The following is a 72,089-nucleotide window of genomic DNA, read 5'->3' as shown; positions in this document are numbered from 1 at the left end:
CCCCCCCCTCGTCACACGGCGCCACAAAAAGTCATACCCCACTCAAATATGGCGTCACAAAGCTCTGCCCCCCCCCCCCCAAACCATATTCCATTTTAAAAATAAAACATTCTTCAAATCACTTAAAACTATTGCCATTGTAGTGCGTATTTAATGTGGCGCTGCACTCTGATGTTGTAGGCAGTAGGAGGAAACACGTATTAAAAACGGAGGCGTTGGAAAGCTGAAATTTAGCATAAATTTCACTTGAAAATATTCAACGTCTAACTAAAACTGCAGATGTTCAGAATATTATATTGAAATTCTCTTATAATTATAAAATATTAAAAGTAACTATAAAAAATACTTGAAACTTTGTAGTAGAACGAAGCAAAATGGAGAGTACAATTATAACAATCGCATATTCATTCCACAGAATGAAAAGTCCTGGTAGAATCATTAAAATCAAAATGTTTAATAACAATTATTCAAAAAATTCACAAAATGTATGCTTCTCCATTCTCCCATGGAGAAGCAAAATTCCCCTTCATGGAATAAATAAAAGGTGACATTAGTAAATTTAAATAATCAAATAGTTAATAATGAAAATTTATCAAAATTAGTGTTGTTATAACAATTCTATTGTTTATATTTATTTAAAGTTGTGCATTTTGATGTGACGTCACATTTCTCAAACCCCCCCTCCCCCACTCGTTGCAAATCGTCACAAATGTCTGACCCCCCTCCCCCCCCCTAGATGTGTGACGTCATTTATGTACGTCCCCAAATGGGTACCTGGTGCAGTGTGTAAAAATCATCGCCAATGGGGACACAAAGGCGACCGGGCGTGGTGCTGGCCACCCACCCCCTCGTGTGCCGTGCCAGCGTTCATAGGTGCTCGCTAACAGCACTTTCCCCAATAGTCTGTTAAGGCTATACGGGGTATCGTTGTATTTGTGTGTGCAAGGTGGGGAGCAGTAGTGCAGCGGTTAGCGCGTTGCGTGACGAACCCAGCCGCCCAAGTTCGTTTCCCGCTTATGGCTAACACAAGTGATAGCGATTTATCTGAACCAATCCTCGGCCTCCCCTGCGTCGACTCAACCTCAAATAAATACCTGGTGCAGTGTGTAAAAATCATCGCCAATGGTGAGACAAAGGCAGCCGGGCTTGGTGCGGGCCACCCACTCCCGTGTGTTGGCCACCCACTCCCGTGTGCCGTGCCGGCCTTCATAGGTGCTCGCTAACAGCACTTGCCCCAACAGTCTGTTACAGGCTATACGGGAGGTTGTGGGGGCTACCGTCCCCCGCCATCACCGAATTGTCGGGGCCGTGGTCCCCCGACTCCACCGTTAAATTCGTCCCACAACCCCCCAGCTGTTCTGTGGGGTCCGGGCTACCAACACGTAATTCTTCGCCCCCTTGCGCCCCCGACTTTGCGGCTGCCCGCGTGGGCATGTTTCGATTGGCGACTCGTACGCTTTGCGCTTGCGGCGCGCTATGCGAGATCGGCGGCGTGCTGCGGTGAGCATGCGTGCAAAGTAAAACCCCGTCCCGCACGTGAACGAACAGGTGCGTGATTCCCTCACACACATGCTCTACGCGCTCAGGCAATAACAACCACGATGCTGCTCCCTGCCGAGCCCCGGGCACCAATCACACACGAGGGAGTGGGGAGTCGGGGGTGGGGGGCCAGGGGCGTCTGCCGTGCGCGCGCTGCGGATTGGGGGGAGTCGCTCCGCTCTGATTTAAAGGGCCGTTTAAACAGCCGCGCGAATACGCGCACGTCAGGCGCTTAGCTCGCTACCTTGCTATAGGCAATCGCACAGACACGCGACCGCAACACAGTCGCACAGGCATGCAAGCGCTAAGCGCTACACTCCCTTATTCGCCGCAAACAGCCGCACGGGTACGCGAGCGCTAAACACCACCGTAAACAGCCGCGTAGGCACGCGCACGCTAAGCACTGCCGCAAACGGTCGTATGGGTACGCGAGCACTAAACACCACCGTAAACAGCCGCGTATGCGCGCGAACACAAAACAATCTCCACCCTCCTCTTCACCCTCCAAAAGACCAAACGACCCAGTTTGTCCCCCTACCAGTTATTTTATTTACCGCGAGTAACCCGTTAACTACGCGTGATTGTGTGAGCCAGCAGGCCCCTCTAGCCTATCCTTCGGGAATCCTAGGCTCAATTCACCCTGCCTATCGCTCCGCTTTCTACCCTCGATTAAATAGCCTCCAACTTACCTCTCTCTTACTCACGCTTACTTCCACTCTGCTGCGCTGACGGATATAGAAGGGCGAGGCTGTGGGTCGTCTCTGTAGAGGGTTGAGCCTGGCTGCGCTGAAGCTCGTCACACGGACGTCTCGAACGGCTGGCTCCCCTGCTCCGTGGACCGCGATGATATTGAAGAAGAACTCTGGTCTCGCTACTCTAAGCCTCTGCGTTTTTATCCTACCTATCACAAAAGGTATCGCACATCCTGCACTTGCTCGCCCGTGCCTTTCATATTCGGATCCGTGACCTTATCTAGAACAAAAGGCATTCAGATGCTTCCGCACCCGTGCTTGCCCTGTCCATTCAGAGGCCGAGTTATTCTCGTCTCTTTCACATTCGGATCCGTAATCTTACCTGTAACAAAAGCGTTCCGCTGTTCTCACGCTCCGTGCTGCCTTGTCCATTCAGATTTCGGAATGCTCCAGTCCCGTTGTTATTGGGGTCCCTAATTCTACCTATGACAAAGGCGTATCCCTGTTCCCACGCCTCGTGCCGCCCTGTCCATTCAGATGTCGGCTATTCTTATCCCTTCTAGATTTAAAGCTTTCGTGACTGCAAGGATCCATACTCTTTGGTTCTATTGGGTAAAGTCAGGAAACCATGAAGCTTGATCCCATTGGGGGCTTCTGCGTTCGTTCGGGGGGGGGTTATCACCCCCCGGTGGTGGTGTCAGGTCGGTGGGTACGGCCCCCGACGGAGCTGCTCCGCCGCGGCGGAACCACAGGGTCTTTGTTTTGTGAAAGTGTGTGCTTACATTTTTGTTCCGACTTACAAACATTCGACTTACGAACGAGTCTCAGGAACAAATTATGATATTTGTATTATTATATTATATGCGCCCATTAAATTATGTAATGAGTCCCCAGACGAAGGTTGAGATGACACAATCCTCTTTATTTTCCACATGAGCTCAAGTATGCTGCGTGCGACCACTCTACTCCAAATCCCACCAGGAAGCGCCCAGATCGCCCTGCCTCATCCGGTGATGTCACAACCCTCTTTCTAGGCGTTCCCTCTCTCTCCACGCCCCCGCCTTCTATTTTCTTTAATCCCTGACGTCATCTTTAACAATAACCCGGGATCCCATGTGTATTTATGCCCAGGTCACGTAAGTATTAACACTACATCATTCCTCTCCCCCCCCCCACCCCGAAGAAAAAGTCGTCCTCGACTCAACACAACCCGTGAAAATCCAAGGGATTCAGGGAAACTCTGACGGCAGAAGAGTATGGAGAGATGAAGGGAAAAAATACATACTTTTTTTGTCGGTCAATAAACAGGCAATTTTGGTCTTGCATGCGGCGATTGATCATCACCGTGGGATCATCGCCCAAGCCCATGCCCGGGTAACCAGGCCGTGAAGCTGTGGCTCAGTTGGGTACTGCCGCACCTCCTTGGTCATGGATGGTCCTGGAGAAGGGAGGCAACCGTCTTGAGGTTGATTCGTCGTGGCAAGTAGTTTTCCTGACCTCAGCAGTGATGATGAAGGAGAGTGAACGGATGAAGGTGTCGGTGTTCGTGGTGACCCGGTGTTTGGTGAGTGTAGTAGGTGCTCCTCCGAGTCTAGTGGGTCATCCGTGGTGGGCTTTGACCAGTCATGCTTTAGATGGGTGGGATGTACCGACGTCCCAATTGGACACGTACAAATTGAGGTCTAAGGATCTCTACAATTTTTTCAGGGTCCTGCCATGGACAGTGCAGTATAGGTGAGGTCCCTAAAGGTATCTGTGTGCAGTGCAGCCACGCACTGCACACAGATCTCCCACTTTTAAAGGCAAGGGCGTCACTCCCTTTTGCCTAGCCCGTTCATTGTTAGAATGGGCGGAAGCCACAACAGACGGTGCCACCTCTGTCACCGTCTCCCTCTGCTGCATGACCCATCATTCCGCTATCGGCCATTTTGCAGTTTTAGCTGGGAGGTCAAACAGCTGTCGCTCAATAGGAGGGTCTGGTTCCCTTCCATACATCAAGTAGGACGGAGAGTATCCTGTCGACGCATGTGGGGCCAAACGATATTTTACCAGGACCCCGCCTATGTGTAAGTGCCAGTCTGTCTGGGTGTCACTGACCACCTGACACAGCATAAATGGTGCGATTTAGGCGTTCTATCATCCCATCGGTTTGTTGGATGGTTAGGGGAAGTGCCTACCTCCTTAGTGCCTAGGAGGTCACACACTTCCTCTGTTAGTTTGAGGAAAATTCTTACCTTGGTCCGTTGGAAGGATTTCAGGGGCCCCTTTATCCATAACATATCCCTCTACAAAAGCTTCTGCTATCGACTGAGTGGTTTGATCCACCAGGAGCCATGTCACCGGCTATCGTGTGAAGTACTCGACCCTACTAGCAGATATTTGTGACCTCTGTTGGTGCTGGGTAGGGTTCCCATCTAAATCCAAGGCCACCAATTAGTTTACTCGTGAAACTTCTATTGATTGTAGGGGCACTTTTATCGGGTGTGGTGGTCGCTTTTACCACTCACATTCTACACATGAGACTGTCCATGCGTGGATATCCGCCATCATGCTCAGCCAAAAATAATGCGTTTCACAGTAGAGTGTTTTCAACTCCCCCAAATGCATGTAGTGCAACCCCTTTCTATGGCCCACCTCATAGGTGAATTATTGCAGCCTTTCAATCTATCTGGCCATCTGGCCAGAGGATTGGTCGATATGCAATAAGTATTTCAGCACTGTGTGGTCAGTCTGTACCTCAAATTTATGTCCATATAGGAATGGGCGAAATTGTTGCACAAAATGCACAAAGGCCAAGAGTTCCCTCCTGGTTATACAGTAGCATTGTTCAGCCGATGACAATACTCGGCTGCCATATGCCATCACTACCTCTCTGCCTGATTGCACCTGAGGATAGCCCCAATGCCCACATCACTTGCATCCATATATAGCGTGAAGGGCAATGAAAAATCTAGGGAAGCCAGGGGTGGCGCATCCGTGAGGAGCGTCCGCAGATTTTTAAAAGCCCTGTCCTTTTCCGTCCCCAATTGGAACTTTTGTCCTTTAGCTGTGAGTGCATGTAGCAGTTTTGCAATGGCTGTGAAATGCTGCCCGAATTGACGGTAGTAGGAAACAAAACCTATAAATCTTCTGATATCTGGCACAGATACGGCGGTTGGCCGTTCTCTAACACATCGTGTCTCCTCTAGATCCATTGCCACCCCCGTTGCGCTATGTGCCCCAAGTATTTGATAAAAGGCTGTGCAAGATGGCATTTAGAAGGATGGAGTTTCAAATTTACTTCCCTGATATGTGAGAAAACCTGCCATAGCCGGTGTAAGTGTTCTTGGAAGGATCGTCCGAACACGATTACATCATATAAATATATCAGGCAGACGTCCCATTGGAGGCATGTTAGTACTAATTCCATGAGCTGCTGGAATGTGGCTGGGGCCGTTTGTAATCCCAAGGGGAGACAGTTAAAATGGCATAACCCCTGCGGTATCCTAAAGGCAGTTTTGTGTTTGGAATGTTCATCCAGCGGTAGCTGCCAAAACCTGGAGGATAGATCCAATCGGCGTCAGCGGATAAGCGTCCGCTATCGTGACCTTATTTAGCCAATGGAAGTCGATGGAAAACCGCAATGAACTATCTTGTTTCTTTACCAGGATGATAGGGACCAAGGGCTCGTGGATGGTGAAATAATATCAGCTTTTGGCGGATGGGCAGCGCATTTCCCGTCTCTATGTGGTGTGCAATTAAATTGTATGCCCTAAATTATATGGTCCTTTAGTAAATATATCTTCAAAATCCCGGCCTGATGCTGTGGTTTGGATAAATTGTTATCCTGCTCTGTCATAATTTCCAGCCAGGGTGTGGTCTCTTCAATTGCAGGATCCATTTTATTTTGCACTGTTCCTGCCTGCATTTCATCGCCCCCTGCAGGCATAGGTCGTACATGCACCAAAACCATTTCTCCATGTATAGTGACAGGTGTAGTTGCTATGTTTAGGACTTGAATAAATAGTTTCTGGTGGCGACACACGATGGTGTCCGCGCCTGCCAGGGAGTGTCGATCCATGATTGCCATCGCTTGTGATACTAATATAGGCATGTCCGGTTGGGCCGTTAACAGTGGGGTGCAATAATGAAGGGGAATCAAGATTTGTGATGGCCGGGGGTGCCGTGAGCATTTCCTTAACGATTGCCTGCACCTGTGCGTAAAAATATATTTCGCCTACAGAAGCGCTCTCATGGTCTTATCACAAGCTACTTCCCTAGGCCTGGACATGGGGGCCCTGGACTTTATGGTTGACAACCCTATGTTAGCACTGCACATGCTTTAACAATAGTTTCTCCAGTCATTGATGAGGACAAAAAGACCTTATTGTGGATCGCAAAGAGCATAACAGCCCATGAAGAGGTAATGAGGCTGCAACATATGGTCACGCAAATAGCAGACCCATCATATCATCAAAGACTAGAGGGGGTTCGGGGAATACGGATAAAGAAGAACTAGGGGACCTGTCGTTGGATGCCCCGGAGACTCAGAGCATCCAGCCGGACCCGATACCTGGTGACCTGCCACCCATGTGGCCATATAGGCCACATCGCCCGCGGGTGCCACACCAATGCTGCTCCATTGGGGCCACCCTCGCAACAACAGCCACTCTTCACCCCTATGTACAACCAGCAGGCGAGTCGCTTCACCCCTATGTACAACCAGCAGGCGAGTCGCGGCACCCCGAACACCTCGGCAATTCCCATCACAGACCTCCCATATGCACGATAAGTCGATACACAAACCACTTCACGACGATTGCAACCACCCTGAAATATACGCAATTTTTCACCGCAATGGTGGCTGGCTTCGTGGCATGGAAGGTAGTAGTGGCCGCAGCTGGGACGTCGGTGGTGGTAGGCTCAGTGGGGGGAAATGAGGTTTGGATGCTGTTCGATATTGGAGCGTCACCCACTATTATATCCCAACACGTTTTCGATATGCTTCCCCACAGTGCCCAGCAATTGCATCCCATACAATCGTCCTGCATAGCGGCGAATATGGGAAGCATGGGGATTTCGGGACAGTTAGAGACCCAAATTTGCGTGGGAGAACTGCTGATATCGGGCCCTGTACTTATCTCCAGCACATTGACAGTTTCCTGTTTGCTGGGGACAGACTATTTGCATCAACTCCCTCAAAATTGGAATGGACTAGAAGTGCATTGAAATGCCATTAGGGGAACGTCTCTATTTTTTATACCCAGACAATGGCACCCGGACATCAGCTCAGGTACAGGCAGTCGTGAAAGAAACTCTCACGTTACCCCCGGCAGCACAAATCTTACTTCCGCTTCGATATCACACACCGCTCGCCACTTGTGATGGCTCGACCAGACACACCTATATTAGTATCACCGGCGATGGCGATCTTGGATCAACATGCCTTAGCGAGAGTGGACACCATCCTATGTCGCCACCAAAAAATAGTATTCAAGTTTTAAACACGGCAAACACACCTGTCACTACACATGGGGGGAAAATTTTCGCACGTGCGGCTCATGCCAGCAAGGGGTGGAGAAGTACAGGCAGGAATAATGACGGATGAAACTGATCTTGTGAGCGAGGAGGCTATGCCCTGGCTGGAAGCCATGGCATCACAGGATGCTAACTTGTCCAAGCCACAGCGTCAGGCCTCTTCGGGCATTCTTACAAGACATTGAGAACATTTTTAGTAAGGGACCATACAATTTAGGTCGCCCACCCACCAAAATTCATATCGCAGTGGGCCGGTCGAGAAAGCTCACGTACAAATCGCAATCAACGAGATGTTAAGAGCCAATATTATCTCGCCATCCACGAGCCCATGGGGCAGCTTCTATTGTCCTGGTGAAAAAAAAGATGATTCATTGCGGTTCTTCATCGATTTCTGTTGACTGAATAAGGTCACAATGGTGGACGCTTATCCATTATCGCGATTGACAATTCTTTGGATGCCTTAGCGGGGGCCAAATACTTTCTACATTGGAACAATCATGGTGGGCTTTTGCAGCTACCACTGGATCAGGGTTTGAAAAACAAAATCGCCTTTCAGACACCCAGGGGTTATTTAATTTTAACTGAGATTACAAATGGCCCCAGCCACATCCCAACGGCTCATGGAACTCGTACTGATAATTATCTAATGGGACGTTTGCTTGATATATTTGGACGACATTATCGTGTTAGGACGATCATTCCAGGAACACTTCCACTGGTTGACACTGGTATTCTCACATATCAGGGAAGCACATTTAAAACTCAAGCCTCCTAAATGCCACCTCGCACAGCCCTGTCAGATATTTAGGGCACATAGTCAGCACAACGGGGGAAGCTACTGATCACGAAAAGATACAGTGTGTTAGGGAATGGCCCACCCCCGTGTCCGTGCTGAATGTTATAAGATTTATAGGCTTTTTTCCTATTACCGCAGCCATTGCAAAACAGCTACATGTGCTTACAGCTAAGGGGCAGAAATTCCAATGGGGTACGGAAGAGAACAGGGCTTTAAAAAATGTGCGGACACTCCTTATGGAGGGGCTACCATTTGGATACTCAGATTTTTCATTGCCCTTCAGGCTGGACACGGATGCGAGCGATGTGGGGATTGGGGCCATCCTATTTCAGGTGCAGTCGGGCATAGAGGTTGGTGATAGCATATGGCAGCCGGGTATTGTCACCGGATGAACACCGCTACTGCATAACGTGGAGAGAACTCCTGGCCGTGTAATTGTGCCCATACCTATACAAACAAAAATTTGAGGTGCGGACTGACCACGCAGCATTGCAATACTCGTTACGTATCGACCAACCCTCTGGTAAAATGGCCAGATGGATTGAGAGGCTGCAAGAATTCTCCTTTGAGGTGGTCCATAGAAAGGCGTTGCGCCACATGAATGTGGATGCTTTATCTCGTGTACCCGAGGCAGGTACTTGTGCATATGTTAAGGGCTTGCCCAGGTGTAAACCACTCTCACCTGACACGGCATGCCTCGCGGCGCCTGTGCACATGCAGGAAGGCAAAATGGAGTCTCCCCTGGCCGATCGTGATTTGGATTGATGGCCAATTTGTGTCCCGTGTCTCTTCAAGTTGGCCCACTCTTCCACACTTCCAGAAAGGAGAAATTATTCAGACAGGTGGCTTTTTGAGGTGCGTGCCACCCATTAGTAATTATTTATTTCTTATTTATGTTTCTTCCACACAGCTGTTGACACAACAACGTTTTCACCTACTTCAAAAACTACTCCTCCAAAACCTCCTGGTAAGATTTGTCATTTATATTTTCGGACTGTCCACATCCAATCATATATGATGACACAAATTTGATGAAGATATGGGTTATCATTGATCGTATGGCAACTTAGGAGAGGTAATGGTGTGATAGTTTGAAAATGTAGTTCTCTCGCATAGATTCAGTGTGCACATTTACAGCCTTTTTGTCAATCCACTGCTGGATGAGAAAATGGAGCACGTGTATTAGAGAACATATACAGATCAGAGACATCATACCACGCTCATTAGAGTAAACAGGCATGGGCAGGACACATCACGAAAAGGATTGATGACCGATAGTCAAGATTAATGATGGAGTGGTGGCCAAGGGAGGGAATGCGCCTGAGACGATGTCCACGGTGAAGAATGAGAGATTTCTGCGTTGCGGGAATGAGAGACGGTGATGCCTTGTGCCCTTTATCTACCAATATATGTATCATGGCTCATAATGATGATGGTAATACTAATAAATAATTTAAACTTGTAACGCGGTACACATATTCACTCGCTCTCGAAGAAAGAAAGAAAGAAAGACTCAGAGGTGCGAAGAACCACAGCCAAGCGGAAAGGCAGCAGCGAGCTGGTGCCAACCATTGTCCAAGCTCTGCGGTCCTCTATATATTAAGGCAGTGTCGGCCAATTAATGAGTGTTTACGTGTAGCATGAAACCAGAGCACCCAGAAAAAAAATATATGCGTGTGAAGGGGAAACACTGTATCCCATAAAGACTGGACAGGTGATAAAATAATAAATAATGGTTACTGCAACATATGCTTGTAATGGATCTTACATTGCAGATGGGGAGTGGACACAGTGGTTTAACTGTGATTGGCCATCTGGGGTTGGTGACTTTGAAGACATTGCATCGATCCAAAGAACGTATCTGGGTCAACCCTGCTCTAATCGCATAAAAATACAGGTGTGTGCAAAGTATATACAAAACTCTGTCATGATCATATTTTTCAAGAAAACACATTTATGCAACTAATTGATACATTATCTCCTCATGTATACTCTGCAAACAAATAGGGCATCACATGGGAAGGTATTCCTGCTGAGGAAACAGGACAAGTATTTGCATATTATGACGTAGACAATGGATTGCAGTGTGTCAATGCACATCAAGTGGATGGTCAATGTCTCAACTACAAAGTTCGCTTTCTATGTGGGAAAAACAGTAAGTTTTGATACATTTCTTCTTTTCATTCTACGCATCACCAGGCCATAAGATTCACATTAAGAAGGTGGCAGGTCGACCATACTTGTAACTTTTTGAGACTGGCCCCTTCCATTGGAATGTGGAATTGTTAATGCTGTAAAAAAATATCACTACCTCAGTGCTCACTTGATCATTGGTATGATATTTGACTAATACTTACGTCGCATGTTTTGTTTTATTAACTATTGTTACGTGGGATTATGTTATGAAACAGCAGTCAACTCCAGTTTTCACTGCAACATTCACTGCTACCTCACAATAACCCAACATCTTTAGTGTCCAATATGTGCTAAGTTTTCAAATTATCAATTTAGGTGTTTATTTATGTCCATATGCTGAAAATGTATTACATGTTACAATAAGGGTACTTGTAAAGACTTGTGCATTCTAATAATTGATACAGCCCCATCTTCATATCCATCTCACTCCGAAATTAATCATATATCCGTAAAATAAAGCCAGCATGCATCTCTCCGTCCTTTGCACACTTTTCAGCTTTTGTTATGTTTGTTTGTAAATGGGTCCATGTTTCCAATACATGTCAAGATAGGCAATACTGACAACATAACATTTCAAAAACCTCTCCATGCTGCTCTCGCTCTTTGGCTTCTAAGCACTCTCTTCATATCATTTTGAAACATGATCCACCTTCAGCAGCTGCCATAAATATACTTTATTTTCTTGTTTTCTAGTTTTACCTCTCCAACAATAATTGGAAGCAAAATTGTTGTATAATCTTTATTTTGTTAATATTCAACTTTGGCCCATTTTGCAACTTTATTTGTTAATTTAAAGAATAACTTCACGCAGTCCATTACCATTGTTGTGACTTTTCGGCAAATCTGAGATGGTTTGTAATGTATGATGTTTATGCCCTATCTTTTCTAATCAAATGTTGGAAAAATCATCTTCTGGCTTAGCTAAAGGTAACTTTATTTTGATATCAGTGGAAATTTGTTGTGGCTTGATGTCTTTTTTTCTTCTTTTACCACAGATATAACAACAACAACGACAGCAACAGTAGCTCTGCCACGTCCTGGTAATTCGAGACTACATATCATTTTCTTTGGTTTTATTCGGTAAAGTCACGTAGGTAAATTTGTTTTACCTACGTGACTTTACCGAATAAAACCAAAGAGTATCAATCTTTGCAGTCACGAAAGATTCAAATCTAGAAAAACACATATCATTTCCTCTTGACTAAAATGTGCATTGCTAAAACTATGCATGTGCTTCCATAGAAACCCTCATTGGTAATGTAAAATGCACAGACAAACACGGAGAGCTGCATAGTTAGGATACCTCTGAGATACAAAAAGGCATAAAGTGGATCAGGGAATAAACAAATTGGATCAAATTCATAATTAAGAAAAGTAAATGGGTTAGGGCAAGACACATCCCTGCATGGCTGGTGGGCGAGCCAATGAGAGAAGTTGTGCAAGCAGAAGATCGTAGCAGAGATGGAGCGATGAGCTCATGGTGCATTCGTGAGATGGATGGTGGCGGCACTGGGGGGAGGCCTTCATCCAGTAGTGGATAGACAATGGCTGATGATTGTCAATAAATGTAATATCTTGAGATAAATATAAAATATTGATGTTTTTACATTTCCCATTTTAAAACAATTATAAATACGCATTCGTAGTTAATATGTAAAATCAGTTTTCTTTATGAATTAAAAACATTTTTAATTATTTGAGTGGATATTTAAATTTCATATTCATACCTTTTAAGTCATACCTTCTGCTATGGAAACTGCATACAGACCTCATATTTAATTTAAAACACACAAATAGCAGTGTGCTACTATGTGATCGATATCACAGGAAAGATGTGATTTTCAAACTTCTCTTTGAGTTGCAAGTTATAGTGGTACAGTTTGAATTGTCTTACCTTTCTCAGCGTTTGTATTTATCATCCTTGAATGTTGTGTCCTGCGGCTGCATTCAAACCAAATGGCGGTTGCAGCCTCGTTAAATCAGTGATGGAGGTGGAAAATGAAAATCAACCTCCTGACAGCACGGATAAGGGTGCAATGATTCAACCCCTGCGATTCTATGACTTGCCCAGATTCATGGTCGCAATTCCACTTGTTTATAGATACGTTTTATTTAACACTGTAGTGAATGCTATTGCCTACCACTCGTTACTGTAGGGGTGATGCGAACCCATTACACAAATATAAAAACATACATTTTTACAAACACGATTCAATGTGTATATTGCGAGCATAAGGATCACATTGATCGATGTTTCGAACCACCCTTTCGGGATAATTAAAATGGCTGCACGGGTAAATTGGTCATCACTTTGGAGAGAATGGGAGAATGGTCACCGGGAAGTGAACAGAATATTCTAAAATCTCTTTCAGTCACTACAAGATGCGTGATACTGGGAGACCCACATTACACGACGTTTGATGGACTTTATTACGACTTCATGGGCGCATGCATCTACACAACAGCCAAGCTGTGCAACATCTCCTCCTCCCTGCCCCACTTCAACGTGGAGACGAAAAACGAACGCCGTGGCTATCCAAGCGTATCTTATGTCCGAGATGTTCACGTGGACGTGTACGGACACAGGGTCACCATGTCCTTACAGCACGCCCTCCTGGTTAGTATTACACCTCGTATTAGCGCCGAGATTATAGTAACAAATGAGTTAAATGTAAAATACAATTATGCATACACATTGTGTCGACTCAAGCAGAGGCGATGGAACAAACTAATTTTGGGGAGGACAGACGAGACGAGCAGAAGTGGGTGGGGCAGGCCTGGATTTAGCTTGAGCCTGGTTAGCATTTTGATGGGTGACCCATAGGGATGGCCAGGTGCTGTAGGCATGGCACTGTCAGGTGGCCAGTAGATGGCAGTTCCGTTCCTCAACACAGGATCCTCCGAAAAAAAAAAGATTCATCAAGGTTTTGTTTTTGGTAAATAATTTCCGTTAATATATTTATAATTATTAATAGATGGGTGATTGTCATGACACTGAGAGAGACAATGAGACAAACATGAAGTCTTACATATGCTGTGCTCCCCTCATTTGAATTCAGCCTCAAACGTAATGTGAGGCTTTGTGTTAATCGAATGTGGCTTGATGTGATTTGGCTTCAATTATACGCTAATTTTAAATAAGAGAATGGGGTACAATATTTAGGTCTCGAAAGCCCAATTCTTGAGCAGAAGTAATGAAAGTATTTTTTACCAGAAATAATCAAACGTATATTAAATCAAAGACCACTGGGATATGCAAGCATTATTTTAAAGGGGAATCATGATTTGCTTAATGCTTGAATCACTCATGTGCTATGATCTACAGTTGGATGGGGAGCGGGTGACGCCCCCACTGGTGTTACCGGGGATGCACGTGTCTCTGAGCGGCTCATACCTTGTGCTCATGACCAACTTCAGCCTCAAGGTTCGATTCGATGGGCACCATCAAGTGGAGGTGTCTGTACCAATGGAGTACGCTGGGCAGCTCTGTGGACTCTGCGGTGAGACCCTGCCTGAAGATGTCGTTATCATTTTGTTACATGAAAAATTTGAAGTACTTTGTGCAACCGGTGTGATGAATCCAAGCTGTTCCCAGTACAGCTTCCAGCATTGGCATGAGCAAGAAATTACAGGGCTGTACCTTTATCATTTACCAATTTTTTCGGTGGATCATGTGAATTAAGTCTTCTTTTCAACAGGAAATTTTAATGGTGATGCTGGGGATGACTACCTAATGCCGGATGGGATGGTAGCTGCTTCCTCAACTGAGCTGGGAAGTAGCTGGATATCAGACAATAGCTCTGCTGAGTAAGTGATCACTTGCCCATTATTCATACAAGCATTCCCATCACACGCAGCATTCCAATCACACGGCATTTCAATCACACAGCATTCCAATCACTCACAACATTCTGATAACTCACAGTATTCCAATCACACACAAGCATTCCAATCACACCAACAGCAACAACAGCGGCAGCAGTAGCTACAACAACGGCAACAACAGTAGCAACAGTCGCAACAATAGCAGCAAAAACAAGACTAGCAGCAACAACAGCAGCAACAACATTGTGGGGGCTAGTGCCCCCCTCCCCACTCCCCATTACGTGGGGGCTGATCTCCCTCTCACTCACCACGAGCGGGGGGGGGGGGCGCCACGTCTAATTGGTGGGGGCTTATGCCCCCCTCCACACGCGGGGGGTGCGATGTTTGCCTCCCCCACCCCAGTCCCCTCCGCGTTTGTGTCTTTCGGGGTCCCCCGCGCCCCCACTCGCGTGTCCTAACCCCGTGGATCACGTAATGGTTTGACTCGCTGCTGTGTGGGGTTTAATTAACGATTTCCACTAAGCCGTTGTGTCAACAAGCCAACGGCGCTCGGAATCAATTAATTAATCTCTGCGCGCTACGCTGGCGGCGCAGTCAAGCGTCCCTATATTTAATTATGTATTTGTATGTGCGGGCGCGTCACACCCACACTGATTTATAGTCACCCACACACCGTCGTACGCCCGTCGCTGCCCCACCGTTCTTCACACGCACACATGACCACGCGTCACAACGTCAGTCTGTGCTCAGATTTATTTCCCGGAGCGAATAGGGACCCCCGTGTATGGCCCCCTCCAGCCAGCACCCTTCCTCCTATCACCTGCCCGTCGCAGAGTGCGTCTCTCCCCGAAGCTCGAGCTGACTGAATTGACCTCCCTTTTCCATACCCACTCACCTCTTCAGCTGCCTGATGGGGCTGGGGAAGATGTTCGCCCTGGGGACTTTTTCTTGCCGATCGTTTTCAGCTCCACCCTGCATGCGTCGCCCGGACGCTGAGGACGGCTGGTCTCTCCCGCCACTCTAGAAGGACTCTGATCCAATTTTTCCTCCTCCCCCCCCTTATGTTCCCAAAACCCCTTAACCCCCGGGTCATATGACGTCATCCTGCTTATCCAATCAAATCTTCTTTCCGGCCGTTTTGAGCGCTCTGGCCGTTGGGGGGGGGGGGGGGTCACGTCACCCCCCCCTCCCTTCCCATTGTCTCTGTACCCGCGTCCCTCGCTGTTGACTCATCGATAATCCCCTCGCTCCCTCCAACTTAAGTCAACTCTTATCTGCCTAGGGGTTTTTCCCTCCCACCCCACTGTTTACCCTGCCGTTGGGTACTGGCTGAAGGTCCCATCCCCCCCGTGTTGTGTATGCTTCATCGCGGCCGGCCTGTAAAGCTCTATGCCCCCTTTTTGGGGGGGCCGCCATGTAATCCGGTCTGGGGGGCTCAGCCAATTTCCTGGTCCGGGGAAACCGTGGAACGTCCCTGCTAGTGGGATCATCGGGTGAAAACCCATCGTACCAGGTGATCCCTCCTCGAGACCCTACGGGGGTGCATGCGAGTGTTTAGTGGGGCGTGCGTGCGTTCATGGGGGGGGGGGGGTGCGAGAAGCGGGTAGCGCCGGCCGAGCTGCTCCGCTGTGGTGGCACCACAACATCAGCAACAACAACAGCAACAACAAGAACAGCAGCAACAACAGTAACAAAACAATAAAAACAGCAGCAACAACAACAGTAACAACACCTTGCGATGGCGATGCTGAGACTGCTTCTGCTGCTGCCCGGCTGTCTGCGGCTGGGCCCTGCTCTCGCGAGACTCCGGCGAAGTGAGCTGAGCGGTCTGGTAAAGCGATGCCTCCCCTCCTTCCTGGAGAATGGGGAGCATACCGGGAACTTCTCTTGGCTTGGATCGACAAACCAACTCCATCTCACCCAAACGTTGCCCATACTGCGATGTAACTCGCCAGCATCCAACGTGCAGAAGGCAGTGCTGATTGGTTTAATTTTCCGCTTCAAGTGACTCGAATTCTGCACCCACTGTGCTACGATCATTTTTGGAAATGCTGACCATTACCCGACTGTGTTCGTCACTTGTTGCAATGCCTCACACATGGCTGTGCTGCAGATCTGGTCAGTTTTTCTTTCTGCCCTACATCCACACGATCATGTAAAAGAGCGGCTTCATCACCATAATGCTGCTGATGATGGGTATCGAGCCAAACCCCGGACCAGGGCTCCTCAATTTTGGATTTGTCATTGCACACTCCAAAGTCAACAAGACTGTGCTGAGCCACGATCTGATCAACGATTGTAGACTCGACAGTATTGGCCTTTTGCGAAACCTGGGTATATGACGACTCACCAGACGTGATTAAGCGTGAGGCTGCACCTAACGGATATGTTATTGTACATCAGCATTGTCACGGGAAGCCTGGCACCGGAAACCCGCATGGTGGTGGAATCGCACTGATTCACCATGAAGACATCTGCGTGAAAGTTCTGAGCAACTAATGAACAACCACATTATTCCAGCTGCTGCTTGTGAAAATAAAAAACAGCATACCAGGGCTTAAGTTCGCTGTCATCTACCGACCGCCATTTTCACTGCTGTGGGAATTCTTTCCCGAGCTTTCTGGTCTGCTGGACTGTGGGTCACTTGGCTCTCGCTACGAGAGACCGACCGAAACTGAATTTCTGGTTTTAGCTGATACCGAAAGTAAAAAATTGACTTTCGGCTGAAACCGAAGCCGAAACCGAGAGTTTAACTACACTTTCGGCCGAAACCGAAGCCAAAACCGAAATTTTAACTACACTTTTGGCCGAAACCGAAACCGAAACAAAGTTTAACTACACTTTCGACCGAGACCGAAACAGAAAGGTATATAACCGAAGTTACCGAACACAAGATTTATGAAATATGTCATGATGCATTGCTACTTTAATTAAAAATAAATCTAGAACTAATCATTCAGAGCCTGCAGTAAGAGTTGCTAAATATCAAATCTTCAGGTGTTACTTACTTAGTAATTATATCCAAACAAACGAATATTGTTTCCGCATTCAGCCAGACAGGCTACCGTCTGTTGAACGGTCGTATATACATTAGCAGACTATGGTTGCAGGTGTAACCTTGCTCCCAAGCTGCTGCTGCTGACGTGTGTGTGTGTTTGCAGCATAACGCACAGGATTGCCTAGCGCCAACTGACCGGCCGATAGGCAGAGAGATAGACATAGCACTAGCGTTATATTATAAAAATAGATCTTTGGTTGACGAATGATGACCAAAAGTCAATATCAGTTTTGGCTGAAACCGAAACCAGACCGAAAGTTACAAATTTACTTGCGGCTGAAACCGAAAGTATGCCGAAAGAGGCCATTTGCCAATTTTCGGCGCCGAAACCGAATTTCGGTCGGCCTCTACTCGCTACATCATCTGTGGTGAGCTGAACTGTCCTGGACCGACTGGTTATTGTGGTAAAATAAACAGCTAGTGATCTTGCTAAGAGTCACAGTTTAACCCAGCACGATAGCAGCAAAACATGACTGGGAAAATATACCAGATAACATCTTCACATCTGCCAATGCTGTAACTGTGACCAAAATTGTTATTTAAGACATGGGTATTTCAGATCACAGTCTCGTGACGTGCAAAGTGGCATTACCGATGATTCACCTGCCCATCACAAAGCTATCATACGAAAACGACTGGATCACGATGCTTCCCATCAGAAGATCTGGTCATGCCTAAATCCTGCATCGATGGTCGATTAATTTGCAGCTCAATTAAAAAAGGTCATCACTGCTGTTCTTGATAAACTCTTGCCCATCTGAACAAGCACAAAGAGAATGAGGAAAGCGCAGAGTAACTGGCTGTCACCAGAGGCGATCACTGCAAAGCAGACATGAAGTGAGCTGGAGCATCTTTGTAAGACAATTGGTTTTGAAACTGTCTGACTCACTTACAGAGAAGCCTGCAGATCTGACAACCGACTTATTATTGAGTCTCGCAGATTGTTCTATGCTCTGTCAGTCAATGAGTTGGCTCTTGATCCCCGTGCTCTGTGACGCATCGTGAAGGGTCCTGCTGTACTTCAACCACCCATAAACTAGTCAACCCAGTCTGTGCACAGTACTTGCGACGTTCTTTAGCAATAAAATAGTGACGATCAAGATGGCAGTTTATAACTTGAAGACAACGCATTCTCCCGGTCTGCCATCTGAGTTTCATCAACCTGGAACCAATACAGAAATCGAGACCCTGGCACCAACGTGGATGGCAGAGGTGTTAATGTTCGACATACGGCTGCCAAATGATATTTTGCCGCTCAACTACATCCACACGTTGATTCTCAAATCATGCTTGGACGTGCCTGCGACACTGATTGTCCAACTGGCAAATCTTTCTTTGAGCGGGGGCTGTTTCCCAGACTTGTTCAAAATGGCACAGGTAACACCGCTCCTGAAAAGAAGTTGTCTAGAGCCATAGTGACTCCGCAAAATATCGCCCGATCTCAAACCTGAGTAAAATTTTTAATGTCATAGAGCGTCTTTGTCTGAAGAGGTGACTTTTTTCCGTCGCTGCGAGGGGCAGATTCAACCCATTGCAGTAGGCATACCAGAAGTTCCACAGCACTGATACAGCTTTACTAAAGATCACTGATAACCTCTACAAGATCATTGATGACCGGTGTGCTGCAGCGTTGGTTGGCTTCGATCTCTCAGCCACCTTTGCCACCATCGACCATGACATACTCATCGGGTGGCTAAGGTTAAGGTTCGATGTATTGGGTATGTCATTGGGGTGGATTGAGTCATACATAGATGGTCGATCACTGTTCGTCAAGCTAGGTAACGAACAGTCGTCGCCTATGCCATGCCTAGTTAGCATACCACAGGGGTCCATCCTCATACCCTTCCTATTTTCAACATGCGTCTCTCCGATCGCTGATGTCACCTCATATTATGACATCAAGTTCCATCAATATGCTGATGATACACAATTGTACACTGTAGTGAAGTTAAAGATTCCACGTGAGCGGTGCAGGTGTGGATTGCACGAAACAAAATACTGCTTAATCCAGAAAGAGAGGATGTTCTGCGGATTGGCAGTCAAGCTAAAAAAAAACAAATGTGGGAGGTCAAGGTATGGCAGTCGCAGACTCCAGGATTCAGTTTTCTGCTTATCTAAGGTGCCTTGGCACCATACTCGACCAGAATATGCCGTTTGATCACCACGTGCAAAATATTGTCAGGTCCTGCAATTTGCATATGAAGGCTCTATGACACATTCTAACACGATTTAATCATGACATAAACAACACGGGTGGCGTGTAGCACAATATTGACAAGGCTTGATTATTGCAATTCACTACTCTATGGGACGTCTGGAAAACACATTACCAAACTGCAGCTGAACGATTCATTATAATGTTGTACTTATTATATACACAAAGTGCTTGCCACAAATGAACCACAATATCTTGCTGATATCGCTAAGGAGAATAACCCATCTTGCAAACTCCAGTCATTCACACAGTGGCTTTTGGCCAACCATCGAAAAAGACAGTCACTGTATCACACGTTTTCAGATCCGCTTTTGCGGCCTTCTGGAACAGTCTTCCTTCTGATATTAGGAAGCCACTGGAGCTATGCACTTTTAAATCTATATTGAAAACTAATTTATTTCGAACTGCTTTTTAGGCATAGTTTTCTGTCCTTCCCCCGGACCTCTGATTAGAATGGTTGGCTGCGTATGGTGCGAAAGTAAGTTCAGCGTACATTTTCATCTGAAATCGTGTCCATCAATGGAGCACTTTTTGTTAATTGAATGTTTGACTGGACAGTTTTGTAAGTGGTTAATTATCTGCAAATCTAATTTTCCGTTTTTTTATGATAATGTCTTTACACTAGTCTGTCATTCAAATTGTGTGGCATTAGAAGACTGCCAAATACATGTCACGGTGTAATGTATGCCCATGGATAATGTTGTGTATGCCGGCTCTTGAAAATGTAATAAAAATAATAAAAATTATTTAAAAATATGTAATTATCCGAAATTATGTTAATTGTGGTAATTATGCACATAAATTATGCTAATTGGGGAGGTGTCATCGTGTTATGCTATGAAAATGCATGCGATTACACTAATGCACACCGTTATGACAATTAAGCCCTGCCTTGTGGTCGAGGGGAGTATTATCAATCGGGATCATACAATTAATTGTATGAAGTTAAGCAGGTGTGCTATAAGTATGCTAGATTAAGCTTGGCTTTGTTGTCTAGGTTCGTATTCATATCCTTAGCTCTTTTGGTAAAGTCACGTTGAAGGGAAACAATAAAATAATAATATATATAAAACTATAAAAATTCTCACGACGTTTCGACCATAACACAAACGGTCGTCATCAGATGTGTCGGCTTGCATTAATTTCTTTATTTTAAACGGTGTATTTATTTATATAAAAAAACAGCGCCATGCGCAGCGATTTGGCAGTTTATTTAGGACTAGTCCATCTATGTTCTGAAAAGAGGAGGGGGGAGACGAAAAATTAATGTATGCTGTCTGAAAGCCACCGTAAGCGTGAACAATCAATTAAGACCTGAAATGGTTAATCAAATCTTTCCAAATGATTGCTAAGCCAGAATCCATCTTCTTGGTTGAAATTGTCTCTGTGCTTGTATATGTGGATAGCCTCATGAACGAATCTCTCATGGTAGCCAGATGGCTTACAAAAAACGTCTGTCTTGGAAAAGTCAATGTCATGCGAGCCTACTGAATTATAACAATGATCTGCCACGGCCGAGGTGTTGGTCCCACCGTGTTTAAGGTCTGCTTTGTGTTCACGAGTGCGGTCCGAGACATGGCGTTTGGTTTCTCCAATGTAACTACTACCACAGAGGCAACTTAGTTTGTAGACACCAGGGTACTGTATGTCCGGAATCACATCTTTTACAGACGGAACCAGATCACGGATTTTATGTAATGTGTTGAATCGGACCTGGATCTTGTGTTTATCCAAGATTTTGAAGATATTTTTTGTGATCCCCGCAATATAGGGTAAAGTGATGGTTTTGAAAGGCTCCTCAAGAGGGTTCTTCTTCATGGTTTGAGTGATAGCTTTGCGGATTGTATAGTCGGAGTAACCATTAGCCTTAAGAGCTTGGTGTACGTGCTTGAGTTCACTGCCTATGTGTTCCTGGTCGGAAATGCATTGGGCTCTATGGTACAGAGTCTTGATGAGAGAATTCTTCTGTGATGGATGGTGGTGGGAATCCGGTTTCAGATACGCATCCGTATGGGTAGCTTTCCTGTAGACAGAGTGGCTCATTGAACCATCAAGTCTCTTTTTTATTAGGACATCCAAAAAAGGTAGCTTGCCATCTTTTTCGACTTCCATGGTAAATCTGATGGCTGGGTGTATGGAATTGCTGTGGTCGAAGAATTTGTCTAGAGCAGGCCGGCCATGTGAACAGATGACAAAAGTGTCATCCACGTACCTCTTCCATAAGGTTGGGCGCAGAGTGGCAGTCTGGATGGCGTCAGTCTCAAATTTCTCCATGAAAATGTTAGCAATAACTGGAGATAGGGGGGAGCCCATTGGGGTGCCCTCAGTTTGTTTGTAGAAAGTTCCATTCCAAGTGAAGTATGTTTTGGTTAAACAGTGTCTCACCAGGGGGGATACCTCAGTGTTTAGTCCTTGATGAACCAAGTCTTCAATGATTGCGATGGCGTCAGGTACAGGAACCTTGGTGAATAAGGAAACTACATCAAAACTGACAAGCAGGTCGTCTGGGGACAGGAAAATACCCTTGATTGTCGATACCAGGTGAGTAGAATTTTGTACCACAGAGGTGGGTTTTCCAGTGAAAGGACGCAGGATTTCAGACAAAAAACGAGCCAGTTTGTAGGTGGGGGAGTTGATGGTAGAGACGATGGGACGAAGGGGTGTATCTACTTTACATATTTTTGGTAAGCCGTATAATCTTGGTGGCCTGGCAGCAGAAGGTTTCAACGAAAACTGTTTAGATTGATCAATTAATGCGGTTGAATCAGAAATTATTTTGTTGGTTTCTGTGACGAGGCTGTTGGTGGGATCTCTTTTTATTTTTGTAAAACTACCATCGTCGAGTAGTTCTTTAATTTTGTTGTTGTATTCTATTTTATCCATGATGACAGTAGCATTTGTTGTATATATAGGTGCTATGAAAATTGATGAAAATAATAAAAATAAATTGAAATTTGAAATTTGCATAATTTATCCGAAATTATGTTAATTGATGTAATTATGCGCATAAAGTATGCTGATTCGAGAGATAATCGTATTGATTTATGCGAGTGGGCGTGGTTATGATAATGCAGGTCGAGCCTCGGTGACGAGGATTGTGTTATGAATTGGAATAACGCAATTGATCGTATGCAGTTCTGTAGGTGTTGTGAGCATGAATGAGAGAGAGTCGATTCGACTCTGCTATTTAATTCCGTATTATCGATAAGGATACGATTACTCTCGATTGAACATTATGAATTATGTGTGTTATGGATTATGTGTGGTGATAGTGTGCTTATGATAGGTCCCCAGGATTCAGATCTCATACGCAGAACAATATTGTGCAGAATTTCAGGAAGAATCACACACAAACCTTCTGCTTTGATCAATTTTATTTTCTAGCTAACTTTAATTTTTGGCTAATATGAAAACTCTCGACCTTGGAATTTCAACACAGCGTTAACATGATACCATCACGATTGCGTTGTTTCACCTCGATAGCGGCAACTGTGGTTAATTCCCGACGCGTAACGCAATCAATCGGTTGTTGAGAGAGAGAGATTAAACATGCATAACTATTCTATCAAACCTTAACTCTATTATATGCAAATTCGTATACTTGGATTATTACATAAGACGGCACTCGGTCTTTGATTCGTATCCAATCCTTAACACATTCTGATATGCGAAATTATTATGCTTGAAATCGTCAGCACAGTACCACGGCGATATTCGTTCATTGATTCATCAACGATTATGCAATTAAAGCGTTCGACTGAAATAATTCTGATTGCCTCATCAACGTAACTCAATGGGTGGCGATGTTTTTCGTTATCAGCTAATAGTTGACGCAGTTATCATGAGTCTTGTATGTTTAATGGGAGCGTTGTTGATTTCTTGCGTTGAGCAAACGCCTAGGTTGATTTCCTTGTCAAAAAAAAACTTTGTTCGTTGTTTAGCGGTGGGGGAGTGAGGAGGGGGGGAGAGTGTGGGGGGGGGGGCATACGAACGATTGCCAGTTTCTGTCCACCACTGGCTGGATGAGTCAGCACGATGCTCGCCATCGTCGCGCCGATGGGTGTTGAGTGCGGGGCCGCTGCCCTCTCAGCCCTGGTGACGCGAAGTTGCGCACTGTGGTACGCTGGTGGTTAATGTTGGCACGCGCTGGTGCTGATGCTGGTGCTGATGGCACGCTGGTGGCTCGCGCTCCCTCTCCTTGAAGATGCGTGAACGTGCCCGTGCTGGTTCGCTGACAGCAGTTTCTCTCCACTGCTGGCTGAGCTGCTGTACGCTCTTGCTTGGCGTTGCTGGCAGCGCTCTTTCTCCTTGAAGATGCGCGAACGCGCCCGTGCTGGTTCGCTGACAGCAGTTTCCTCCACTGCTGGATGAGCTGCGCCGGCGCACGCTCTTTCCGCTGCTGTAGTATCTGACGCTGCGCTCGCGGGCGACAGGTCAAGTTTCTTCTGCTGAGTGAGCCGAGTCGCACGCGCTCTCTTTGTTGAGGTTGTTGGCGGCTCTCTGACAGCAGGTTTCCTCCACTGCTGTATGACTCAAGTCGCACGCGCTTGGTCGCTGGTTTGTTGAAGTTGTTGGCGGCTGTCCAAGCTTTTCCGCTGCTGGTTGAGCCACGTTGCATGCTCTCTCTGTGGAGATGCTCGAGCGCTCTCAGCGCTGATTCGCTGGTACTTGTTGGCGGCTGGGCAAGCTTTTTCTTCTGTTGAGTGAGTTGAGTCGCACGTGCTCTCTCTGTTGAAGTGCGCGAACGTGCCCGTGCTGGTTCGCTGACAGCAGTTTCTCTCCACTGCTGTATGACTCACTTTTGTTGATACATCGCGACTCAGCGATCCTCGCTACTCAGCGAAGCTCAGAGCCAGCCGCTCCATGCGACTGCTCGTCCTGTGGACGTCTTGACTCGCTGATCTGTCTTGACTGACTTAACTCTTGACTTTTGAAAATGCGGCTGACCGTTATATTCAAAGATAATTCTCCTCTCTGTGCAGTAAAGGGAGGGGGGGGGGGGGGGGCGTGGTCTGTGTGTGTGTGTGAGTTCGTGTGTGTACAGATGGCTCCTGCGATAACGATCTGTTTGCCCTGGCGTGAAATTCCTCTCTCGCGCTCTGCGGTAGAGACAAAGGTGGTCGGGAGTACCTATCTCTTTATACTTTCGACTTTATATTTCTCAAATACCATTTGGTCCCATGTTCGCCAAGACTCGTGTTTGTAACTACGTCCTCCCGACACCCCTCTCGGTTTACCGAGGTTCGCATTGTTATGATGGAATAATTAAAAAGAAAAATAATTTTCATCCTGAGTTTAAGAGGTCCGTTTCTTGATTGTTGGAATCCATATCCCTTGGTTCTGTAAGGTTCTATAATGGAATGCCGTGTAAGGTGAACACGTTATTCTTAATTTTATGTGTGACTGATGTGTAGCCACTTCTTTAACTTAAAAACGTGCTCGCTGGCTGTTGTGTGTGTTTTCTCATTAACCCGTCTGGCTAGGTCCAGATGGCCCCTTGTGATAAGGTGTGGTTCCCGCTTCTCCACGCTGCGAGAGAGATAAAGGTGGTCGGGGTTGCTTGGGATATTGTTTAAACTCTTTCGCAAGTTTGCCCGTTGTCTCATTCCTTCTCGAAAACTTTTGATGTGACTGTATTTTGTCTCCAAGCTTTGTTTTAACAGTAAAAGTATTAAAGGTGAAAATCATTTGATAGCGAATTAATTATTGGATAATAATTCACTGATGTATCTGGTGGCCTGGTCTTAATTGGAGTGAGCGTGAGGACCGCTAACTTTAGCTTATTCTTGTTATTACATTTTAAATTTGAACCGTTGTTTTAATGACAAAGGAAAAACATATATATGGTTTAACCCGTGGGCGTCCTCGTTTCTGGCTTGCGGAGGGCTTCCCTCTGCGTGACCTCCCTTAGGGCACATCAAACTCTTGTTCATCTGGAGATCTTCGCATATAGCTGCTAACATCCTCGCCTCGAGAGTTTTATTATTTATTTCTTATTAATGGCCTGTTTATGATCGACATCTGGTTTTTGTGTGCCTGGCTTACGGGTTTTATTGATTAATTTTTTTGTTTGTAAAAAAAATATGATATATAACGGCAAATATTATTGTTAATATCAATTTTGGAAAAGGCTCATATACAACACATTGCCCTTGTCAGCTGAGAGGACTACAATGTCATCCCTCTTTTTTAATTTATATAATTCAAAACGCTCATCTTTGCTGAGGTTGCTAGCTGGCATCTTAGCGTTTTTGAGGGTTGCAGCAATTTCAGATCTTTCTACGTCTGCAGCGATGTGACCCAGGCCCCTGAGAGCAACGTCTACTTGGGCAATTATATAATTAACTGGTATGTGTTTAGGTGTGACTGCAAAGTTTAGACCTTTAGCTAAAACGGATTTCAGACCATCGGAAATAGAACTGTTGCTGCGATTAATTACGACTTTGTTAACGTCTAACTTTTTGGTTTGTGGGTCCGGTCTTTTGTTGAAGAGGAGGTTAAATTTTGAAATCAGTTTGTCCTTACATTTGGTCGACATAGTAGCAGCTGAAGAGGCAGTCATATTGTCTACATGTTCCCAATCCGATGTGGACATTGTTGCCGTCAATGATAAGTGTGATTTGTAGAGTGTCTTGTCTAACTGATCTAATTCGGTGCGTATAAGTCTGATTTTTTCTGAGATAAGAGCTAAGCTAGTTTTGAAAAGAATTCGTTTTGCATTAGAAGAAGTTACAGCAGCAGAGGTCAGTGTAAATGCGATTGGTATTACCCCAGAGTCTCGGCATCTCTTCAGAAAGGTGAGAGACTCGATCAGCTGAGCCTTCTTATCCCGGAGTTTGTTGAAGGATATTAAAGTTACGTGGAAACCCTCCCCGTAGAGGTGGTTAAATTTGGATTTAAAGCTTTCGTGACATTGTAGTCCTCTCAACTGACAAGGGGAATGCTACTGTTATCATGGACAAAAATAGAATACAACAACAAAATTAAATAATTACTCGACGATGGAAGTTATACAAAAATAAAAAGAGATCCCACCAACAGCCTCGTCACACAAACCAACAAAATAATTTCTGATTCAACAACATTAATTGATCAATCTAAGCAGTTTTCATTGAAACCTTCTGCTGCCAGGCCAGCAAGATTATACGGCTTACCAAAAATACATGAAGTAGATACACCCCTTCGTCCCATCGTCTCTACCATCAACTCCCCCACCTACAAACTGGCTCGTTTTTTGTCTGAAATCCTGCGTCCTTTCACTGGAAAAACCACCTCTGTGGTACAAAATTCTACTCACCTGGTATCGACAATCAAGGGTATTTTTCTGTCGCCAGACGACCTGCTTGTCAGTTTTGATGTAGTTTCCCTATTCACCAAGGTTCCTGTACCTGACACTATCGCAATCATTGAAGACTTGGTTCATCAAGGACTAAACACTGAGGTACCCCCCCCTGGTGAGACACTGTTTAACCAATGCATACTTCACTTGGAATGGAACTTTCTACAAACATACTGAGGGCACCGCAATGGGCTCCCCCCTATCTCCGGTTATAGCTAACATTTTCATGGAGAAATTTGAGACTGACGCCATCCAGACTGCCACTCTGCACCCAACCTTATGGAAGAGGTACGTGGATGACACTTTTGTCATCTGGCCACATGGCCGGCCTGCTCTAGACCAATTCTTCGACCACATCAATTCCATATACCCAGCCATCAGATTTGCCATGGAAGTCGAAAAAGATGGCAAGCTACCTTTTTTGGATGTCCTAATAAACAAGAGACCTGATGGTTCAATGAGCCACTCTGTCTACAGGAAAGCTACCCATACACATGCTTATCTGAAACCGGATTCCCACCACCATCTTTAACAGAAGAGTTCTCTCATCAAGACTCTGTACCATAGAGCCCAATGCATATCCGACCAGGAACACATAGGCAGTGAACTCAAGCACGTACACCAAGCTCTTAAGGCTAATGGTTACTCCGACTATACAATCCGCAAAGCTATCACTCAAACCATGAAGAAGAACCCTCTTGAGGAGCCTTTCAAAACCATCACTTTACCCTACATAGCGGGGATCACAAAAAAGATCTCCAAAATCTTGAATAAACACAAGATCCAGGTCCGTTTCAACACATTACATAAAATCCGTGATCTGGTTCCGTCTGTAAAAGATGTGATTCCGGACATACAGTACCCTGGTGTCTACAAACTAACTTGCCTCTGTGGTAGTAGTTACATTGGAGAAACCAAACTCCATGTCTCGGACCGCATTCGTGAACACAAAGCAGACCTTAAACACGGTAGGACCAACACCTCAGCCGTGGCAGATCATTGTTATAATTCAGTAGGCTCACATGACATTGACTTTTCCAAGACAGAGGTTCTTTGTAAGCCATCTGGCTACCATGAAAGATTAGTTCATGAGGCTATCCACATATACAAGCACAGAGACAATTTCAACCGAGAAGATGGATTCTGGCTCAGCAATCATTGGAAAGATTCGATTAACCATTTCAGGTCTTAATTAATTGTTCACGCTTACAGTGGCTTTCAGACAGCATACGTTATTTTTCGTCTCCCCCCTCCTCTTTTCAGAACATAGATGGACTAGTCCTTCTAAATAAACTGCGAAATCGCTGTGCGTGGCGCTGACGTTTTTTAAAAATAAATAAATACACCGTTTAAAATAATTAAATTAATGCAAACCGACACACCTGATGACGACCGTTTGTGTTATGGTCGAAACGTTGTGAGAATTTTTATTGTTCTATATTTATTTTATTATTTTATTGTTTCCCTTCAACGTGACTTTACCGAAAGAGCTAAGAATATGAATTACTGCAGTCACGAAAGTTTTAAATCAAAATTTAGGTTTGTATTATCAATCGGTATAATACAATTATTCTCGCTTAACATTTACTGATTATGTCTTAGTGTTTTCATGTCAGGTCTCCAAATTCAAATCTCACCACAGGATACAGTTCTTATGATTAAGATTATTTTGCATGAACTTAGGAAGGCACCACTCAGACACTTCTGTGTTAAGTAATTTAAATTTCTAAACAAAACCTTAACACTCTAATATGCGAACTCTTATGCTTGGAATTGTCAACACAGTACTCCTGGAGATGTTCTCCTCCTTAACTGGGTAACAGAACAATCGATTATTTCTCAGAGTAGCACGAGTATATACGGCGATAGGAAAAGGTCCTTAAAATGAATGTAACAATATTCATACAAACAGTAATGAAGGAACATATTCTTAGCTCTTTCGGTAAAGTCACGTTGAACGGAAACAATAAAATAATAAAATATATAAAACAATAAAAATTATCACGACGTTTCGACCGTAACACAAACGGTCGTCATCAGGTGTGTCAGTTTGCATTAATGTATTTTTTTTATTGTTTCCCTTCAACGTGACTTTACCGAAAGAGCTAAGAACATGAATTGCTGCAGTCACGAAAGCTTTAAATCAAAATGAAGGAACATGTTCCTAAAGCAAGAGTAGTTATCAATTAATTCATTGGCAAGATTATGCAATTAACAAAAACGAATGACTAATATACTTCTAACAATCGTATTAATGTTCTTCATTATCAGTTGATATTTGACGCGCGTTATCATTAGTCTTCTTGTTAATAGTCCGGTTATGTGTTTATGTGTTGGTGTTGTTCTTGATCAATTATTTGTGTTATAATGTATGGGTGTGTGCGTATCATATGGACAGCTTGGCACTCCCTCTTTCACACGGGCGGCCACAGTTTCTGTCCACAGCTGGGTAGATGAGTTGGCACGACGCTCGCCGTTGGTGCGCGATGATCCCGTCGTCAGGTAGCACCCGCAGCTTGTCTGCTTGGTGACGCTGGTGACGCTGCGGCGTGCTCTCTCCTGCTCCGTCTGTCTGGCAGTGTCGATTGCGCATGCAGCTGGTTCTCTACGATACTGGCTTGGTCGATGCGTGGCGCTTCCCGCCATTTCTTGACGTTGATTGCTTGATGTTGCTCGCCGTCGCCGAAGTCTTCGGTGGCTGATCGCCCTCAGTAGCTGATCGCCTTCTGTGGCGGCAGTTATCTTCTGTGGTTGGTCATCTTCTGTTGCTGGTGGCTGCGATCGCCTGGTCGTTGATGGTCGTAGATGGTCGTAGTGGTCGTAGTGCTGGTGGGAGCTGGCACTCGATGTAGAATAAACTTTTTGAACTCACACTTGATGACACATCGCTACTCGGCAAGTCCTCCCATCCTTGTTTGATTGCAGAGTTCCACCCCGGAGCTTGCCGCTCGCCGCCATCTTCTGTCGCTCGCTGTCGTGGCTTGCAGAGCTGAACTGTGTGTGTTGTGTCGCTGTTTTTATGCCAAGAATCTCTCCTCATGGCTCGCCTTCTCACAAAGGACTGGAACGTCCTTTGATTTCGCTCTCAGCCTGTGGGAACAGCTGTTTGTCCGGCCTGTGTGTGTCATATTGATTGAAGTAATATAAGTTTCATCAAGGCATGGTTCCTGTCGCCTTCCTCAAGTTATCCCGCCATCAAAAGGAAACAGATGCTCCAGATTGCCCCCGAGTGCGTCCTTCTTCTCCACCCTCTGCAATAATTAATCTGGAAGGAGGGGGGGTTCCCCCTGTCCGGTCGAGTTCTCCCCCCTCTTCTCTTCCCTCCCGGTGTGACATTCTTTTGCCTCTCGCAAAGGGGTGTGTTGATGCTTTCGAAGTTAAACATTTTATTTTACCTCTTATAGCTTGATACCGCACCACTTTGTAGTTATGATTCTGTACGTGACTCAAGGTATATTTGTAGCATTGTTTACGGTGCTTCCATCATGGTGTTTGATTTTGATTTTTAAGAGATTCCCTCTGCCTGCGTATGCAAATTTCTATCACGTGCTGCTGGAAGACAAAGGCGGTTGGGAGACTCTCTTTCTCTATGGAGTACATTTATCTTGGTCACGTGATCGACCCACCTCGCCTCATCTCCCCGGGATGGCCCCCGGTTTACCACTTCATAATTATTATTTGGTTTATGTTTTCCAATATTCGTGAATAACTTTAGTATTAAACTCATGAGTGTTTTTACCCCCTAATGTAAATGGTAGCCTGGTTTTTAATCGGAGTGAGTGTGTTGGCAGTCTATAATGTCCACTTATAGTATTCGTGTCGCTAAGTCTTTTGGACTTTCTGTTAATTAAAATAACCTAAAAACTTGTCTGTCCGGTTTTCGCCGCCCTGGAAGCTGGCGAGGCTTTGAAGCCGTGTCGGGATTTTTCCAGAATCTCATTAACAATTCCACCCCCCCCCCTTCTCTTTTGTTTTGGGTTTTATTATATTTTATGGCCTATCTCTAGCTGCCTGTTTCCGAGTGAGAAGGGCAGCTGCTGTGAGGGGAGGGGGGGCTTCGCATCACCCCCTTTTTTCCCGAAGTGACACCACGATTGATTCAAAAAAGTTCTTAATGCCAATTTTGGAAAACGGCCTATATATACAACGAAAAAACCGACCATTCAATCTCAGCCTCTGATGCAGAATACCATGGCTCTGTTCGTGGAGTTTATGGATCTTAAATTGCGTTTTAGCTCGAATCTAGCCTCACCTATATTGATCCATTCCCCCTGTAGACTCAGGCACAGCCAAATGTCCTGCACAGGTTGTGAAAATATCCCTGTGTGGATTGCAGTTTGTGAAATTGAAAACATCCATCATTCAGGTGGGGTGGATTGATGGCCAAATTGATTAGAAGATTTGTGTCCCATGTCTCTGATTTGAAAACAGTTCAAAGAAGTCCAAAGTATTCCTGGAGACAATGTAAATACTATATGATGAACGGAATGATGTTGATGTGGTAGTAAGAGTTTGTTTTTGTTGTATTTGCAGCTGCGTCGTTGACTTTGAGCCTCCAGTTCCCTGTGGTGCAGGAGAACAGGCTAAGTTTGAATCGGAGGAATTTTGTGGAAAGATGAATAATGTCATTGGTAAGTTCATTCTGTTCTGAATGTTGAATCCCTCGTTTCCTTTTCAACATTAAGCAACTTTACTAATAACACATATGTTGATCATTCTGGTTACAAATGCTGCTGTGATGTAACTGATATTCATGTCGCTTGTGAACAGGTGCATTTCAAGAGTGCCATGCAGTGGTCAATCCAGAGCAATTCTTCATCACCTGCGTTCTTGACCAGTGCTGGATGGATGGAAATGAGCATTTCCTCTGTGCCTCCATGCAGACCTACGCTGACCAGTGTGCCCAGCATGGGGTCATAATTGAGTGGAGGAACGGCACCTTCTGCCGTGAGTGCAAACTGCTCTAAGATTTAATCTGTAACACATCACATTGCATGAGACTGGGCCTTGGTTTGTTAATTTGTATAGCTGCTTGCAGTTGTGCATTCCCATTGTAAATGATCTCTGAGTATGTTTATCGTTTGTGTTGACAGCGCTCGAATGCCTAGCAGACAGCCACTATGAGACCTGTGCCCCACCGTGCCCAACCACGTGCAGCAATGTGACCCTCCCAGGTGCCTGCCAGCAGCCCTGTGGGGAGGGCTGTGTTTGTGATGAGGGTTTTGTCTTCTCGGGAGACAAGTGTGTCCCTCAAGATCAGTGTGGCTGCCTGGACCGCAACGACCTCTATCACCCGGTGGGTTAAATCTTCACATCATGTTTTTACGACAACATTTTATTTAAAAATCTCAGTAATCAATGAGTATATTTTTTGGGTATAATCAAGTTTAAAATTATCTTAACAATGGTACTTTTGGCTAAAAACAATTTAGTTCACCTTTTCTGCTCTAAGCCCTATTGGCCAATATTATAGCTTATGCATTCTATGCAATATATTTGACCATTGACACTCGTAATGCATTTCAAACCACAGTGTTTTGTCATTGTTCATTGAAAGAGTGATCCAGGAGCCAAGTAAAAATCAGTTAATTATTCTCTATGATAACAATCCAATACTTTGGATCAAACCACCCATATCAAAATGTATGTTGAACAACCTCTATCATCTAAAGCCACGCCAGTTTAATTTAAACAGGATGGGTGTCATTTACCCAATTCAACTGGGTTATTATCTCCGTTTAACAGTGGTAGATTAGATTTAAGGGGACGAGGCTCTAGGCTTCAAGAAAAAAGCCCCTCGTGTATTAGCCTCAACATTCGATTGTGTTGCAGCTCCAACTCCATCCTAGCGCTACCATCCTCTTGCAAACTCCATCCATTCCTGATTTCTAAATTCAATCATCAGCGGTGATCTTTGCATGACTGGAGGAAGGCCACCTCAAGATGCCACCACGTCTTAACGATGCAAATTACCACAATTCATCTTTCTGTGCACACCAGCTGATCTCACTCCTCAGTCTTATCGGTAGTCTTCCCCTCATATTTGATGACGTTAATACAATCATATTCATCATGAAAATTAAGAGAAATGAGCCTCAGGGAATTGTGGAAGAACTTAACAAGGAAACTGCAAAGTTTTACTGAAGATAAATACGAGAAAAACTAAAGCCATATCAACAAGTTTGTTGAAAAAAATCTAAGGGACAGAGTTGGAAAATATTTAAACGAGCATGTGTGATGTGTATGTGTGACACGACTGCTGGACTGGCCCACTATCCTTAACTCACTTTTGTGGCTCCATTTGTGTGATTTGAAATCTATCACTGTTATTAAGAGTAGACAAAAGCACTGCCTTTAATATGTTGAATCTGTACATCGGCTTCATAGTTTGTCAAATGATATAGCAATACTTTACTGGATTTGTTATATGGAAATTAGTATGTTTGTGCCGTACAAAAAATATTACTTCTATAACATAATCATCATGTGCAATTGTTTTGCTGTAAATAACATCCAGGATTCCCAACATCCATGTGTTTTTTTGTAGCTTGGGGACAGCTGGTTTGCAACACAGAACTGCAGTCTGCATTGCTCCTGTGGCTCTGCTGGAGGCGTGGTCTGTGAGCCCTGGCAGTGTGGAGCCTCCGAGAACTGCAGTGTGCAGAACGGCATTTTCGGATGCCACAACGTTGGTAAGCTTTCACTTCATTTAGTGTCTTGATATGAATGTGGACTGTACACATCCAGAATGCGCATGTTGTATTTTAAATTACCATGCCGTTGGTCTCCCAGGCTGGAAAAAGTCCCCAGTGTAAAATCCTATTTGGCTCATAATCCTAGTGTTGGCCCATGAGGTTATTGGTTGTCCACAGAAATAAAGATTGCCGCTGCGCTTGATACAGTTTTGCTCAGAGATCGTAGACATCAAGCAGGATCATTCAGTTATTCCACTGTTAGAGCATGTGGCCTTAATACAAAACATAATCAGGTAGTCTACAGGGGACTTTACCGAAAGAACCAAAAAGTATGGATTCCTGCAGTCACGAAAGCTTAAAATCAGGATTGATGTCACCATCCCGGTAAAGAAGGTTTGATTTCAGATTGTATTTACGTTGAGAAGTTAGTTAGGTTTGCTAAGCCTACAATGACCACCGATGTTCTAATAAATCAGTTGTATACAGTAAGGTCTCAGAGTACGCGGGCTCAAGAGTAGGCGGACCCGCTCATACGCGACCAGCGCCGATTCATACTTAACACTTGCGACTCGGTACTGTCGCGACACACACGGGGCAGGAAGCGAGGAGTCGAAGCGAGGAGTCAAATCGCTAACGTGGATTTGACGGCGTATAACTGTAGTGCCCGCGCAAGAACCGAGTCCTAAACAAATATCTTGTTCGATCTGACCTGGATGCTTCCAATGATTAGTGAATCATTAACTGTACAGTACCGCACTTTAACTAAAATTGATGTACATTTATATACATTTTATATCCTCATATTTTATATATACACTCGTTTCGGAGAAGTGAGGGTTAGGTACACGGAACCTAACCCTCGCCGCATACTCTGAGACCTTACTCTTTCTTGATGCCGTGCAAGTCATCTGCAGCAATGAATATGCTGTGTATGTTTCTCTCCACAGCCGTCGACACAACTTCATCCACCATTCCCCAAACAATTCCCCCACTATATCTTGGTAAGATGCTATTTATTACATATTGGTCAATACATGTTGCATGGAAACTATATATTGTTGTGCATATTGAAAAACTTTACTGACATTTATTCTAAATACATTTTATATAGAATAAGAAATGAAGTATAAGTTTGGTCTATAATCTTGAATTAAGTGACAGTGAATAAAGGCTTCAAATGCTACCCTGCATCTTCTCAACACATGTCCAAACCATCTAAGTCTGCTAAAGCTCTAACACAGTGGTTCTTAACCTTGTTGGAGGTACCGAACCCCACCAGTTTCATATGCGCATTCACCGAACCCCTCTTTAGTGAAAAATAAAATGTGATTTTTTTCAAATTCAAGACAGATAAGTTTTTTACTGGTACACAAAATGAGCCGTGCATGAACATTACCTTGTTCAAAGAATAAAACCAACACAATGCATAAACTCACAACAAATTACATACCTGGAAATCAATGTGACTTCTGCTGTTGCCTTTGAGAGATCAGTTCAGATATGCGTGGCTTCACCTTGGCAAGTGCCACTCTCATGTCATTTTCACAGCAAAGTCTGTTCCTTTTCTTCGTTTTTATGTCCAGCATCCTCGAAAAGGATTGCTTACAAAGATATGTTGTAACAAATGGTATAAAAAAATCCAGGGCTTTCTTAGCAATAACTGGATACTTGTTCATTTGTCGACACCAAAACGTTGAGAGCGTTGTTGTTCTGAAGAGTTGCTGTTGAACCTGGCTCTGCTGAATTTCAATGATTTCGTCGAGGAATTCATCATTGACATCTGCTGTTTCAACAGCAAACGTGAACGGCTGTCTCACCCATGCTGGATATGACTCTCTTGTAGGGAAATATCCGTCGAGAGACTTTGCAAGCTCATCTAAGTGCGTGGCAATTGTTTGCTTCAGTTCTGTGGATACAGAAATATCTCCGATTCCAGACACATCTTCGATCTTACTTGCACAGTCGTCCAGAAGCGGGAAGTTTGCGAAGTTATTGTTCTCTGTTCGTCGTTTCCATAACGGTAGCTTTTTTTGAAAAGCCTTCAGGTGTTCTTCCGCTTCCATGATATTGACTCCACCACCCTGCATCTGCTGATTGAGATGATTGAGAGCTGCGAATATATCAGCCATGTACGCTAAAATGAGAATGAACTCAGGATTTTTGAAGCAATCTGCATGGCAGTGTTGGTGCTCTTGCAAAAACAGGGCTAATTCCACACGCATGGCAAAAACACGATTCAGCACCTGTCCCCGGGATAACCACCGAATATTAGAATGGAGCAGAAGTACCTCAAATTCAGAGCCCATTTCGTTACACAGCTCACTGAAGATGCGGTGCCTCAGAGCACTTTTTCACACATAGTTCACACATTCCACCACAGTTTTTAATACTTCTGCTATTTTTGGAGGTAAGGTTTTGGTTGCCAACGCATGCCTGTGCAGAATACAATGCGTCACAATGATGTGTGGTGCATCGGTCTTTACTAGCGCACCAAAACCAGACTTTCTTCCCAGCATGACTGGAGCTCCGTCCGTACAAACTGCAGAAACCATATCCCATGAAAGATTGTTGTCTCTGAAGAAGTCATCCACAAGCTTCTTCACATCGGCTGCCTTCGTTGTTGTTGTAAGAGGCTTACAAAATAAAAACTCTTCTTTTATCATGTCGTCTTTCACATAGCGTACAAAAACAGCAAGCTGGCTTAGATCAGAAACGTCTGTGGTTTCGTCGAGTTGAAGGCTGAATTTTGCCGGGCTTGAAATCAGATCCGCGACTACTTGAGCCAAGATGTCTTTACTCATGTCTTCTATTCTGTCACTGACGGTGTCATTTGAAAGGGGAATTTGGGATAATTTACCTTCGGCCGCTGTTCCGAGTATCAGATTCGCCATCTTTAATGCAGCTGGTTTCACAAGTGTTTCACCAATGGTGTGTGGCTTGCCCTGCTTTGCGATCAGGTAAGCAACTTCGTACGATGCTGTCAGGATCGGTTTGTTAACAGGTACAAATCCAAGAGCAGACAGAGTGGCCCTTTCATCGAATCTGGCTCTCTTCACCCTGAATTCAGCAAGTGTTGTGTTCTTGTATTCCCCGTCTCCATGCAGCTTCAAGAAGTGTTCCTTTAGTTTTGCCGGTGCAAGACTAGAGTTGCTCAACTTGGCGTTGCAAATCATGCAGATAGGACGCTCACTCCCATCACGTTCCGTGATACATGAGAATCCATGTTGTACATATTCGTCCGACCACTTTCTTCTTTTGCCCGACATAGTTAGTATGGATAAAATATTAAAGAAATCACACGACGTACGACAAGTCACACGTTGACTACTGAGTACGCACTAAATTCCCCGCAGCGCTGATTGGCCAAGCAGTGTAGCATGATCATCTGCAGCCAGTGATGGCCAAGCGGGCCGTGTGTGTCATCACAAATTTACACAATAATTCAAGTGTGTCCGGACCTCCGTGGCGGGGGCTCTGCCGAACCCCTGAGATCGACTCACCGAACCCCTGGGGTTCGATCAAACCCAGGTTAAGAACCACTGCTCTAACATCTTCATTCCACCTCCTTTCACTTGTGAGAATGAAATACAGATCTTAAAACCAATTTCTGTATTTAAACTTTCCTTAATGACGTGCACAATAAGCTATTCAACCCGGCAAAATTATGCATTTCTTGGCCCCTGATTGTGTTATTGTGCGTGGGTTTGTAAGCAATGTTTTTTCATTGTGTTGCATTACAGGTGCGCATTGGACGCAGTGGTTTGATCACGACAACCCCCATGAGATTGGTGACTTTGAGACAGTGAAAACACTCAGAGAGGAATATCCTCAACAAATCTGCTCCAATCCCATTATAATAGAGGTGTGTATTAAGCTGGTGGAAAATATTTCAATGACATGTTTTTTTTTAAAGGACATGAATATTATGTATTTGTATACGAAAATATGTACGCACATTTTGCCGAAAATAGGCTAGGACACTGGATGGAATTCTTGCTGAGGCGACTGGGCAAGTTTTCTACAGTAACTCAACATATGGATTTGAGTGTTTTAACCACCTCCAAGTGGACAGAAAATGTCATGACTACAAAGTCCGCTTCCTGTGTTGGGACTATGGTGAGTTCTGGAACATCTGGGAATTCTATGGTGCATACAGGCTTTTATAGAAATGCTAAGATGTATAACATAATTAGTATTGCATTGCATGGATTAATGTGTGCATACAATATCCTTAGTGTGGAAGTGGCTGTGTTAATATGTGCCTAAAGCATAATGGTCAATAATGTATACTTCTACATTGTGCAATGGATATTTGCAGGCATGATTTATGTTTGTGCAAGCCCATCACTTCCTGGGTCTTTATTTTGATATTTTATAGTGTATAAACATGGACAATACTACTTTTTATATTCTTAGCTCTTTCGGTAAAGTCACGTTGAAGGGAAACAATAAAATAATAAAATATATGTAAACAATAAAAAATTCTCACGACGTTTCGACCATAACACAAACGGTCATCATCAGGTGTGAAAACCAACGGCAAGAAACATTTGAAAGAAGTGGCGGTTTGCATTTATTTATTTTTAAAGATGGCAAGCTACCTTTTTTGGATGTCCTGATAAAAAAGAGACCTGATGGTTCAATGAGCCACTCTGTCTATAGGAAAGCTACCCATACGGATGCTTATCTGAAACCGGATTCCCACCACCATCAATCACAGAAGAATTCTCTGACCAAGACTCTGTACTATAGTGCCCAATGCATATCCGACCAGGAACACATAGGCAGTGAACTCAAGCACGTACACCAAGCTCTTAAGGCTAATGGTTACTTCGACTATACAATCCGCAAAGCTATCACTCAAACCATGAAGAAGGACCCTCTTGAGGAGCCTTTCAAAACCATCACTTTACCCTACATTGCGGGGATCACAAAAAAGGTCTCCAAAATCTTGAATAAACACAAGATCCAGGTCCGTTTCAACACATGACATAAAATCCGTGATCTGGTTCCATCTGTAAAAGATGTGATTCCGGACATACACTACCCTGGTGTCTACAAACTATGTTGCCTCTGTGGTAGTAGTTACATTGGAGAAACCAAACGCCATGTCTTTGGACCGCATTCGTGAACACAAAGCAGACCTTAAACATGGTAGGACCAACACCTCGGCCGTGGCAGATCATTGTTATAATTCAGTAGGCTCACATGACATTGACTTCTCCAAGACAGAGGTTCTTTGTAAGCCATCTGGCTACCATGAGAGATTCGTTCATGAGGCTATCCACATATACAAGCACAGAGACAATTTCAACCGAGAAGATGGATTCTGGCTTAGCAATCATTGGAAGGATTTGATAAACCATTTCAGGTCTTAATTGATTGGTCACGCTTACGGTGGCTTTCAGACAGTATACATTAATTTTTCGTCTCCCCCTCCTCTTTTCAGAACATAGATGGACTAGTCCTTCTAAACAAACTGCCAAATCGCTGCCCGTGGTGCTAAAGTTTTTTAAAAATAAAAACAAACACTTTTAAATATAAATAAATTAATGCAAACCGCCACTTCTTTCACATGTTTCTTGCCGTTGGTTTTCACACTTTATGATGACCGTTTGTGTTATGGTCGAAACGTCGTGATAATTTTTATTGTTTTATATATATTGTATTGTTTCCCTTCAACGTGACTTTACCGAAAGAGCTAAGAATATGAATTATTACAGTCACGAAAGCTTTAAATCAAAATGTAATACTACTTTTGTTAAAAAAATTATGTGGCTGACCCACAACTGCACATGTAACGTAAAAGGGTGATGGCAAAATCTTATACAATTCTTATCAGCTTCACCATATTTAACGATGTCGTTAAGATGTATATGCACAATATATTTATAATGCTGTTTCATAACAGATGGACACTGGACACAGTGGTTTGATCGTGATAGCCCAACTGAGGTTGGAGATTTTGAAACACTGCAGTGGCTGAGACATGAATATCCTGATCAGATATGCCCCCGTCCTGTTGACATAGAGGTGAGTGTTAAGATATTGCAACAGTTGTTATGATCTTCTTTGGTAAAGACAGCTGATGTATATTTATAACTGAAATATTCACGTACAAACAGGTAATGACACTGGATGGAGTACCGGTTGAGCTGACAGCAGAAGTTACCTTCAGCAATGCAACATATGGATTCGAGTGTTTTAACTACCTCCAGGCGAATAATCAGTGCCATGACTACCAAGTTCGTTTTCTATGTGGGAAAAATGGTGAGTATTGAAGACCTGTCATTCATAGTAAAACTTTAAAGGCTTCATATTAAGCACAACTGCCGAGCTAGCTTAGAGTTGCAAAGATATATCATTACGTGCTGCATATGTTATTTGTAACAGACACATTTTCAATTTTTCCAGACGATCTTTTGGTAAACAATTGACAAAGCTCTTGGATTGGGCTGCTTGTTTGTATGTTGAACTTCTTTTGCTAATCGTAAGAAAGCCATGGGCCTTCTTACAATGGCATCGGGATGTTCAAAATTAGAAACGCACTTGTTAAAATATGACTCGGCCCACAGATTTAACATAGAAAAATATTATATTATTATTGTGTTATTTTATTTTATCAATTTATTATTTTATTCTCATTCTACGTGACTTTACCGAAAGAACCAAAGAAGGTTATACCAAGTAGTATGGGGAAAACAAACAATACTTTTTCAAGCATTGCTTGGCAGCTAGAACAGTTTCGTTTTAACTTTTATTATGTTTTTTTTTACAGACATCACCACTGCAGCTCCATCCACAGCCCCATCATCTGGTAATCAGTGACTACGCAGCACAATACCATGTATTTATTCTCACATATCTCCAGTGTAAATATAGAATATCGCATTGTAAAAATAAACAAACTAAACATTGATGCTTGGACATCATTTTATATCTTCTAGATAAATTAAGGTACAATCAAAAACCAAAGTGAACGTTAATTTATATACAGCCAAATAACTAGGACAAAACTGTAAAGCAAACAAATGGTTAAAATGGCGGCATGGACTGTCACCGTGAAGTGAACGGGAAATTTGTGAATTTCTTTCAGTAGCTGCAAGATGCTTAGTGATGGGAGACCCACATTACACGACGTTTGATGGGCTCTATTACAACTTCATGGGCACGTGCATCTACACAACAGCCAAGCTGTGCAACATCTCCTCCTCCCTGCCACACTTCAATGTGGAGACGAAAAACGAACGCCGTGGCCATGCAAGCGTGTCTTATGTCCGAGATGTTCACGTGGACGTGTACGGACACAGGGTCACCTTGTCCTTACAGCACGCCCTCCTGGTTAGTATTACACCTCGTGTTAGCGCCGAGATTATAGTAACAAATGAGTTAAATGTAAAATACAATTATGCATACACATTGTGTGGACTTAAGCAGAGACGATGCAACAAACTAATTTTGGGGAGGACAGACAAAACGAGCAGAAGTGGAAGTGGGTGGGGCAGGCCTGGATTTAGCTTGATCCTGGTTAGCATTTTTATGGGGGACTCATAGTGATCGCCAGGTGCTGTAGGCATGGCACTGTGAGGTGGCCAGTAGATGGCAGTTCAGTTTCTCTGGTTTTCTTATTTATATAATTGTTCAAACATCTCAACGCAGGATCCTCCGGAAAAAAAAAGATTCATTAAGGTTTTGTTTTTGGTAAATAATTTCCGTTAATATATTTATAATTATTAATAGATGGGTGATTGTCATGACACTGAGAGAGACAAAAAGGCAAATATGACGTCTTACAGATGCTGTGCTCCCCTCATTTGAATCCAGCCTCAAAAGTAATGTGAGGCTTTGTGTTAATCGAATGTGGCTTGATGCGATTTGGCTTCAATTATACACGCATTTTAAATAAGAGAATGGGGTACAATACTTAGGTCTCAAAAGCCCAATTCTTAAGCAGAAGTGATGATAGCATTTTTTACCAGAAATAATCAAACGTATATTAAACCAAAGACCACTGGGATGTACAAGCATTACTATAAAGGGAAATTATTTCCTGAACGTTTGAATCACTCATGTGCTATGATCTACAGTTGGATGGGGAGCGGGTGACGCCCCCACTGGTGTTACCGGGGATGCACGTGTCTCTGAGCGGCTCATACCTCGTGCTCATGACCAACTTCAGCCTCACGGTTCGTTTCGATGGGCATCATCAAGTGGAGGTGTCTGTACCAATGGAGTACGCTGGGCAACTCTGTGGACTCTGTGGTGAGACTATGATCAGAATGTTCATGAGCATTATTGAAACCTGACTTACGTTCGCATCGGTTACAAGATTAAACATTCCCCTTCAAATTGAAATTAATTGAGAATGGAAAGGTTGGTAGTGAGTCATACAGTTCATAAGCTTGTGATATGACGGATGAGACGCAGCACTTTATGAAATTGATTGGCAAAAACACACAAATCTTCCGTGGAGAAATAAGAGAGTAAGACAGTTCTGAAGATAGGTTCACTGATTTGGGCATTTCAGAAGAGCACGAAACATAAAAGTACTGTAGAAGAACACAACACATAGCAGCAGAACTGTAGCAGAGGCAGCAAAGAGATGTGATGAAGACAGTCCAGGTGGTCAGACAGAGCTACATCATCCATAGGGAGGACAGCGCTTGATTTAGTTGCACCAAGCAGTTGTAGTGCTCACTTTGATGCATCATCCCTGATGCATCAAAGTGAGCAATACTGGGCAGAGCATTGATTTGTTAAAGTGTTTTTAGTTAAAGCTGCTGATAAGAATGTGTGCGAAACAGCATAAAAAGCAACGCAACATTCACAGAGGCACTCTTACGAATGATAAGAAAAGGCAGAAGATTAGGAGTTGCCAAGGATAACAAATTCACGGCAATGGTAAAGAGAAACCGATTATGAAGACAAACACGATGGATATTAATAAGTTATTATTCATATTTTGCTTCTAGAATCCATGATTTAAAAATGGTCCAGCCTCTTCTGAATCCACTGCTGAATGAAGGCCTCTCTAATTTGCGTCGGTCATGGGTGTTGTTTGACCATACTTCATGCTGGACACTGCACGTTGCAATGGGGCCCAGGACCGGTTCATAAATTATTCACCACTCATGTTTGCCGTGGCTGGCAAAGTTATCTTTTGATGTATTATTTGTGATTTTTTAATGTCACGTAATCTTACAAATCCCAATGTATGCTCTGTATAAACGTATGCTCCTTTTTTATGAGCAGTATTATGGGAGTGAAGCCACACGTTTGGTGGACAATGTGAATGTCGTTGTCTTTTGAACAGGAAACTTTAATGGTGATATTGATGATGACTTACTCATGCCAAATGGGTCATTGGCTGCTTCCGAAACCAAGCTGGGAAACAGTTGGATATCAGATAACAGCTCAGCTGAGTGAGTGATCACTCGCCCATTTTGCATCTTCGTGTAAAATATTATTCATGAAAACTGCACTTTCTGTTTGCTTTCTGTTTTTTTAGACAGTTTCGCTGGTGTTAAATTGCTGCACACCATTTCCCGCTTTCTACGCTTTTTAAAACTATTTTATGAGTCAAGATTTATGCTGCGCAATCCACTCGGCACACGTGGAATTCGAAGAATCTGCCAAATACACGTCATTGTGTATTTTCTGCCCATGGACAAAGCTGACCATTCAGTCTCAGCTTCTGTTACCGAATGCCATGACTCTGTTCATGGACTGGTGGATCATGAATTGTGTCTTAACTTCACTAAAGCCTCACCGACTATGATCCATTTCTCCTGTGGTCTCAGGCACATCAGAATGTGCTGCACAGGTGGTGCAAATACTGCTGTGTGGATTCTAGTTTGTAGACCTGTAATAGGTTCTAGAAAACACCCTTCGTTCTGCCTAAGTGGGGAGGATCGATATTCACATACATTATATTTAGGTCCCTTGTCTCCGATTTAAAAATGGCTACAGTAAGTGACCGGTTTTTCTGAAGACAATGCAAAGATGATGACTGGAATGAAGTTGATGCGGTAATAATAGTTTGCTTTTTGTTTTATTTGCAGATGCGACGTTGACTTTGAGCCTCCAGGTCCTTGTGATGCAGAAGAACAGGCTAAGTTTGAATCGGAGGAATTTTGTGGAAAGATACATGATATCAATGGTAAGTCCAGTTATGTATGACTGCTGAATGCATAATTTCCCTTTAAACAACTTTGTTTCAATTCAGATATAATACAGAAATATACGTTGATAGTTCTAGTTTATGTTGATAATCTTACTCTACGGGTTGTCTAGCAAAAATATTAGCAAGCTTTAGCATGTTCAACATTATTTGGCAAGTGTCGTGACGGGTACTGGAAAATCCGAGCATGCCTATCTATTTCTCGCTGAACTGCATTGACTTCCGGCTGCTGAACGAATAGATTACAAGTTCACACTCACTGCACACAAAGTGCTTGCTACAAATGAACCACAAAACTCTGCTGATCTCATCCAGGAGCAAAAACAGTCACACAAACTCCGCTCATCCTCACACCAGCTTTTGGCTAACCATCGAACAAAGATGGTCACTGCATCAAGGGCTTTCAGATGCACTTCTACATCCGTCTGGAACACACTTCCTTCCAATAATAGGAAGCCACTGGAGCTATGTACTTTTACATCTAAATTTAAAACTCATTACTTTAGAACAGTTTTATTGTTTAGTTTGTTGTCATTGCACCGCACCTCCGATTAGCATAGTTGACATACGGTGCAAAAGAAGGTCATCATACATACATACGTAATTACAAATATCGCTGTGTGGTAAATTATACTCATATCGCTTGTGAACAGGAGCATTTCAAGAGTGCCATGCAGTGGTCAATCCAGAGCAGTTCTTCATCACCTGCGTTCTTGACCAGTGCTGGATGGATGGGAACGAGCAGTTCCTCTGTGCCTCCATGCAGACCTACGCTGACCAGTGTGCCCAGCATGGGGTCATCATCATGTGGAGAAACGACACCTTCTGCCGTGAGTGTACATCTGTCTGAGCTTTAATCCATAACAGATCACATTGCATGAGACTGGGCCTTGTTTTTATTCTGTGCAAGCACAATGTACATCTGTGTGGTTTGTTCATTTGTATAGCTGCTTGTAGCTGTGCATCCCCATTGTAACTAATCTCTGAGTATGTTCATCATTTGTGTTGACAGCGCTCGAATGCCCTGCAGACAGCCACTATGAGAGCTGTGCCCCACCGTGCCCAGCCACGTGCAGCAATGTGACCCTTCCAGGTGCCTGCCAGCAGCCCTGTGGGGAGGGCTGTGTCTGTGATGAGGGTTTTGTCTTCTCAGGAGACAAGTGTGTCCCTCAAGATGAGTGTGGCTGCATGGACCACAACGAATTCTATCACCCGGTGGGTTAACCCTTCACATCATGTGAATTCAAGGGTGATCATTTATTAATATCCACATAGGCAAGTTAAGCTATGTATTGTTTTGGTATATGACCTACCAGTGATCATTTTCATTTTTAAGACGAATATAAGTAAAGATGGAGTGCATTAAGTTTCACGCTGGAGTAAAATGGTGAAAATTATAAACAAAATGAGCAAATGCAATGGATGTATGTTGCAATGATGTTGAAATATGTCAGATAAGGTTTCTGTAAGCTTTTCCTGTTATGTATATTTCATGATTCTCATCGTCCATTGGTTTTCGCAGCTTGGGGACAGCTGGTTTGCAACACAGAACTGCAGTCTTCATTGCTCTTGTGGCGATGCTGGAGGCATGGTCTGTGAGCCCTGGCAGTGTGGAGTCTCCGAAATCTGCAGTGTGCAGAATGGAAGCCTGGGCTGTCACAGCTATGGTAAGATTTTCCCTACATGTCCTACCCCAATGTAAGAAAAAAACAAGACCGCTCATTTGCAATGACTTTTCGGCCCATAAAATGATAGTGGTATTGCAACAAAATATTAATATTGTATGCGTATTTTGTGTTAATCTTAAAATTATGCTTCTCTTTGTGATACATCAATATGTTTATTTGTGTATATTTTTACCACAGATACCACAACAGTTTCACCACCAACAACAACTGCTCCTCCAAGCATAAGTAATCATGGACTGCACATCGATATCTCTTACCCAGGCTATTTACTCAAAAATCAATTTTTAAGAACTTGTACTGTAATATATTTTCGTTTCCTTGATGATAAACACATTCTAAACATAAAATGTTCATGATGGCATGAGTAGCAAATTGGATGCTTATATTGTGAATGTATTTAACACAGCATGTATTCTGCAAAAATGAGTTTCCTTGTTCAAATCCTGGCAGTTAATTGCTTTATTCTCTTTTTGATTTAAAGCTTTCGTGACTGCAGTGATTCATATTCTTGGTTCTTTCGGTAAAGTCACGTTGAAGGGAAAGGATAATAATATGCTTTATTCTCATTGTTCAAGGATTGCATGTTGATGGTTCAAATACGAACTTGAGTGATTGAAACAAATATTGCCTGCTTTTTACTTCATTTCGTATAGTCCTAATTTGATGGGAGAATTTGTTAAAATTGATGGAGAAAAAAATGACTCCATCTCTAGTACCCCTGTTGCACAGTAGCTTGGCCTACCCCGTGGCTAAATAAAGAAGGATATTTCATCCCAATATGGCTTGATGAATTGGATGGGTAGGTTCCCTCTTTGTGAATATAAAAATAACAAGCATTTATTTTATTAGATGCTAAAATACAAACACGATCTCAAAACAAAGTAATAACACCATTAAAATGGCTGCATGGACGGTCAACGTGAAGTGAATGAAAATTCTCAAATCTTTTTCAGTAGCTGCAAGATGTGTGGTACAGGGAGACCCACATTACACGACGTTTGATGGGCTCTATTACGACTTCATGGGCGCGTGCATCTACACAACAGCCAAGCTGTGCAACATCTCCTCCTCCCTGCCCCACTTCAACGTGGAGACGAAAAACGAGCGCTTCAACCCAAGCATATCTGTTCTCCAAGATGTTTACGTGGACGTATTCGGACACAGGATAACCATGACTACACATCACACCCTACTGGTTAATATTACACCTAAAAGCGCTGAGGTTTTAAAGTATTGATCAGTAATATGTGATTTAAATATTAAATTATTATCCTATGAGTTTGCACAAATGTCACAGGCGGTACAATTACACATTCATGTTGTGTAGATGCATGCAGAGGCAAATGGGAGGCACCAACCCAGGCCGAGTGTATATTGCACCACCACATAATCTGTTATTTCTGCATTGTAACTTAATAACTCGTTGGTGCTTGGCTTCTAGGAAAAGAATGCAACATTTTTCTCTTTGTAATTCCCTACCGCCCACAATGGCAGTTACTCCAAATATGCTCTCACAGGCTGGAAATGGCAAATTGTAAACATCCTGAGACCAGCATCTTCCGATGCTCGGGAACCCGGTTAATATTAAGGTGTGCCCTCTTTACTTGAGTCCAACCTTCACTGTTAAATGAATGTGAGCCTTTGTGTCAATTGAAGGAGGCTTCATATGATTCTGCCACTCAATGCATTAATTGTAGACAAGAGCTCAACAATGTGGTACTGGGGTAAAGCTCACTTCTCAATTAGCAGTAATTAAAGCCATTTAACCGATCAATAATCAAATAAAAATGTAAATTGAGACCACTGGGATGTACAAGCATTATTATGAAGGGAAATTATTTCTTTAACGCTTGAATCACTCATGTGCTATGATCTACAGTTGGATGGGGAGCGGGTGACGCCCCCACTGGTGTTACCGGGGATGCACGTGTCTCTGAGCGGCTCATACCTCGTGCTCATGACCAACTTCAGCCTCACGGTTCGTTTCGATGGGCACCATCAAGTGGAGGTGTCTGTACCAATGGAGTATGCTGGGCAACTCTGTGGACTCTGTGGTGAGACTATGATCAGAATGTTCATGAGCATAATTGAAACCTGACTTACGTTCGCATCGGTTACAAGATTAAACATTCCCCTTCAAATTGAAATTAATTGAGAATGGAAAGGTTGGTAGGGAGTCATATAGTTCATCAGCTTTTGATATGACGGATGAGACACAGCACTTTGTGAAATAGATTGGCAAAAATACATCTTACATGGAGAAATAAGAGAGTAAGACAGTTCTTAAGATAGGTGCACTGATTTGGGCATTTCAGAAGAGCACGAAACATAAAAGTACTGTAGAAGAACACAACACATAGCAGCAGTACTGCAGCAGAGGCAGCAAAGAGGTGTGATGAAGACAGTCCAGGTGGTCAGACAGAGCTACATCATCCATAGGCAGGACAGCGCTTGATTTAGTTGCACCAAGCAGTTGTAGTGCTCACTTTGATGCATCATCCCTGAGGTGGGAGCATTACTATATTTTGGGTAGACCATTGATTTGTTAAAGTGTTTTTAGTTAAAGCTGCTTCACAGATTGTGTTCGAAACAGCATAAAATAGCAACGCAAATTTTCACAGAGGCACTCTTACGAATGATAAGAAAAGGCAGAAGATTAGGAGTTGCCAAGGATAACAAATTCACGGCAATGGTAAAGAGAAACCGATTATGAAGACATTCACGATGGATATTAATAAGTTATTAATAATCTTTTGCTTCTCGAATCCATGATTTAAAAGTGGTCCAGCCCCTTCTGAATCCACTGCTGAATGAAAGCCTCTCTAATTTGCGTCGGTCATGGGGGTTGTTTGACCATACTTCATGCTGGACACTGCACGTTGCAATGGGGCCCAGGACCGGTTCATAAATTACTCACCACTCATGTTTGCCGTGGCTGGCAAAGTTATCTTTTGATGTATTATTTGTGATTTTGTAATGTCACGTAATCTTACAATTCCCAATGTATGCTCTGTATAAACGTATGCTCCTTTTTGATGAGGAGCAGTATTATGGGAGTGAAGCCACACGTTTGGTGGACAATGTGAATGTCGTTGTCTTTTGAACAGGAAACTTTAATGGTGATATTGAGGATGACTTACTGATGCCAAATGGGTCATTGGCTGCTTCCGAAACCAAGCTGGGAAACAGTTGGATATCAGATAACAGCTCAGCTGAGTGAGTGATCACACCCATTTTGCATCATCGTGTAAAATTTTGTTCACGAAAACTGCACTTTCTGTTTGCTTTCTTGCTTTTTAAACAGTTTCGTTGGTGTTAAATTGCTCCACACCATTTCCCGCTTTTTACGCTTTTAATTTTTTTTTTATGAGTCAAGATTTGTGCCGCGCAATCCACTCGGCACACATGGAATTCGAAGAATCTGCCAAATACACGTCATTGTGTATTTTCTGCCAAATACACGACATGAATTTTCTGCCCATGGACAAAGCTGACCATTCAGTCTCAGCTTCTTTTTCCGAATGCCATGACTCTGTTCATGGACTGGTGGATCATGCATTGTGTCTTAACTTCGCTATAGCCTCACGGACTTTGATCCATTTCTCCTGTGTGCTGCACAGGTGGTGCAAATACTGCTGCTTGGATTGCAGTTTGTGGACCTGTGATAGGTTCTAGAAAACACCCTTCGTTCTGCCTAAGTGGGGAGGATCGATAATCACATACATTATATTTGGGTCCCTTGTCTCCGATTTAAAAATGGTTACAGTAAGTGACCGTTTTTTCTGAAGACAATACAAGGGTGATGAGTGGAATGATGTTGATGTGGTAATAATAGTTTGCTTTTTGTTTTATTTGCAGCTGCGACGTTGACTTTGAGCCTCCAGGTCCCTGTGATGCAGAAGAACAGGCTAAGTTTGAATCGGAGGAATTTTGTGGAAAGATACATGATGTCAATGGTAAGTCCAGTTATGTATGACTGCTGAATGCACAATTTCCCTTTAAACAACTTTGTTTCAATTCAGATATAATACAGAAATATACGTTGATAGTTCTAGTTTATGTTGATAATTCTACTCTACGGGATGTCTAGCAAAAACATTTGCAAGCTTCAGCATGTTCAACATTATTTGTCAAGTGCCGTGACGGGTACTGGAAAATCCGACCATGCCCATCTATTTCTCGCTTAACTGCATTGACTTCCGGTTGCTAAACGAATACATTACAAGTTCACACTCACTGCACACAAAGTGCTTGCTACAAATGAACCACAATACTCTGCTGTTCTCATCCAGGAGCATAAATAGTCACGCAAACTCCGCTCATCCTCACACCAGCTTTTGGATAACCATCGAACAAAGATGGTCACCGCATAAAGGGCTTTAAGATGCACTTTAACAGCCGTCTGGAACACACTTCCTTCCAATATTAAGAAGCCACTGGAGCTCTGTACTTTTACATTTAAATTTAAAACTCATTACTTTAGAACAGTTTCATTGTTTAGTTTGTTGTCCTTCCTCCGCACCTCCGATTAGCACAGTTGACGGCATACCGTGTGACAGGTCAACATACATACATACTTGCAAATATCGCTGTGTTGTAAATTATATTTACGTCGCTTGTGAACAGGAGCATTCCAAGAGTGCCATGCAGTGGTCAATCCAGAGCAATTCTTCATCACCTGCGTTCTTGACCAGTGCTGGATGGATGGGAACGAGCAGTTCCTCTGTGCCTCCATGCAGACCTACGCTGATCAGTGTGCCCAGCATGGGGTCATCATTATGTGGAGGAACGACACCTTCTGCCGTGAGTACAGACCTGTCTGAGCTTTAATCCGTTACACATCACATTGCATGAGACTGGGCCTTGTTTTTATTATGTGGAAGCACAATGTACATCTGTGTGGTTTGTTCATTTGTATAGCTGCTTGCAGTTGTGCATCCCCATTGTAATTTATCTCTGAGTATGTTTATCATTTGTGTTGACAGCGCTCGAATGCCCTGCAGACAGCCACTATGAGAGCTGTGCCCCAACGTGCCCAGCCACGTGCAGCAATGTGACCCTCCCAGGTGCCTGCCAGCAGCCCTGTGGGGAGGGCTGTGTCTGTGATGAGGGTTTTGTCTTCTCAGGAGACAAGTGTGTCCCTCAAGATCAGTGTGGCTGCATGGACGACAACGACCTCTATCACCCGGTGGGTTAACCCTTCACATCATGTGAATTAAACGGTGATCATTTATTAATATCCACATAGGCAAGCTAAGCTATGAATTGTTTTGGTATATGACCTACAAGTGTGCATTTTCATTTTTAAGACTAATATATAAGTAAAGATGGAGTGCATTAAGTTTCACGCTGGAGTAAAATGGTGAAAATTATGAACAAAATGAACAAATGCAATGTATGTATGTTGCAATGATGTTGAAATATATCAGATAATGTTTCAGTAAGCTTTTCCTATTACGTATATTTCATGATTCTCATCGTGCATTGTTTTTCACAGCTTGGGGACAGCTGGTTTGCAACACAGAACTGCAGTCTGCATTGCTCTTGTGGCGATGCTGGAGGCATGGTCTGTGAGCCCTGGCAGTGTGGAGTCGCCGAAATCTGCAGTGTGCAGAATGGAAGCCTGGGCTGTCACAGCTATGGTAAGATTTTCCCTACATGTCCTACCCCAATATAAGAAATAATCAAGACCGTTCATTTGCAATGACTTTTCAGCCCATAAAATGATAGTGGTATTGCTACAAAAAATATAATATTGTATGCGTATTTTGTGTTAATCTTAAAATTATGCTTCTCTTTGTGATACATAAATGTTTAATTGCGTATATTTTTACCACAGATACCACAACAGTTTCACCACCAACAACAACTACGCCTCCAAGCATAAGTAATCATGGACTGCACATCGATATCTCTTGCCCAGGATATTTACTTACAAATCAATTTGTTAAGAACTTGTACTGTAACATATTTTCGTTTCCTTGATGATGAACACATTCTAAACATAAAATGCTCACGATGGCATGAGAAGGAAATTGGTTGCTTATATTGAAAATGTATTTAACACAGCATATATCCTGCTAAACTGAGTTTCCTTGTTCAAATCCTGGCAGTTAACTGCTTTATTCTCATTGTTCAAGGATTGCATGTTGATGGTTCAAATACGAACTTGAGTGATTGAAACAAATCTTGCCTGTTTTAACTTCATTTGGTGTAGTCCTAATTTGATTGGAGAATTTGTTAATATTGACGGAGAAAAAATTTACTCCATCTATAGTACCCTTGTTGCACAGTAGCTTGGCCTAACCCGTGGCTAGATAAAGAAGGATATTTCATCCCAATATGGCTTGATGATTTGGATGGGTAGGTTCCCTCTTTGTGAATATAAAAATAACAAGCATTTATTTTATTAGATGCTAAAATACAAACACGATCTCAAAATAAAGTAATAACACGATTTAAATGGCTGCATGGACGGTCACTGTGAAGTGAATGAAAATTCTCAAATCTTTTTCAGTAGCTGCAAGATGTGTGGTGCAGGGAGACCCACATTACACGACGTTTGATGGGCTCTATTACGACTTCATGGGCGCGTGCATCTACACAACAGCCAAGCTGTGCAACATCTCCTCCTCCCTGCCCCACTTCAACGTGGAGACTAAAAACGAGCGCTTCAACCCAAGCATATCTGTGCTCCAAGATGTTTACGTGGACGTATTCGGACACAGGATAACCATGACTACACATCACATCCTACTGGTTAATATTACACCTAAAAGCGCTGAGGTTTTAAAGTATTGATCATTAATATGTGAGTTAAATATTAAATTATTAGCCTATTTGTTTGAGCTAGTGTCATAGGCAGTGCAATAACACATTCATGTTGTGTTGACGCATGCAGAGGCTAATGGGAGGCACCAACCCAGGCCGAGTGTATGTTCCACCACCACTTAATCTGTTATTTCTGCATTCTCACTTAATAACTCATTGGTGCTTGGCTTCTAGGAAAAGAATGCAACATTCTCCTCTTTGTAATTCCTACCGCCTACAATGGCAGTTACTCCAAATATGCTCTCATAGGCTGGAAATGGCAAATTGTAAACATTCTGAGACCATCATCTCCCGATGCTCGGGAACCCGGTTTATATTAAGGTGGCGGCCCGAATGTGAATTGAGCATCTCAGCAGAGGTGTCTTTTTAGATGTGCCCTCTTTACTTGAGTCCAACCTTCACTGTTAAATGAATTTGAGCCTTTGTGTCAATTGGAGGCTTCATATGATTCTGCGACTTACTGAATGAATTGTACACAACTGCTGAACAATGTGGTACTGGGGTAAAGCTCACTTCTCAATTAGCAGTAATTAAAGCCATTAACCAATCAATAATAAAATCAAAATTTAAATTGAGACCACTGGGTTGTACAAGCATTATTATGAAGGAAAATGATTTCCTTAACGCTTGAATCACTCATGTGCTTTGATCTACAGTTGGATGGGGAGCGGGTGACGCCCCCACTGGTGTTACCGGGGATGCACGTGTCTCTGAGCGGCTCATACCTCGTGCTCATGACCAACTTCAGCCTCACGGTTCGTTTCGATGGGTACTATCAAGTGGTGGTGTCTGTACCAATGGAGTACGCTGGGCAGCTCTGTGGACTCTGCGGTGAGACTATGATCAAAATGTTCATGAGCATTATTGAAACCTGACTTGCGTTAGCATCGGTTACAAGATTAAACATTCCCTTTCAAATTGAAATTAATTGAGAATGAAAAGGTTGGTAGTGAATGCTAGAGTTCATCAGCTTGTGATATGACGGATGAGACGCAGCACTTTATGAAAATAATTGGCAAAAACACACAAATCTTACGTGGAGAAATAAGAGAGTAAGACAGTTCAGAAGATAGGTTCAGTGATTTGGACATTTCCAAAGAGCACAAAACATAAAAGTACTGTAGAAGAACACGACACATAGCAGCAATTCTGTAGAAGAGGCAGCAAAGAGATGTGATGAAGACAGTCGAGGTGCTCAGACAGAGCTACATCATCCATAGGGAGGACAGTGCTTGATTTAGTTGCACCAAGCAGTTGTAGTGCTCACTTTGATGCATCATCCCTGAGGTGGGAGCACTACTATATTTTGGGCAGACCATCGATTTGTTAAAGTGTTTTTAGTTAAGGCTGCTTAACATTTTGTGCGAAACAGCGTAAAAAAGCAGCGTAACATTCACACAGGCACTCTTACGAATGATAAGATAAGGCAGAAGATAAGGAGTTGCCAAAGATAACAAATTCACGGCAATGGTAAAGATAAACCGATTATGAAGACATTCACGATGGATTTGAATAAGTTATTATTAACATTTTGCTTCAAGAATCCACGATTTTAAATAGTCCAGCCCCTTCTGAATCCACTGCTGAATGAAAGCTTCTCTAATTTGCGTTGGTCGTGGGGGTTGTTTGACCATACTTCATGCTGGACACTGCACGTTGCAATGGGGCCCAGGACCGGTTCATAAATCACTCACCACTCATGTTTGCTGTGGCTGGCAAAGTTATCTTTTGATGTATTCTTTGTCATTTTGTAATGTCACGTAATCTTACAATTCCCAATGTATGCTCTGTATAAACGTATGCTCCTTTTTGATGAGGAGCAGTATTATGGGAGTGAAGCCACACGTTTGGTGGACCATGTGAATGTCGTTGTCTTTTGAACAGGAAACTTTAATGGTGATATTGATGATGACTTACTGATGCCAAATGGGTCATTGGCTGCTTCCGAAACCAAGCTGGGAAACAGTTGGATATCAGATAACAGCTCAGCTGAGTGAGTGATCACTCGCCCATTTTGCATCTTCGTGTAAAATATTGTTCACGAAAACTGCACTTTCTGTTTGCTTTCTGTTTTTTTAGACAGTTTCGCTGGTGTTAAATTGCTGCACACCATTTCCCGCTTTTTACGCTTTTTAAAACTATTTTATGAGTCAAGATTTATGCCGCGCAATCCACTCAGCACACATGGAATTCGAAGAATCTGCCAAATACACGTCATTGTGTATTTTCTGCCAAATACACGTCATTGTGTATTTTCTGCCAAATACACGTCATTGTGTATTTTCTGCCAAATACACGTCATTGTGTATTTTCTGCCCATGGACAAAGCTGACTATTCAGTCTTAGCTTCTGTTTCTGAATGCCATGACTCTGTTCATGGACTGGTGGATCATGAATTGTGTCTTAACTTCACTATAGCCTCACCGACTTTTATCCATTTCTCCCGTGGACTCAGGCACAGCAGAATGTGCTGCACAGGCGGTGCAAATACTGCTGCGTGGATTGCAGTTTGTGGACCTGTGATAAGTTCTAGAAAACACCCTTCGTTCTGCCTAAGTGGGGAGGATCGATATTCACATACATTATATTTGGGTCCCTTGTCTCCGATTTAAAAATGGTTACAGTAAGTGACCGGTTTTTCTTAAGACAATGCAAGGGTGATGACTGGAATGATGTTGATGCGGTAATAATAGTTTGCTTTTTGTTTTATTTTCAGCTGCGACGTTGACTTTGAGCCTCCAGGTCCCTGTGATGCGGAAGAACAGGCTAAGTTTGAATCGGAGGAATTTTGTGGAAAGATACATGATGTCAATGGTAAGTCCAGTTATGTATGACTGCTGAATGCACAATTTCCCTTTAAACAACTTTGTTTCAATTCAGATATAATACAGAAATATACGTTGATAGTTCTAGTTTATGTTGATAATTCTACTCTATGGGATGTCTAGCAAAAACATTAGCAAGCTTCAGCATGTTCAACATTATTTGGCAAGTGTCGTGACGGGTACTGGAAAATCCGACCATGCCTATCTATACTCTTTGGTTCTATTGGGTAAAGTCACGTAGGTGAAAATTAAATAACAAAAAATCACGACTTTTCGGCCACAACACAAGCGGCCTTCATCAGGTGAAGGGACGAGACTGCCTGGAGGACAGCGCTGGAGTGTTGTTGTCCTCCAGACAGTCTCGTCCCTTCACCTGATGAAGGCCGCTTGTGTTGTGGCTGAAACGTCGTGATTTTTTGTTATTTTATTTTCACCTACGTGACTTTACCCAATAGAAACAAAGAGTATGGATCCTAGCAGTCACGAAAGCTTTAAATCTAGAATTCATGCCTATCTATTCTAGATTGGAAGCTTTTGTGACTGCAAGTATCCATATTCTTTGGTTCTATTCGGTAAAGTCACGTAGGTAAAAAATAAAACAACAAAAAATCACGACGTTTCGGCCACAACACAAGTGGCCTTCATCAGGTGGAGGGACCAAACTGTCCAGAGGACAGCGTTGGAGTGAAGAAAGCCAAGTGCAGGTCGCCTCCTTTAAGCTGTGAGGGGGTAAACAGATAACGCCTTGACAAAGGAATTAGCATAAAATGTACTACTGTGAAAGCTTGTAATTAGCATAAAATGACATTACACCACCGTGAGAGTTTGAGATGCCACTACTTGAATAAATATACTGTATCATTGAAAATTAGTTCAATGTTTGGTTCGATTTAGAATATCTTTCCAATGGTTGCTTAATTTGAAACCATCTTCTCGGTTGAAATTGTGTCTGTGTTTGTAAATCTGAATTGCCTCGTGGACAAATCTCTGATAAAAACCCGTGGGTTTGCAGAGGACCTTGGTATCGGAGAAAACTATATCGTGATCACCCACAGCGTTGTAACAGTGATCAGTTTCGGCAGAAGAATTCGTTCTGCCGCGTTTCAAATCTGATTTGTGCTCGCGAATTCGGTCAGAGACATGTCGTTTCATCTCCCCGAAATAGCAGTCACCACAAGTGCAGATCAATTTGTAAACCCCGGGGTACTGTAAGTCAGGAATGACATCCTTCACGGAAGGGATCAGGTCACGGATTTTGTGTACTGTATTAAACCGGACCAGGATCTTGTGTTTGTTTAGAATTTTGGAGATCTTTTTAGTAACGCCTGCTATATATGGTAGTGTGATGGTTTTGATCGGAGTATCAAGTGGTTGTTTCTGTATGGAGGGAAAAACAACTTGTCGGATGGTACGGTCAGAGTATCCATTCCTTTTGAGGGCCAGATGTACATGTTTTAATTCACTGGTCAGGTGGTGTTGGTCCGAAATGCAATGAGCCCTGTGGTATAACGTTTTTATGAGATAATTATTTTGCGTCGGGTGGTGGTGGGAATCAGGTTTCAAGTAGGAATCTGTGTGGGTGGGTTTCCTGTTGACAGAATGTCCCAATGAGCCATCAGGTCTCCTCTCAAACAGAACATCCAAGAATGGCAGCTTGCCATCTTTCTCCACTTCCATGGTGAATTTGATGGTGGGGTGTCTGGAATTAATGTGGTCTAGGAAAAGGTTCAAAGCTGGGAGGCCATGTGGCCAAATGACGAAAGTGTCGTCTACATATCTCTTCCACAGGGAAGGTCTGAGGGTGGAAGTCTGGATGGCGTCTGATTCAAATTTCTCCATGAAAATATTGGCTATCACTGGTGACAAGGGGGAACCCATGGGGGTACCCTCATTTTGTTTGTGGTTCCAATCAGGTGACATATTTTGTGTTAACACTAAATGAGCTTGTAGGACTAGACCCCGATACACCTGCGCTGGTTAGGCACTGGTTAGGCTGGTTAGACACTGCCTCACCAATACCTACTTTACTACTTTACTTTGGAATGGCACCTTCTACAAACAAAATGAGGGTACCCCTATGGGTTCCCCCTTGTCAACAGTGATAGCCAATATTTTCATGGAGAAATTTGAATCGGACGCCATCCAGACTTCCACCCTCAGACCTTCCCTGTGGAAGAGATATGTAGACGACACTTTCGTAATTTGGCCACATGGCCTCCCAGCTTTGAACCTTTTCCTAGACCACATTAATTCCAGACACCCCGCCATCAAATTCACCATGGAAGTGGAGAAAGATGGCAAGCTGCCATTCTTGGATGTTCTGCTTGAGAGGAGACCTGATGGCTCATTGGGACATTCTGTCTACAGGAAACCCACCCACACAGATTGCTACTTGAAACCTGATTCCCACCACCACCCGACGCAAAAGAATTATCTCATCAAAACGTTATACCACAGGGCTCATTGCATTTCGGACCAACACCACCTGACCAGTGAATTAAAACATGCCTATCTATTTCTCGCTGAACTGCATTGGCTTCCGGTTGCTGAACGAATACATTACAAGTTCACGCTCACTGCACACAAAGTGCTTGCTACAAATGAACCACAATACTCTGCTGATCTCATCCAGGAACATAAACAGTCACACAAACTCCACTCATCCTCACACCAGCTTTTGGCTAACCATCGAACAAAGATGGTCACCGCATAAAGGGCTATCAGATGCACTTCTACAGCCGTGTGGAACACACTTCCTTCCAATATTAGGAAGCCACTGGAGCTCTGTACTTATACATTTTAATTTAAAACTCATTACTTTAGAAATTGTATTGTTTAGTTTGTTGTCCTTTCCCCGCACCTCCGATTAGCACAGTTGACGACATACCATGTGACAGGTTAACATACATACATACATAGTTGCAAATATCGCTGTGTTGTAAATGATATTCACGTCGCTTGTGAACAGGAGCATTCCAAGAGTGCCATGCAGTGGTTAATCCAGAGCAGTTCTTCATCACCTGCGTTCTTGACCAGTGCTGGATGGATGGGAACGAGCAGTTCCTCTGTGCCTCCATGCAGACCTACGCTGACCAGTGTGCCCAGCATGGGGTCATCATCATGTGGAGGAACGACACCTTCTGCCGTGAGTACAAACCTGTCTGAGCTTTAATCCATAACACATCACATTGCATGAGACTGGGCCTTGTTTTTATTCTGTGGAAGCACAATGTACATCTGTGTGGTTTGTTCATTTGTATAGCTGCTTGCAGTTGTGCATCCCCATTGTAATTTATCTCTGAGTATGTTTATCATTTGTGTTGACAGCGCTCGAATGCCCTGCAGACAGCCACTATGAGAGCTGTGCCCCACCGTGCCCAGCCACGTGCAGCAATGTGACCCTCCCAGGTGCCTGCCAGCAGCCCTGTGGGGAGGGCTGTGTCTGTGATGAGCGTTTTGTCTTCTCAGGAGACAAGTGTGTCCCTCAAGATCAGTGTGGCTGCATGGACGACAACGACCTCTATCATCCGGTGGGTTAACCCTTCACATCATGTGAATTAAACGGTGATCATTTATTAATATCCACATAGGCAAGCTAAGCTATGTTTTGTTTTGGTATATGACCTACAAGTGTGCATTTTCATTTTTAAGACTAATGTATAAGTAAAGATGGAGTGCATTAAGTTTCACGCTGGAGTAAAATGGTGAAAATTATGAACAAAATGAACAAATGCAATGTATGTATGTTGCAATGATGTTGAAATATATCAGATAAGGTTTCAGTAAGCTTTCCCTGTTATGTATATTTCATGATTCTCATCGTGCATTGTTTTTCGCAGCTTGGGGACAGCTGGTTTGCAACACAGAACTGCAGTCTGCATTGCTCTTGTGGCGATGCTGGAGGCATGGTCTGTGAGCCCTGGCAGTGTGGAGGCTCCGAAATCTGCAGTGTGCAGAATGGAAGCCTGGGCTGTCACAGCTATGGTAAGATTTTCCCAACATATCCTACCCCAATGTAAGAAATAATCAAGACCGCTCATTTGCAATGACTTTTCAGCCCATAAAATGATAGTGGTATTGCTACAAAAAATATAATATTGTATGCGTATTTTGTGTTAATCTTAAAATTATGCTTCTCTTTGTGATACATCAATATGTTTAATTGCGTATATTTTTACCACAGATACCACAACAGTTTCACCACCAACAACAACTGCGCCTCCAAGCATAAGTAATCATGGACTGCACATCGATATCTCTTGCCCAGGATATTTACTTACAAATCATTTTTTTAAGAACTTGTACTGTAATATATTTTCGTTTCCTTGATGATGAACACATTCTAAACATAAAATGTTCATGATGGCATGAGAAGGAAATTGGTTGCTTATATTGAAAATGTATTTAACACAGCATATATCCTGCAAAACTGAGTTTCCTTGTTCAAATCCTGGCAGTTAACTGCTTTATTCTCATTGTTCAAGGATTGCATGTTGATGGTTCAAATACGAACTTGAGTGATTGAAACAAATCTTGCCTGTTTTAACTTCATTTGGTGTAGTCCTAATTTGATGGGAGAATTTGTTAATATTGACGGAGAAAAAAATGACTCGATCTCTAGTACCCTTGTTGCACAGTAGCTTGGCCTACCCCGTGGCTATATAAATAAGGATATTTCATCTCAATATGGCTTGATGATTTGGATGGGTAGGTTCCCTCTTTGTGAATATAAAAATAACAAGCATTTATTTTATTAGATGCTAAAATACAAACACGATCTCAAAACAAAGTAATAACACGATTTAAATGGCTGCGTGGATGGTCACTGTGAAGTGAATGAAAATTCTCAAATCTTTTTCAGTAGCTGCAAGATGTGTGGTGCAGGGAGACCCACATTACACGACGTTTGATGGGCTCTATTACGACTTCATGGGCGCGTGCATCTACACAACAGCCAAGCTGTGCAACATCTCCTCCTCCCTGCCCCACTTCAACGTGGAGACTAAAAACGAGCGCCTCAACCCAAGCATATCTGTGCTCCAAGATGTTTACGTGGACGTATTCGGACACAGGATAACCATGACTACACATCACATCCTACTGGTTAATATTACACCTAAAAGGGCTGAGGTTTTAAAGTATTGATAAGTAATATGTGAATTAAATATTAAATTATTAGCCTATTTGTTTGAGCTAGTGTCACAGGCGGTGCAATAACACATTCATGTTGTGTTGACGCATGCAGAGGCTAATGGGAGGCACCAACCCAGGCCGAGTGTATGTTCCACCACCACTTAATCTGTTATTTCTGCATTCTCACTTAATAACTCATTGGTGCTTCGCTTCTAGGAAAAGAATGCAACATTCTCCTCTTTGTAATTCCTACCGCCTACAATGGCAGTTACTCCAAATATGCTCTCATAGGCTGGAAATGGCAAATTGTAAACATTCTGAGACCATCATCTCCCGATGCTCGGGAACCCGGTTTATATTAAGGTGGCGGCCCGAATGTGAATTGAGCATCTCAGCAGAGGTGTCTTTTTAGATGTGCCCTCTTTACTTGAGTCCAACCTTCACTGTTAAATGAATTTGAGCCTTTGTGTCAATTGGAGGCTTCATATGATTCTGCCACTTACTGAATGAATTGTACACAACTGCTGAACAATGTGGTACTGGGGTAAAGCTCACTTCTCAATTAGCAGTAATTAAAGCCATTAACCAATCAATAATACAATCAAAATTTAAATTGAGACCACTGGGATGTACAAGCATTATTATGAAGGGAAATGATTTCCTTAACGCTTGAATCACTCATGTGCTTTGATCTACAGTTGGATGGGGAGCGGGTGACGCCCCCACTGTTGCTACCGGGGATGCACGTGTCTCTGAGCGGCTCATACCTTGTGCTCATGACCAACTTCAGCCTCACAGTTCGTTTCGATGGGTACTATCAAGTTGTGGTGTCTGTACCAATGGAGTACGCTGGGCAGCTCTGTGGACTCTGCGGTGAGACAATGATCAAAATGTTCATGAGCATTATTGAAACCTGACTTGCGTTAGCATCGGTTACAAGATTAAACATTCCCTTTCAAATTGAAATTAATTGAGAATGGAAAGGTTGGTAGTGAATCCTAGCGTTCATCAGCTTGTGATATGACGGATGAGACGCAGGACTTTATGAAAATAATTGGCAAAAACACACAAATCCTACGTGGAGAAATGAGTAAGACAGTTCAGAAGATAGGTTCAGTGATTTGGACATTTCCAAAGAGCACGAAACATAAAAGTACTGTAGAAGAACACGACACATAGCAATACTGTAGAAGAGGCAGCAAAGAGATGTGATGAAGACAGTCGAGGTGCTCAGACAGAGCTACATCATCCATAGGGAGGACAGTGCTTGATTTAGTTGCACCAAGCAGTTGTAGTGCTCACTTGATGCATCGTCCCTAAGGTGGGAGCACTACTATATTTTGGGCAGACCATCGATTTGTTAAAGTGTTTTTAGTTAAAGCTGCTTAACATTTCATCCGAAACAATGTAAAAAAGCAGCGTAACATTCACAGAGGCACTCTTACGAATGATAAGATAAGGCAGAAGATAAGAAGTTGCCAAAGATAACAAATTCACGGCAATGGTAAAGATAAACCGATTATGAAGACATTCACGATGGATTTGAATAAGTTATTACTAATATTTTGCTTCAAGAATCCATGATTTTAAATAGTCCAGCCCCTTCTGAATCCACTGCTGAATGAAGGCTTCTCTAATTTGCGTTGGTCGTGGGGGTTGTTTGACCACACTTCATACTGGACACTGCACGTTGCAATGGGGCCCAGGACCGGTTCATAAATCACTCACCACTCATGTTTGCTGTGACTGGCAAAGTTATCTTTTGATGTATTCTTTGTCATTTTGTAATGTCACGTAATCTTACAATTCCCAATGTATGCTCTGTATAAACGTATGCTCCTTTTTGATGAGGAGCAGTATTATGGGAGTGAAGCCACACGTTTGGTGGACCATGTGAATGTCGTTGTCTTTTGAACAGGAAACTTTAATGGTGATATTGATGATGACTTACTCATGCCAAATGGGTCATTGGCTGCTTCCGAAACCAAGCTGGGAAACAGTTGGATATCAGATAACAGCTCAGCTGAGTGAGTGATCACTCGCCCATTTTGCATCTTCGTGTAAAATATTGTTCACGAAAACTGCACTTTCTGTTTGCTTTCTGTTTTTTTAGACAGTTTCGCTGGTGTTAAATTGCTGCACACCATTTCCCGCTTTTTACGCTTTTTAAAACTATTTTATGAGTCAAGATTTATGCCGCGCAATCCACTCGGCACACATGGAATTCGAAGAATCTGCCAAATACACGTCATTGTGTATTTTCTGCCAAATACACGTCATTGTGTATTTTCTGCCCATGGACAAAGCTGACTATTCAGTCTTAGCTTCTGTTTCCGAATGCCATGACTCTGTTCATAGACTGGTGGATCATGAATTGCGTCTTAACTTCACTATAGCCTCACCGACTTTTGTCCATTTCTCCTGTGGACTCAGGCACAGCAGAATGTGCTGCACAGGCGGTGCAAATACTGCTGCGTGGATTGCAGTTTGTGGACCTGTGATAAGTTCTAGAAAACACCCTTCGTTCTGCCTAAGTGGGGAGGATCGATATCCAAATACATTATATTTGGGTCCCTTGTCTCCGATTTAAAAATGGTTACAGTAAGTGACCGGTTTTTCTTAAGACAATGCAAGGGTGATGACTGGAATGATGTTGATGCGGTAATAATAGTTTGCTTTTTGTTTTATTTTCAGCTGCGACGTTGACTTTGAGCCTCCAGGTCCCTGTGATGCGGAAGAACAGGCTAAGTTTGAATCGGAGGAATTTTGTGGAAAGATACATGATGTCAATGGTAAGTCCAGTTATGTATGACTGCTGAATGCACAATTTCCCTTTAAACAACTTTGTTTCAATTCAGATATAATACAGAAATATACGTTGATAGTTCTAGTTTATGTTGATAATTCTACTCTATGGGATGTCTAGCAAAAACATTAGCAAGCTTCAGCATGTTCAACATTATTTGGCAAGTGTCGTGACGGGTACTGGAAAATCCGACCATGCCTATCTATACTCTTTGGTTCTATTGGGTAAAGTCACGTAGGTGAAAATTAAATAACAAAAAATCACGACTTTTCGGCCACAACACAAGCGGCCTTCATCAGGTGAAGGGACGAGACTGCCTGGAGGACAGCGCTGGAGTGTTGTTGTCCTCCAGACAGTCTCGTCCCTTCACCTGATGAAGGCCGCTTGTGTTGTGGCTGAAACGTCGTGATTTTTTGTTATTTTATTTTCACCTACGTGACTTTACCCAATAGAAACAAAGAGTATGGATCCTAGCAGTCACGAAAGCTTTAAATCTAGAATTCATGCCTATCTATTCTAGATTGGAAGCTTTTGTGACTGCAAGTATCCATATTCTTTGGTTCTATTCGGTAAAGTCACGTAGGTAAAAAATAAAACAACAAAAAATCACGACGTTTCGGCCACAACACAAGTGGCCTTCATCAGGTGGAGGGACCAAACTGTCCAGAGGACAGCGTTGGAGTGAAGAAAGCCAAGTGCAGGTCGCCTCCTTTAAGCTGTGAGGGGGTAAACAGATAACGCCTTGACAAAGGAATTAGCATAAAATGTACTACTGTGAAAGCTTGTAATTAGCATAAAATGACATTACACCACCGTGAGAGTTTGAGATGCCACTACTTGAATAAATATACTGTATCATTGAAAATTAGTTCAATGTTTGGTTCGATTTAGAATATCTTTCCAATGGTTGCTTAATTTGAAACCATCTTCTCGGTTGAAATTGTGTCTGTGTTTGTAAATCTGAATTGCCTCGTGGACAAATCTCTGATAAAAACCCGTGGGTTTGCAGAGGACCTTGGTATCGGAGAAAACTATATCGTGATCACCCACAGCGTTGTAACAGTGATCAGTTTCGGCAGAAGAATTCGTTCTGCCGCGTTTCAAATCTGATTTGTGCTCGCGAATTCGGTCGGAGACATGTCGTTTCGTCTCCCCGAAATAGCAGTCACCACAAGTGCAGATCAATTTGTAAACCCCGGGGTACTGTAAGTCAGGAATGACATCCTTCACGGAAGGGATCAGGTCACGGATTTTGTGTACTGTATTAAACCGGACCAGGATCTTGTGTTTGTTTAGAATTTTGGAGATCTTTTTAGTAACGCCTGCTATATATGGTAGTGTGATGGTTTTGATCGGAGTATCAAGTGGTTGTTTCTGTATGGAGGGAAAAACAGCTTGTCGGATGGTACGGTCAGAGTATCCATTCCTTTTGAGGGCCAGATGTACATGTTTTAATTCACTGGTCAGGTGGTGTTGGTCCGAAATGCAATGAGCCCTGTGGTATAACGTTTTGATGAGATAATTATTTTGCGTCGGGTGGTGGTGGGAATCAGGTTTCAAGTAGGAATCTGTGTGGGTGGGTTTCCTGTTGACAGAATGTCCCAATGAGCCATCAGGTCTCCTCTCAAACAGAACATCCAAGAATGGCAGCTTGCCATCTTTCTCCACTTCCATGGTGAATTTGATGGTGGGGTGTCTGGAATTAATGTGGTCTAGGAAAAGGTTCAAAGCTGGGAGGCCATGTGGCCAAATGACGAAAGTGTCGTCTACATATCTCTTCCACAGGGAAGGTCTGAGGGTGGAAGTCTGGATGGCGTCTGATTCAAATTTCTCCATGAAAATATTGGCTATCACTGGTGACAAGGGGGAACCCATGGGGGTACCCTCATTTTGTTTGTGGTTCCAATCAGGTGACATATTTTGTGTTAACACTAAATGAGCTTGTAGGACTAGACCCCGATACACCTGCGCTGGTTAGGCACTGGTTAGGCTGGTTAGACACTGCCTCACCAATACCTACTTTACTACTTTACTTTGGAATGGCACCTTCTACAAACAAAATGAGGGTACCCCTATGGGTTCCCCCTTGTCAACAGTGATAGCCAATATTTTCATGGAGAAATTTGAATCGGACGCCATCCAGACTTCCACCCTCAGACCTTCCCTGTGGAAGAGATATGTAGACGACACTTTCGTAATTTGGCCACATGGCCTCCCAGCTTTGAACCTTTTCCTAGACCACATTAATTCCAGACACCCCGCCATCAAATTCACCATGGAAGTGGAGAAAGATGGCAAGCTGCCATTCTTGGATGTTCTGCTTGAGAGGAGACCTGATGGCTCATTGGGACATTCTGTCTACAGGAAACCCACCCACACAGATTGCTACTTGAAACCTGATTCCCACCACCACCCGACGCAAAAGAATTATCTCATCAAAACGTTATACCACAGGGCTCATTGCATTTCGGACCAACACCACCTGACCAGTGAATTAAAACATGCCTATCTATTTCTCGCTGAACTGCATTGGCTTCCGGTTGCTGAACGAATACATTACAAGTTCACGCTCACTGCACACAAAGTGCTTGCTACAAATGAACCACAATACTCTGCTGATCTCATCCAGGAACATAAACAGTCACACAAACTCCACTCATCCTCACACCAGCTTTTGGCTAACCATCGAACAAAGATGGTCACCGCATAAAGGGCTATCAGATGCACTTCTACAGCCGTGTGGAACACACTTCCTTCCAATATTAGGAAGCCACTGGAGCTCTGTACTTATACATTTTAATTTAAAACTCATTACTTTAGAAATTGTATTGTTTAGTTTGTTGTCCTTTCCCCGCACCTCCGATTAGCACAGTTGACGACATACCATGTGACAGGTTAACATACATACATACATAGTTGCAAATATCGCTGTGTTGTAAATGATATTCACGTCGCTTGTGAACAGGAGCATTCCAAGAGTGCCATGCAGTGGTTAATCCAGAGCAGTTCTTCATCACCTGCGTTCTTGACCAGTGCTGGATGGATGGGAACGAGCAGTTCCTCTGTGCCTCCATGCAGACCTACGCTGACCAGTGTGCCCAGCATGGGGTCATCATCATGTGGAGGAACGACACCTTCTGCCGTGAGTACAAACCTGTCTGAGCTTTAATCCATAACACATCACATTGCATGAGACTGGGCCTTGTTTTTATTCTGTGGAAGCACAATGTACATCTGTGTGGTTTGTTCATTTGTATAGCTGCTTGCAGTTGTGCATCCCCATTGTAATTTATCTCTGAGTATGTTTATCATTTGTGTTGACAGCGCTCGAATGCCCTGCAGACAGCCACTATGAGAGCTGTGCCCCACCGTGCCCAGCCACGTGCAGCAATGTGACCCTCCCAGGTGCCTGCCAGCAGCCCTGTGGGGAGGGCTGTGTCTGTGATGAGCGTTTTGTCTTCTCAGGAGACAAGTGTGTCCCTCAAGATCAGTGTGGCTGCATGGACGACAACGACCTCTATCATCCGGTGGGTTAACCCTTCACATCATGTGAATTAAACGGTGATCATTTATTAATATCCACATAGGCAAGCTAAGCTATGTTTTGTTTTGGTATATGACCTACAAGTGTGCATTTTCATTTTTAAGACTAATGTATAAGTAAAGATGGAGTGCATTAAGTTTCACGCTGGAGTAAAATGGTGAAAATTATGAACAAAATGAACAAATGCAATGTATGTATGTTGCAATGATGTTGAAATATATCAGATAAGGTTTCAGTAAGCTTTCCCTGTTATGTATATTTCATGATTCTCATCGTGCATTGTTTTTCGCAGCTTGGGGACAGCTGGTTTGCAACACAGAACTGCAGTCTGCATTGCTCTTGTGGCGATGCTGGAGGCATGGTCTGTGAGCCCTGGCAGTGTGGAGGCTCCGAAATCTGCAGTGTGCAGAATGGAAGCCTGGGCTGTCACAGCTATGGTAAGATTTTCCCAACATATCCTACCCCAATGTAAGAAATAATCAAGACCGCTCATTTGCAATGACTTTTCAGCCCATAAAATGATAGTGGTATTGCTACAAAAAATATAATATTGTATGCGTATTTTGTGTTAATCTTAAAATTATGCTTCTCTTTGTGATACATCAATATGTTTAATTGCGTATATTTTTACCACAGATACCACAACAGTTTCACCACCAACAACAACTGCGCCTCCAAGCATAAGTAATCATGGACTGCACATCGATATCTCTTGCCCAGGATATTTACTTACAAATCATTTTTTTAAGAACTTGTACTGTAATATATTTTCGTTTCCTTGATGATGAACACATTCTAAACATAAAATGTTCATGATGGCATGAGAAGGAAATTGGTTGCTTATATTGAAAATGTATTTAACACAGCATATATCCTGAAAAACTGAGTTTCCTTGTTCAAATCTTGGCAGTTAACTGCTTTATTCTCATTGTTCAAGGATTGCATGTTGATGGTTCAAATACGAACTTGAGTGATTGAAACAAATCTTGCCTGTTTTAACTTCATTTGGTGTAGTCCTAATTTGATGGGAGAATTTGTTAATATTTACGGAGAAAAAAATGACTCGATCTCTAGTACCCTTGTTGCACAGTAGCTTGGCCTACCCCGTGGCTATATAAATAAGGATATTTCATCTCAATATGGCTTGTTGATTTGGATGGGTAGGTTCCCTCTTTGTGAATATAAAAATAACAAGCATTTATTTTATTAGATGCTAAAATACAAACACGATCTCAAAACAAAGTAATAACACGATTTAAATGGCTGCGTGGATGGTCACTGTGAAGTGAATGAAAATTCTCAAATCTTTTTCAGTAGCTGCAACATGTGTGGTGCAGGGAGACCCACATTACACGACGTTTGATGGGCTCTATTACGACTTCATGGGCGCGTGCATCTACACAACAGCCAAGCTGTGCAACATCTCCTCCTCCCTGCCCCACTTCAACGTGGAGACTAAAAACGAGCGCCTCAACCCAAGCATATCTGTGCTCCAAGATGTTTACGTGGACGTATTCGGACACAGGATAACCATGACTACACATCACATCCTACTGGTTAATATTACACCTAAAAGGGCTGAGGTTTTAAAGTATTGATAAGTAATATGTGAATTAAATATTAAATTATTAGCCTATTTGTTTGAGCTAGTGTCACAGGCGGTGCAATAACACATTCATGTTGTGTTGACGCATGCAGAGGCTAATGGGAGGCACCAACCCAGGCCGAGTGTATGTTCCACCACCACTTAATCTGTTATTTCTGCATTCTCACTTAATAACTCATTGGTGCTTCGCTTCTAGGAACAGAATGCAACATTCTCCTCTTTGTAATTCCTACCGCCTACAATGGCAGTTACTCCAAATATGCTCTCATAGGCTGGAAATGGCAAATTGTAAACATTCTGAGACCATCATCTCCCGATGCTCGGGAACCCGGTTTATATTAAGGTGGCGGCCCGAATGTGAATTGAGCATCTCAGCAGAGGTGTCTTTTTAGATGTGCCCTCTTTACTTGAGTCCAACCTTCACTGTTAAATGAATTTGAGCCTTTGTGTCAATTGGAGGCTTCATATGATTCTGCCACTTACTGAATGAATTGTACACAACTGCTGAACAATGTGGTACTGGGGTAAAGCTCACTTCTCAATTAGCAGTAATTAAAGCCATTAACCAATCAATAATAAAATCAAAATTTAAATTGAGACCACTGGGATGTACAAGCATTATTATGAAGGGAAATGATTTCCTTAACGCTTGAATCACTCATGTGCTTTGATCTACAGTTGGATGGGGAGCGGGTGACGCCCCCACTGGTGTTACCGGGGATGCACGTGTCTCTGAGCGGCTCATACCTTGTGCTCATGACCAACTTCAGCCTCACAGTTCGTTTCGATGGGTACTATCAAGTTGTGGTGTCTGTACCAATGGAGTACGCTGGGCAGCTCTGTGGACTCTGCGGTGAGACAATGATCAAAATGTTCATGAGCATTATTGAAACCTGACTTGCGTTAGCATCGGTTACAAGATTAAACATTCCCTTTCAAATTGAAATTAATTGAGAATGGAAAGGTTGGTAGTGAATCCTAGAGTTCATCAGCTTGTGATATGATGGATGAGACGCAGCACTTTATGAAAATAATTGGCAAAAACACACAAATCCTACGTGGAGAAATGAGTAAGACAGTTCAGAAGATAGGTTCAGTGATTTGGACATTTCCAAAGAGCACGAAACATAAAAGTACTGTAGAAGAACACGACACATAGCAGCAATTCTGTAGAAGAGGCAGCAAAGAGATGTGATGAAGACAGTCGAGGTGCTCAGACAGAGCTACATCATCCATAGGGAGGACAGTGCTTGATTTAGTTGCACCAAGCAGTTGTAGTGCTCACTTGATGCATCATCCCTGAGGTGGGAGCACTACTATATTTTGGGCAGACCATCGATTTGTTAAAGTGTTTTTAGTTAAAGCTGCTTAACATTTCATCCGAAACAACGTAAAAAAGCAGCGTAACATTCACAGAGGCACTCTTACGAATGATAAGATAAGGCAGAAGATAAGAAGTTGCCAAAGATAACAAATTCACGGCAATGGTAAAGATAAACCGATTATGAAGACATTCACGATGGATTTGAATAAGTTATTATTAATATTTTGCTTCAAGAATCCATGATTTTAAATAGTCCAGCCCCTTCTGAATCCACTGCTGAATGAAGGCTTCTCTCATTTGCGTTGGTCGTGGGGGTTGTTTGACCACACTTCATGCTGGACACTGCACGTTGCAATGGGGCCCAGGACCGGTTCATAAATCACTCACCACTCATGTTTGCTGTGGCTGGCAAAGTTATCTTTTGATGTATTCTTTGTCATTTTGTAATGTCACGTAATCTTACAATTCCCAATGTATGCTCTGTATAAACGTATGCTCCTTTTTGATGAGCAGTATTCTGGGAGTGAAGCCACACGTTTGGTGGACCATGTGAATGTCGTTGTCTTTTGAACAGGAAACTTTAATGGTGATATTGATGATGACTTACTCATGCCAAATGGGTCATTGGCTGCTTCCGAAACCAAGCTGGGAAACAGTTGGATATCAGATAACAGCTCAGCTGAGTGAGTGATCACTCGCCCATTTTGCATCTTCGTGTAAAATATTGTTCACGAAAACTGCACTTTCTGTTTGCTTTCTGTTTTTTTAGACAGTTTCGCTGGTGTTAAATTGCTGCACACCATTTCCCGCTTTTTACGCTTTTTAAAACTATTTTATGAGACAAGATTTATGCCGCGCAATCCACTCGGCACACATGGAATTCGAAGAATCTGCCAAATACACGTCATTGTGTATTTTCTGCCAAATACACGTCATTGTGTATTTTCTGCCAAATACACGTCATTGTGTATTTTCTGCCCATGGACAAAGCTGACTATTCAGTCTTAGCTTCTGTTTCCGAATGCCATGACTCTGTTCATGGACTGGTGGATCATGAATTGTGTCTTAACTTCACTATAGCCTCACCAACTTTTATCCATTTCTCCTGTGGACTCAGGCACAGCAGAATGTGCTGCACAGGCGATGCAAATACTGCTGCGTGGATTGCAGTTTGTGGACCTGTGATAAGTTCTAGAAAACACCCTTCGTTCTGCCTAAGTGGGGAGGATCGATATTCACATACATTATATTTGGGTCCCTTGTCTCCGATTTAAAAATGGTTACAGTAAGTGACCGTTTTTTCTTAAGACAATGCAAGGGTGATGACTGGAATGATGTTGATGCGGTAATAATAGTTTGCTTTTTGTTTTATTTGCAGCTGCGACGTTGACTTTGAGCCTCCAGGTCCCTGTGATGCAGAAGAACAGGCTAAGTTTGAATCGGAGGAATTTTGTGGAAAGATACATGATGTCAATGGTAAGTCCAGCTATGTATGACTGCTGAATGCACAATTTCCCTTTAAACAACTTTGTTTCAATTCAGATATAATACAGAAATATACGTTGATAGTTCTAGTTTATGTTGATAATTCTACTCTATGGGATGTCTAGCAAAAACATTAGCAAGCTTCAGCATGTTCAACATTATTTGGCAAGTGTCGTGACGGGTACTGGAAAATCCGACCATGCCTATCTATACTCCTTGGTTCTATTGGGTAAAGTCACGTAGGTGAAAATTAAATAACAAAAAATCACGACTTTTCGGCCACAACACAAGCGGCCTTCATCAGGTGAAGGGACGAGACTGTCTGGAGGACAGCGCTAGAGTGTTGTTGTCCTCCAGACAGTCTCGTCCCTTCACCTGATGAAGGCCGCTTGTGTTGTGGCTGAAACGTCGTGATTTTTTGTTATTTTATTTTCACCTACGTGACTTTACCCAATAGAAACAAAGAGTATGGATCCTAGCAGTCACGAAAGCTTTAAATCTAGAATTCATGCCTATCTATTCTAGATTGGAAGCTTTTGTGACTGCAAGTATCCATATTCTTTGGTTCTATTCGGTAAAGTCACGTAGGTAAAAAATAAAACAACAAAAAATCACGACGTTTCGGCCACAACACAAGTGGCCTTCATCAGGTGGAGGGACCAAACTGTCCAGAGGACAGCGTTGGAGTGAAGAAAGCCAAGTGCAGGTCGCCTCCTTTAAGCTGTGAGGGGGTAAACAGATAACGCCTTGACAAAGGAATTAGCATAAAATGTACTACTGTGAAAGCTTGTAATT

The 72,089-nt window shown here is 43.2% G+C and overlaps 2 protein-coding genes and 1 long non-coding RNA gene across 3 annotated transcripts; all 3 read left to right on the top strand.

Moving 5' to 3' along the window:
* The first annotated feature begins 34,150 nt into the window (after nucleotides 1-34,150).
* Nucleotides 34,151-40,689, top strand: LOC142912453 (uncharacterized). Its single transcript, XR_012934067.1, has 4 exons — nucleotides 34,151-34,873; nucleotides 37,613-37,988; nucleotides 39,784-40,142; nucleotides 40,651-40,689. It is a non-coding gene; the product is annotated as an uncharacterized LOC142912453 (long non-coding RNA).
* An 865-nt stretch (nucleotides 40,690-41,554) lies between these two features.
* Nucleotides 41,555-50,927, top strand: LOC116938915 (zonadhesin-like). Its single transcript, XM_032946643.2, has 11 exons — nucleotides 41,555-43,294; nucleotides 43,934-44,031; nucleotides 44,706-44,882; nucleotides 45,065-45,267; nucleotides 45,575-45,719; nucleotides 45,918-45,965; nucleotides 46,694-46,935; nucleotides 47,620-47,794; nucleotides 48,848-48,956; nucleotides 49,599-49,696; nucleotides 50,367-50,927. The coding sequence occupies exons 1-11, from the start codon at nucleotides 43,221-43,223 to the stop codon at nucleotides 50,561-50,563; spliced, it is 1,566 nt and encodes a 521-aa protein (XP_032802534.2). The 5' UTR covers nucleotides 41,555-43,220; the 3' UTR covers nucleotides 50,564-50,927.
* A 1,336-nt stretch (nucleotides 50,928-52,263) lies between these two features.
* Nucleotides 52,264-71,586, top strand: LOC116938910 (zonadhesin-like). Its single transcript, XM_032946637.2, has 20 exons — nucleotides 52,264-52,499; nucleotides 53,228-53,402; nucleotides 54,456-54,564; nucleotides 55,288-55,385; nucleotides 58,365-58,541; nucleotides 58,724-58,926; nucleotides 59,236-59,380; nucleotides 59,580-59,627; nucleotides 60,258-60,499; nucleotides 61,228-61,402; nucleotides 62,448-62,556; nucleotides 63,224-63,321; nucleotides 66,301-66,477; nucleotides 66,660-66,862; nucleotides 67,172-67,316; nucleotides 67,516-67,563; nucleotides 68,194-68,435; nucleotides 69,164-69,338; nucleotides 70,384-70,492; nucleotides 71,188-71,586. Exons 1-20 carry the CDS (start codon nucleotides 52,326-52,328, stop codon nucleotides 71,303-71,305), a joined length of 2,970 nt encoding a protein of 989 aa, XP_032802528.2. The 5' UTR covers nucleotides 52,264-52,325; the 3' UTR covers nucleotides 71,306-71,586.
* The last annotated feature ends 503 nt before the right edge of the window (nucleotides 71,587-72,089 follow it).

This window comes from Petromyzon marinus, chromosome 5 (genome assembly GCF_048934315.1).
Source record: "Petromyzon marinus isolate PM22_M1 ecotype Great Lakes invasive population chromosome 5, UKy_Petmar_22M1.pri1.0, whole genome shotgun sequence".
NCBI lineage: Eukaryota > Metazoa > Chordata > Hyperoartia > Petromyzontiformes > Petromyzontidae > Petromyzon > Petromyzon marinus.
Note: the sequence above shows the minus strand (reverse complement) of the source record. Positions and strands in the feature narration are given on the sequence as shown.

Coding starts and splice junctions, on each gene's coding strand:
- LOC116938915 (XM_032946643.2), top strand. CDS start 43,221: ATGCCAAATGGGTCATTGGCTGCTTCCGAAACCAAGCTGGGAAACAGT. Junction 45,268..45,574: donor ACAACGAATTCTATCACCCG/GTGGGTTAACCC, acceptor TGGTTTTCGCAG/CTTGGGGACAGCTGGTTTGC. Junction 48,957..49,598: donor TCAGATAACAGCTCAGCTGA/GTGAGTGATCAC, acceptor TTTTATTTGCAG/CTGCGACGTTGACTTTGAGC.
- LOC116938910 (XM_032946637.2), top strand. CDS start 52,326: ATGGGCGCGTGCATCTACACAACAGCCAAGCTGTGCAACATCTCCTCC. Junction 61,403..62,447: donor GCAGCTCTGTGGACTCTGCG/GTGAGACAATGA, acceptor TCTTTTGAACAG/GAAACTTTAATGGTGATATT. Junction 67,564..68,193: donor AACTGCGCCTCCAAGCATAA/GTAATCATGGAC, acceptor AATCTTTTTCAG/TAGCTGCAACATGTGTGGTG.